The sequence below is a fragment of the Hypomesus transpacificus genome, chromosome 23, assembly GCF_021917145.1.
Source record: "Hypomesus transpacificus isolate Combined female chromosome 23, fHypTra1, whole genome shotgun sequence".
Classification (NCBI taxonomy): domain Eukaryota; kingdom Metazoa; phylum Chordata; class Actinopteri; order Osmeriformes; family Osmeridae; genus Hypomesus; species Hypomesus transpacificus.
In genome coordinates this window covers 13920792-13989217 of record NC_061082.1, presented here as the reverse complement: position 1 = coordinate 13989217, position 68426 = coordinate 13920792, and the positions used below count along the sequence as shown (strand labels likewise).

General features: G+C 41.9%; 2 protein-coding genes across 5 annotated transcripts in view; both read right to left on the bottom strand.

Annotated features, from left to right (window-relative positions):
- Positions 1-9917: 9917 nt before the first annotated feature.
- LOC124485070 (sterol 26-hydroxylase, mitochondrial-like) lies at positions 9918-39039 on the bottom strand. 4 transcript variants are annotated; one of them, XM_047046375.1, is made up of 10 exons: positions 36731-37408; positions 36264-36580; positions 33595-36031; positions 30564-30763; positions 30117-30314; positions 28088-28251; positions 27823-27989; positions 27561-27642; positions 27063-27263; positions 9918-11116 (listed from the first exon to the last, which is right to left on the bottom strand). In XM_047046375.1, the coding sequence occupies exons 3-10, from the start codon at positions 33747-33749 to the stop codon at positions 10997-10999; spliced, it is 1287 nt and encodes a 428-aa protein (XP_046902331.1). In that variant the 5' UTR covers positions 33750-36031; positions 36264-36580; positions 36731-37408; the 3' UTR covers positions 9918-10996. The 4 variants fall into 4 exon arrangements, with proteins under 4 accessions (XP_046902331.1, XP_046902330.1, XP_046902332.1 ...); XM_047046374.1 differs by lacking the exons at positions 36264-36580; positions 36731-37408 and adding an exon at positions 39006-39039 and having other exon boundaries at positions 33595-33776; XM_047046376.1 differs by lacking the exons at positions 36264-36580; positions 36731-37408 and adding an exon at positions 39006-39039 and having other exon boundaries at positions 30210-30314; positions 33595-33776.
- Positions 39040-68357: 29318 nt separating this feature from the next.
- The window catches only part of LOC124485074 (G2/M phase-specific E3 ubiquitin-protein ligase-like), a 5626-nt gene continuing 5557 nt past the window's right edge, over positions 68358-68426 (bottom strand). Inside the window, exon 6 of the mRNA XM_047046381.1 lies at positions 68358-68426. This exon is cut by the window's right edge and continues 1045 nt beyond it. The gene's annotated coding sequence lies outside the window, so the exon portion shown is untranslated.

Genomic DNA, 68426 nt, shown 5'->3' with positions numbered 1-68426 from the left:
TTGAGGCCACTTTCCTCAGATCGGAAAAACATCTTGCCAAAGAGCCCAAATGGAAAGCTGCCTATGCTGCCTAGGTCCATGACATGGTCACTAGAGGGGCTGCAATCAAGCTCTCCAAAGGTATGATTACCAACTGGAACGGCCCGATATGGTACGTTAGTTACCTCATCGCTCCAAATCCACACTCAGTCACAACGCCAGTGAGGCTTGTCTGGAACAGCAGCCAGAAATTCAGAGGTGTGAGCCTGAATGACATGCTGATGAAGGGTCCAGACGTCCTCAACCCGATCCGTGCAGTTCTCCTGAAGTTCCGAGGTGGGGTGTACGCTGCTTTGGGTGACATAAAAAAGATGTACAACTCTGTATGGCTTGAGGACCGTGAAGTGCACCTCCACAGATTCCTGTGGCGAGACTCTGAGGATGAGGAACTGGGAGAATATGCTATCACCAGGGTGAACATTGGAGACAAGCCAGCAGGATGCATCGCACAGCTTGCAATGCGAGAGACCTCCAACCTCCCTCAGTTCATGCACCTTGAGGAGGAGCGCCGGGCACTCGAGCAGGACAGCTATGTCGATGATGTCCTGACATCGCAAAATGACCTTGGCCGCCTGAGAACCATCACTGCAAATGTGGAGAACATCCTGAAGGCTGGAGGATTTCAGCTCAAGCCATGGGTATTCTCTGGGCAAAGTGGGAGGCAGGAGCCTCATGACGAGACAGATGACAGAGCAAGAGCCAAAGAGGGAACCTTGGTCCTCCCAAATCAAATGGGTGATGACGACAATAAGGCACTTGGCCTTGGCTACATTGTTGAGGAAGACAGGCTTCATGTCATGACTTCCATAAATTTCTCAAGGAGAAAGCAAAAGATGCGGCTTGGTCAGAACCTCCTGCAAGAACAGGTTAGGCCTCAGACCCCAGATCCCCTGACAAGAAGGGAGTTGCTCAGTCAGGTGGCTGGATTGTATGATCCAAGCGGCCTGGTGACGCCTGAAAAGCAGAAAGGGGCCATCCTGGTGCGCCGAGCATTCCAAGAAGCCAAAAGCAAAAGTTGCCCAGCTAAAGAGACATGGGACACAGCGCTCTCAGAGGGGCTCAGGAAAGATGCAATCCAGCTTTTTGAACAATATGTCCAGCTCTGCAAAGTCAAATTCACCAGGGCTGTAACTCCTTCATGCCATGCCGGTGAGCCGTGGGCAATTACATTCTCAGATGGGATGCCTAGGGAGCAGTGATGTACCTGAGGTGGAGCTCTGACCAAAATCCCATCATCAAGCTGGTGGAGTCCAAAGCCAAACTGACCCCTTTGGATCAGAAGGGAGATGCTGTGAAATCAGAGGTATGTGGAGCAGTGTTTGCTTCCCGCCTGAAGAGGTACTTGAGAGGCACAGCCGAATCAAGATTGGAAAGTGGTTCCATTTTGTCGACAGCCAGACAGTCCTTGGTGCAATCCAAAGAGAACTATGGCTATCAAACTTTTTTTGCAAATCGGATAGGAGAAATCCAAAGCAACTCAAGAGTCCAAGACTGGTGGTGGATCCCTGGTCCGCAAAACATTGTAGACCTAATCACGAGAGGAGGCGGGCCCAAACATCTTGACGAAGACTCAGAATGGCAGAATGGTCCAAACTTCCTGAGCTTTCCTGTAAGTAAGTGGCCGAAGAGGACCATGTCGAAGCAGAACAAGAGACCACCCGCAGGGTCAGCTATCTAGAGCCTTGTGGACATCAAACGGTTCAGCTGTCTAACCAGACTTGTTAGGACCATTGCTTGGATCTGGAGGGCAGCCAAAAGGTTCCTTGGACCAAAACGGACCCTGAACAGATCAAAGTGGGAGGCGGTCCCTTTAACCGGAGTCATCTCTGTCCGGGAAAGGAAAGATGTGCTGCGGGACCTTTTCCTTGCTGCACAAGAGGGCGCCAATTTCCCAAGCACTACGACAGACAGGCTTGTGGTCTACAACGAACAGGACTCTGGGCTTGTTGTCTGTGGTGGAAGAGTGCAGGGTTTCAAAGGAGACAGTGCCGCCATTCCCCTCTTGCCTTGCGACTCATGGGTGTGTACGTTGCTAGCTCGAGAGTCTCATAGTGAGGGTCATGACGGAGTGGCTGGAATCCTGCTCAAGATGAGAAGAAAGTCCTGGGTTGTAAGAGGAAGGAGGATAGCCCAAAAGGTCGTTAACAGCTGTCTAGTCTGCAGGAAGGCAAAAGCAAGGAAGTGCCAACAAGTGATGGGTGACTTGCCGCCTGAGAGGACTGAACCTGCAGCACCTTTTGAATATACCTCGGTGGACCTTTTTGGACCCTACCAGGTGAAGGATGATGTAAGGAAAAGAGTGACCCTGGAGGTCTGGGGTGTGGTCTTCTGCTGCATGGCCAGCAGAGCCATCCACACCGAACTGGCAAGCTCTGTGTCCACTGAAGCGTTCCTGATGGTCTACCAAAGGTTCACAGCAATCCGGGGGCATCCAAGAAAGATCTGGTCAGACCTGGGTACCAACTTCATAGGTGCAGAGCCAGTCCTGGAAGAACTGTACAGGTTCTTGGACAGCCAGAACAAGTCTGCCTTGGAGGAGACTGCTGCGAGGAATGGAACTGTGTGGGCGTGGAAGATCCATCCTGCTGATTCCCCACACAGGAATGGTGCTGCAGAAGCTGCTGTGCGCACCGTGAAGAAGGCGCTCCAGAGTCTTGGGAAGGAGGCTGCATTGAGTTACAGTGAGTCTCACACGGCTCTGTACTTGGCAGCCAACCTTGCAAATGAGCGGCCAATTGATGCCAGGATTCAGAGCCGGGAAGACTGTATTCAGTATGTAACACCAAATTCCCTCTTGCTTGGACAAGCTTCTCAAAGTGGAGACGTCAAGACCTTTGACTTTACCAGCTACCCCTACAACAGACGCAGGGCGATGCAATCGGAAGTGACCAAGTTCTGGAAGAGCTGGAGTCAACTGACAGGTCCCAATCTTTTTGTGAGAAGCAAGTGGCACACCACAGAGAGGAATGTCGCTGTTGGGGACATTGTCTGGCTGTGTGACCAAAACGCAATGAGGGGACAGTTCAAACTTGGCAGAGTCATCAGTGCCAATCCAGACAGCATGAGTTTGACTTGGAAGTGGCGACCTTCCCATTATGTCTACAGGAAAGATTGAGTGGGAGGTGTCGAGTCAAACTGGGGTTTTAAATTTCACTTGTGGGATTTTAAGAGGAAAATATATACACGGGGAAAAAAAAACTGGGAAAAAAGGGTGGTGACGCTTTCACTTTAAATCGGGAGCAGCAGATTAACCAGCTGAAGTCAATCAAGGTCAAATCAGCGCGACGCAGAGGATATTAGGTGCCTAATTAAGCTCCAAGCAGGTACGAGAGAGTAATTGAAACGGCAGCAAACGCTGGAAAGAACTCGCTCGTGTTGCTGTTTGTGGAGTGTTGTGCGAGATCTGAGTCTACAAAGTTTGGAGAGGCAGCCGGTAGGAGAATGAACTTTAAATCTTACTTCCTTCGAAGTCTGCTGCTGCTCCTGCATCGTTGGTTTGTGTTTTTAGTCATTGAAATCAGTATTTTGCGCATGGTGGTGTTTGTACTGTTGTTGTGTGCATTTTGCTGAACACTTGTGTGTTCTATGTTTGTCTTTGAAGGTTTTTTACCTATCTGCTAATGGCCAATGGCTAAATGACAAATGGAAATAAAAAGAAAAAAGGAAAAGTGGAAACATAGCTACTGCCTAGGACTCAGTCATTCAGCAACTCAAGTGAAATCCAGTTACCCACACCTCCATGTAGACAGCTCAGTCCCTTTTTCAAGTTGGGGAATAGCACAACCAACCAAAAACTCAGACAACTTGACAGAAATTTGAGGACGCCATTTTGGAAGACAGAAGTAGCTGTGTCTATTAATAAATAAGTCTATGGTAACAAGTCCTCTCAGAGTGATTCGTTAATTTTCTCGTGGCCGCGCATCGGGACTGTTGCATAGGCTCGTCCAAGTAAACAGAAATGATTCGTTCATTTCCCGACTCGGTCTTTCGACGAGTCTTTGGATCCTTTTTTCACGTGACCCGCATTGTATTTTTTAGTAGAGGAAAGTTTCCTCATTCCCTTTCACGTGGCCACTGTAAGACGTGAATGATATTCGCTCAAGTCATCATACTGACTGGTTTTGTTATTTTCACTTTACATTTACACTTAGTTTACATTTACATTTATTTATTTAGCAGACGCTTTTATCCAAAGCGACTTCCAAGAGAGCTTTACAAAGTGCATAGGTCACTGATAATAACAAGATAGCCCCAAAGCATTTTAGGTAGCCAAAAACAGAAATACACATTGTGAACAACCAAAAATAAGTGCTAAAGGGAAGAAACCATAAGAGCATGTAGTTAAGCAAATTACAATTGCACAACATGAATCTCTAAGTGCAAGTGTACCTGTAGGAAAGCAATAAAAATAGGATTAAATGCAATACAACAGTACAAATCAGCAGTTGTACTCCCGGAACAAGTACGCCTTGAGCCTTCTCTTGAAGGTTGAGAGACAGTCTGTGTCTCTGATGGAGGTTAGGAGTTGATTCCACCACTGGGGAGCCAGGCAGGAGAAGAGCTTGTGTTGGGACCGGGCGGTCTTGAGCAGTGGGACCACCAGGCGGTTGTCTGAAGAAGACCGTAGGTGGCGGGTGGGGGTGTAAGGCTGCAGGAGAGACTTGATGTAGTCGGGTGCAGTCCCGTTCACTGCTCGGAAGGTCAGTACCAGTCAGTTTAGTGCAGTATAATTGTTTGCTGTAATAATTAAATGCTAGTGTGATAATAAATGAAAATGTAAAACCATACAAACTGTCATGTTGTACTGTTTTTAATAGAGGAGGTTTTTCTTAAAAAAATATATGATCTGCCACACAAATATATGATCTGCCACACAAATGTGCAATTCAAGTAAAATGATCTTATATTATATGGAAAATTCTGTGTAAGAAACACTTGATTTAAGTCTGTGAACTTTGAGTGACATTGTCCATAGGAGGGGGCCATGCAGCAAGTTCACAGTTCACACCAATTGAAAGAGGTCAGGTTACACATGTAGGGCCTACTGCACTTAATGTTGGTGCCAAATAAGTGTGGCAATTTAAAACCTCTAATGAGGCTCTTGTCAAAATTATGACAAATTCATTTATTATCACACTAGCATTTAATTAGTGAGTAGGTCACCACGCGGATGGCATGCCCATCGGAACACTCGTACTCGAGTATTTTGTTTTTAACTAAAGTGTTGTCTCATGTGAGGCAGTTGTTTTTGTTTGTAATAAATAATCAAGTGTGATGATGAAGTACGGTATGGTTATTTTGTACCATTTCTTAATTGAATTTACAGAACAATTACTATACCGTGATATATACTGTAACCGTGATATAAAATTACTCATACCGTAATAGGAGATTTTGGCCATATCGCCCACCCCTACTAGCCAGCTATCCAGCCATGTCATTGTCCCCAAATCAAGATTTTATGAACTAAATAATCGACATGTCATGTTGGCCGTAGCCTGTATGAAGTAGATTGACAAGACCAGCGAAGTGGATAGCGAATGGGATGTAAGATGAGCGGTTACGTGACACTGACACAGTAAATTCATAAAAATAACATTTTCCAAATAGGTTAAATGACATATTGAAGTCACTCATTGTTGTAATTACATGTTAGCTTGTTATAGTCTTAAACAATTGTAAACGGAGGCTTTGACTGTGTCCCTATTATGGTTACTTATTTCAGACACTTTGTACAAGGTCATACTATGTAGCCAGCGCAATAATTTACAACGGTGAACAGACAGTTTTGCTGGAACTTATAATGTAGGTTATCACCTGATAATGAACACCCCTGCAGCCAATCAGAATCGAGGTATTTGGCCATTCAATACAGGGCCATTTTGACTTGTCAACCCATAAATGATCTGGTATGGTGTAAGGGTCTGGAAGCGTATTGCCATCAGCTAGTACCAATTTTCGCATGTACTCGAACTTGTAATCAAACCTAGAACTGGGCTCGGATTATATGGTTTGAAATTGTTTGGAATAGAAGCTAAAATAGCTAGCTTCGCAAAACTTGAACCACACCAGCTTAAGTTTGTTCATTTTTTACATTTATTACATTTTATCAGTAGGATAATCAACCCATTCATAAGCAATGTCTGTTTTTAAGCACAGGCATTCTTATTTCATTAGAAAAGGTGTAACCTAGGCTGTTAGAGCAAACTGAATAACAAAAACATAATGTCCGGACCCTTTTCTTTTTCTCCAAATCCGGCCCTTAGGAATTGGGGAAAAAGTGATTGAAGAGGCGTGTTTTATTTCCCAGCATGCCTTTCAGCAGGACAAAAGGTGTGTGCGTGCGCGCAAACCAGTGGTACACCTCATACATTCCGAACCAGTCGCAAATGTGCAAGCTCTAGGAAAACCAAGGCATGGCTGACAAATCATGAGTATTTAGAAATCCAGAATATTTTGTTTTTTTGTTGAGTGACTTCTTCAACACTTAACATTTTGTAATATGAAGAAAAGATGAAGTGGGTTTTTTTTCTCCATTTGATTTGAAGATTGCTGACATGTGGACCATTTTACCAGCTTGTGTGTGTTATGGTTTGGCCAAAATTAAGAAAATAGTCATAAACCAATTTGTTGTTTAAATGTAAAAGAAGCTTTAAGTTTGGCTTGGATGAAAAAAACAAGACAACTGGAAGTGAAATATCAATTTATACGTTTCAACTGTACCCTTTTGATGAGCTCCAATACAAGCAAATTTCCTTTCTCCAAAGATGAGCAACTAATGTGTTTTCTGACACAAAATGTATGACAATTGTCCAGAGTGAATCGGGCTAATGCATCTTTGCTGCCATGCAACGTAATAATACAATTTCAAAAAATTTAAACAGTTTGTAGTGATGAGCTAGAGACAATGAGATCATGAGGTCTCACCAACCCCTATTGTTTTTGTCATGTCAAGTAGGTGGTGGGCCGAGTCCACGTATCTGCTTCAGTTTTTTTAAACGACCCCTTTGATGGAGGAGCTGGATTTTTGATATTATCAAGGTGGTTATTTTCTTTAAAAAAAAATGTTTGTTGGCACATCCAATTTTTGCACATTTTTCCTGTCGCTTAGTTCAAAGTTAGCAACTTTATCAGGCAATCGTCTCAACTACCTAACTCTCTGACCAACCAAAAGTTGTGTATCATCTTGTTAGCGAATCAAATGGTTCGTAACAGGATGATAGTAAAAACAACCTAGGTGACCGTGCGTCAAGTAGCTAGCCTAGTAAGCCTAGAAGTCTCAGCACCACAATGGTAGCTCAGTGAGCTTTAATTAAATACTTGCTTTCCGTGTCACTGTCTATCTTTAATTTACCTTATTTTCTTAATTTTTTTTATCAGTGTCGGAGATTACAACCGTTGAGCACTCACTGACCTGGAGATTTAGCTGGCTGTGCTCAGGATAGCCAAAAAACTAAAAGAAATATGAGAAAATGATTGAGACATTTTTATAATGAATACCATAATATGTAGCATGTTGAATGTGTTTATGTAGTCTTGGCTCTTCCTCTTGTGTTTACTGACTTAAAATTGACACTGGCTGACCCTGAATGGGGTAGCCCTTGCAAGTGATCCCCAAAAACCCTGTAAAAAGTAATACACAACATCCGAGTTGGACTGTTTTTAAACATCTGATGCTATGATGTGTTCCAGGTAGAGGGTGTAAGCCGTCTTGTGTCTACCTCTTGTTGAGTGTACTGTAGACTGAGCTGGCTGGTGAAGGGATCCTGAGCTGACTTGAGATGGCAGACTGAGCTGACTGGAGATGGGACCCTAAGCTGACTGGAGATGGTAAACTGAGCTGTCTGAAGATTATGTCAACATAATCAAACGAGTGATAGGTCTCGGTCTGCTCTAAAAGTTATTTCCCAACCTTTAAGTTAAAGGCTTTAACCTTCGTCAATGTCTTTCTTGCTCTGTCCTTAAACATCTAAAGATTGTTTTTTTAATCTCTTCACTCTATAGCCTTTATTGTACAAAAACATGGGAGCAGACACTGACGACTAGGGGGGCATGGTATTCTTCATCAGATTACAGGTCTTCTTTTTCCTGCCCATCCTCTGCCCTGCCCGTCCTGTCTGTGCTTTTAATAAGCATGCAATGTCTGTCAACACATTTTCAAATGAAATGTGGTGCACTTGAGATTGTAACAGCAAAATTGACTTTGCAGTAGGTTATTTGTATACACTGACCCCACTGTACATCTTGCCATACAAAATACAGAAAACCTTCTCCAGAGCTGCATTTTCACTCTTACGTGCTTTAGCTATATTTGTTGAGTAGGTGAAGTTACTAGGGCTGTCCCCGACTAAGATTTTCTTTGGTCGACCAAAACATCTGCAAATCGACTAATCGAACTTTGAAACGCAAAAAACAAAAAAACGTACAAACATTTTCCCGAAATGACTCAATGGCTGCTGGACATTGCAGATTCAGCCGCTAATAGCCTACTAATAATAAGACCTGTGTAACCAGTCCTGTTGTAACCGAATGCCGATGGTATTTAGTATCTCTTACAATGTACTACAAATTAAAAATATTGTTTGTTTAACATGCAAATCATCAGAACGCGCTTATCACTGCGCGCTTATCTCCGGCCAAGATTTTGTCTTGGCCGGAGAAGATAATTTCATTTGATTTGAATGTGATTCTTATAATAGGCATATTCCTTTTTCAAGGAGTGAAGTAGGGCTAGACCAACTTACGTTTTTCAGGTGGTAGGCCACATCATTTTCGACGTCGAACTATGAAAAATGAACCGTTGTTGGCAGAGTTTGCATTCAACGTTTTTCGAGCCACCCGGTACTTTGTAAATGTACTTTAATGAAATGCCGCCATACCACAGATGTCTTTACCATTTTGACTAATAACACCGACAAAGTAGGCTATGGCAAAGTTTGTAGTTCTGCAAGCGATTGTGCTTGTGCCGTGTGCAAAATTCCAAATCAAAACAAAGCGCAAATTAACGAAAGGGAAAACAGTAACACCTTTTCTTTTAAATTATATATTTTTAGAGTTGGTTTATTTGTCTTAAATAATATAATCTACAATTTCTGTTGACCATTTCGTTAATTCAGCAATGATGACACCAGCGGGAATCAGATCTCTCACTGTCATATGGCAGCTCGACTAAAACAATCTTAGTCGACCAAGAGCATATCGACCAGAAAATCGTCTAGTAGACCAAGTGGGGACAGCCCTAGAATTTACTGTAACACCCCTGTGAAATTCAGCATTACCTAGCACAGTGGTTCCCAACCCTGGTCCTCAGAGCACCCCTGTCCCGCATGTTTTATGCTGTGGACACGCTAAACGATTTTAAAAAATCGTATACGATTTTAAAACTGTGAGAGACCACAAACATGAGGACAAAAACTACTAGATTTAGCTGTTTTGCTCCTACAGTGTGTGTAGGAGCACACTCTTAACACACTCTTAACACACCTCACACCAAGGGAACATCTGATAAAATAATCTGCGGAAACCATTAAGATAATCGGGACATTACCTAGGATTGTCGGAAGGGCCAAAATCAATGAATGAAATTATCCTGTGGTGTGTACCCAGCATTAGATGTTTCCCTGTTCCAACACACCTGATTCAAATGAATGGTCATAAGCAGGCTTCTGCCTAGCTAGATAACGGCCCATTCATTTAAATGAGGTGTGTTGGAGCAGGGAAACATCTAAAATAGAGGTCTTCAACCCCGGTCCTCTGGGACCCCCCTGTCCTGCACGTTTTAGATGTTTCCCTGCTCCAACACACCTGATTCAAATGAATGGGTCGTTATCTAGTTAGGCAGAAGCCTGTTAATGACCATTCATTTGAATCAGGTGTGTTGGAGCAGGGAAACATCTAAAACATGCAGGACAGGCGTGCCCTGAGGACCAGGGTTGGGAACCACTGACCTAGCATATGGTTCTGAGGTGCTGAATTTAAGTTGAATCTTTCCACTGCTTTTTCTGCAAGAATGCTTTCCTTGCTGTCAAAATTATGCAAATGCAATGGACTCTGAACAAACTGGACCAACTAGCTTCAGTAAATGGGTAGATTAAATCTTTTGGTTTGCTACCTGCATGCATACAGCATGATTGCAACTACTTGTGGCCTTGAATACACTGCTAGCAATACAATTAATTGTGCACATGCATGTGTTATGCTAATGAGTTTCATTTTCCAATTGTGCAGAGATGTCAATATGTATTGAAAAGTGTTACTGATGTGGTATACCTACTCTTGACCAATTACAATTACGTATGTCATTGATTCATGTCATTATTATATGTTTAGGGAACACACACAAAACAATACTGTACATTTATTTGAACAAGGTTCTATACATTTCATTATCACTTAACTGTTAACTTGTTCTGGTGACTAATAGCAGCGCAATAATATAACAAATATGCTTGTTTAAGTGGAATGTTGCAATGTTTCTTTAGAGAATACCTGAATTAGCCATTTGTTTGACTTTTTTCCATACATTTGAAGCCCAGTCGACCCCTGACAATATACCGGCTCACCAAAATGCACATGTAAATGTTTACTTCCTACTTTACTCGCCTTGACTATCGGGGTATACGATTGGTGGATTTTATGAAGGTGTCTTGTATATGAGCTCTTATTGGATGCGGACCATAGTTGTCCGGAAAACATGCCTGTGTCGATAAAGAAACTAAATGTTTGTTCCTTGAAAACTTTGCAAGAACTGGACATGCCAACAAATTTATAGGTTGTAGAAAAGTTTTTAAGCGATACAGAAAAATCCTCCATCGCCAAGGATCGTTCAAATGCACGATTTTGAGCTTTGGCCCACTACCTCAAGTTGAAGATACTTTTCAATAGGTTGCAGTTTTGGACTGGAATTTTGCCCTGGTGCAGTTCAGAACATGTCATGTGTTAACAATCAAAGACTGGTTTAGATTCTTCTTTCCAAGAAGTGGAGATTGACTTGTCTGTCTGCTACTAAGACAGTGCGATTAAGAGCCTTCACCTCTCCAATTCTGGGGTCTGGTCTAATTTCAAACAGGTTGATGATCTGGAAAGAAAAAAGAGAAAATGTTTCCTTCACAAATCAAGTTTAGTTAAGGGACTCTTATTAATTCAAAATGTCTTGCAATAGACACCACTCCGCCAAAGCCAAATCTATCTAAAGGAAAAAACGTCATGTCGTAGAGCAGGGGTACAGCACATACAATGCAAGGCATGGAACATAGGATATAAATCCCCCGATGGACAGGAAATCAAACTTAGAGTGTAGGATATTTAACACTAGAAGCGCCAAGCCGGTTTTACCTACTAGAAGAGCGGTTAGGGAGTCTTCAGACATGGACCTTGTTATGGTCACTAGATTCTAGCTTCTTGTACAGAGCAAAGCCACGGTCAGAAAATGAACGTGCCTTTGGCAGTCTGTCATTTGCAATGTATTAGCTAAAGGATGTCAAATATGTTGCGAGTTACACTGCAGTTGGTCTATAGTAGCCTGACATTATCAACATTTTATAGTCAGCTGACAATGATCATGTCGTTGTCCCCTGTCAAAAGTATGAACGCACAGGGACATCATAAACATTCAATGGTCTTATTGATCCGGTTATCCTGACCAAACATGTATTGTTCTACATTTATTGTTCAAGTATTGCAAAAATGAGAGGCAAGTGTAACTTGTTTGGAAATTATTCTGCAGAAATTGTTTATTTTATTATTACTGTAACATTGGGTCCCAGTGTGGATCTCGGGTTACGCATGAACTGAAGCACATTATGTGTGCAAATTAAATGGGCATCTCTCTAATAATGCCAGGAATCTCTGTTGGTCTGTTTGTCTGTAATAATGCCAGGAATCTCTGTCTGTGTGTGTGTGTATTTTTTTTAATGGGATTTTTAGGCTAGCGAGTTTCCCACGATTATCTTGAGAACCGGGGACTTTGCAAAGCATATATTTTGCAAGTGTCCATTTTATAATCCAATGGAGTGCAGTGTCACGTTTGACATTGTTTGAATAAGCATTTTGACATTTCCAAAAGATCATTTGCCGCCAGTTTCGCAATTCATCATTTTCAGATACTATATAATGTTGAGCTCGTACTATACGCTTCACTAAGCATTTGGACTAATGTGCACTTGAGGTAGGAGGTTTTACGATAACTTCAGTGAATTTGGTTTCGTTAATGAACTAATGCAATTAACCTATCCTTAACCCTGCCGTCCTCCAGAACTACAGACCGGTATCACTGTTACCCTTCTTCTCTAAAACAATTGAACGTTCTGTATCTAACCAACTGTCTAACTTTCTTTCTCAGAACAACCTGGTTGACCCCAACCAATCGGGCTTCAAGACCGGCCACTCCACAGAGACTGCCCTCCTTTCAGTCACCACTGCCCTCCAGTCTGCCAGAGCGGCTTCGAGGTCATCCGTCATCATTCTGCTGGACCTTTCTGCGGCGTTTGATACGGTTAACCACCAGATCCTGCTCTCCAGACTTTCTGAGATGGGGATCACTGGCACTGCACTCCAGTGGATCTCATCCTACCTGTCGGGAAGATCATACCAGGTCTACTGGGGAGGCAAAGTGTCAGACCCTCGCCAGCTTTCCACTGGTGTCCCACAGGGCTCCGTCCTTGGACCCCTCCTCTTCTCTCTGTACACCACCTCACTTGGACCAATCATCACCTCTCATGGCTTCTCCTACCACTGCTACGCTGACGACACGCAGCTGTACCTATCGTTCCCCCCGACCGATCCGGGGATCTCAGCCAGGATTGAGGCCTGCCTCACAGACATCTCCGCCTGGATGACCGAGCACCACCTCCAGCTGAACCTTGCCAAAACGGAACTTCTCATCATCCCGGCCAAACCCTCCATCTCCCACGACCTCTCAATCACCCTGGGATCTGCGACGGTGACCCCCTCATCCTCTGCCAGGAACCTTGGGGTTACCATGGATGACGAGCTCTCCCTCACGGCCCACATTGCTGCGGTCTCCCGGTCGTGTAGATTCACCCTCTACAACATCCGGAAGATCAGGAGATACCTGTCTGAGCACTCCACCCAGCTGCTTGTCCAAGCAATGGTCCTCTCCAAGTTAGACTACTGCAACTCGCTGCTCGCCGGTCTCCCAACCCGTCCTCTTCAGAGGATCCAGAACGCAGCGGCCCGCCTGGTCTACAATCTACCCAGACGCTCCCACGTTACCCCGCTCCTCATCTCCCTCCACTGGCTACCCATAACGGCCCGCATCAGATTCAAGACCCTGGTACTGACCTTCCGAGCAGTGAACGGGACTGTACCCGACTACATCAAGTCTCTCCTGCAGCCTTACACCCCCTCCCGCCACCTACGGTCTTCTTCAGACAACCGCCTGGTGGTCCCACCGCTCAACACCGCCCGGTCCCAACACAAGCTCTTCTCCTGCCTGGCCCCCCAGTGGTGGAATCACCTCCCCACCTCCATCAGAGACACGGACTGTCTCTCCACCTTCAAGAGAAGGCTCAAGACGCACTTGTTCCGGGAGTACAACGGTACTTAGGAATGGTTTGTTGAACCCAACGCTAGTTTCCTCAAGAATCACAATGACTCTTGCTTAGACTGTTGCTCTTGTTGGTTAGTGGTGGCTGATTTAAACTGTTGTATTATATTTAATCCTATTTTTATTGCTTTCCTACAGGTACACTTGCACTTAGAGATTCATGTTGTGCAATTGTAATTTGCTTAACTACATGCTCTTATGGTTTCTTCCCTTTAGCACTTATTTTTGGTTGTTCACAATGTGTACTTCTGTTTTTGGCTGCCTGCAATGCTTTGGGGCTATCTTGTTGTTATTATCAGTGACCTATGCACTTTGTAAAGCTCTCTCTTGGAAGTCGCTTTGGATAAAAGCGTCTGCTAAATGAATAAATGTAAATGTAAATTAACAAAGGCATTTGCAATTAAATAAAACTAAGTGCTTAATGCACCGGAGTTACTACAGTAAGGAAAATTTTGTACAAAGCTAGCTGTCACAAGTCAAAACTATATGAATATACCAAGCCAAAAACAGGCATAAGACTGAACATTGGGCCTCATTCACAGATATCTTCCTAAGTTATTTCTTACGTTTGTTCTTAAGAAAGTTCCTAAGAAAAGTCCACGTGTGATACATGACGTGTTCCTAAACAGCAGAATTTTTCGCAGGTGTGGTTTTAGAATGATGAATCCCAATATGTCGTAAATTGAAAGCTTGCTCCTATTTAGCCTAGGTAAACGCCCCGTTAATTCCCATAAAAGGGCATGAGATGGCAGGGCCGTGTTCACGCTCAGAGAAATATCGAAAAGACGTGGTAAAGACGGTGGAAGCCTTGACTCCAAAAGACAGAAAAACTTTAGTAATTCTGAAGTGGATGTACAGCTGCAAGAAGTTAACGACAAACGACACATCATATTTAGTAGCGTCAGCGGTGGATACAAAGCAGTAAATAAAACCGATGCATGGAATGCAATTAGTCATGCAGTGAACGCTGTATCTGGAGAAGGGCGCAGAACTGATTGAAGAGAAAGAAATGGTTTAACTTTAATCTGACTTCTGAAGCAAAAAAACATATTTCAAAACATGGCCTAGAAGACAGTTGCGAAAGCTCCTTATAAGGGCACGCAACAGCAGTGACGTGTGCAGTCAGATTCGACACAATTAGGAAAGCAACAGGGAACGCAAGTTATGTCCAAGCGAAAAACAACCGGTGCACAGGTACATCGGTGCAACATCGCACCAGTGAGATGAGCAGTGGAATTGTTCTCCACTTGATCTAACAGTGTGCACACTAAGCAAGGTTAATTATTATAATTATTTAAATCCGAGGATGTCTGTTATGGCAAGCCGTTTTATCATTTAACCAATGAATTCTTGATATCCAAAATTCGAATTCTTGATATCCAAAATTCGAATTCTTGATGTGAAAAATACAATTCTAAGCTTTTTAACTAAGTATGACAAGCCATTTTATCATTTAACCAATGAATTGTTGATATCCAAAATGCAATTCTGGATATCGAGAATTCATTGGTTAAATGATAAAACGGCTTGCCATAGTCTGTAGACTTAACGTGAACGCAATCACCAACGATTTCTCATAACTTCATTAACACTTCAAACACGGAGAGTTTTCTTAAATGCCATTCCTTTGATCCTTGTGGTTATTTAAGGAATCGCATTTGAGACAACTCTGGCCGATTTACGACTGCTATTTCGAGTTCGGAAAGTCTTCTGAATTTCAGAACAAATCCCAGATGAGAGAACTTTCATGAATGCCAAATGTTTTCCTAAATCCAATTCAGAAGAAATTCCTTCTTAAATTCTTCTTAACTGCGTTCAAGAATGAGGCCCAATGTTCGTAAGAATTTAGTATAGTAAAGGGCTTTATATGCTACTCCGACTCAGTTTACGGATGGTGGGCGGACTGATACGATACTCTTTTCCGTTTTTGGTTCTCGATGGGCTGTGGGTGCTGAAAACAATTCACCGCCAGAAGAGTAGGTGGCGCAACGGTAATGATGTCGTTAGCGGACCAATTACAGCCAAGGAGGTATCCGTAACTATCCGAAATTAGGACGGATAGTTAGGAAATTCAGGAGGTGCACGTCAAGCTCGGAGAGGGCGTTCCACCTAGACGAAGGCATTCCCATGTGTCAGTTTTTTGGAAAATGGAGTACCCTAAATCGACCTTAAGGCTGGGAGTTGCTGGACAAATTCTCTACTTGATGGGTCTCACACCTCATTGTGTAACTTACTGTCGCATTGCTAGTCATATGTTGATAGGTAAGGGTCAAGATGTGGTCTGATCGGTACAAAGTGAATTGTGAAGCATTGTTCTTTGGATTCTTCATCTCCTGAGGGCTTCTCCTCAGTTCAGCTCTCCTACTCCTTCTCTTTCCTCACCTCTTACTCTTTCTCTCTCTGATTTACAATGATCAAGGTTAGTCATTTTGTAACATGTTTGCCTTGTAATTGATTTAATTAAAGGGGTCATTGACTGGGCTTTTGGGGGTATTTCACACTGTTCCTTAAGGTCTCCGAGTAGGGTATGTAACATTGGTTGGGCTGAACTTTTTCATTGAACTTACTTTGACCAGACTGGCTCTGATTTAACCCAAAGACTCAAATAACTGTAATTCCAGCATATTTGGTTAATGTTAATACACTGTTTACCCCTCTTCCTTAAATCATAGCAGAATAGTTTTGGTTGTTTGGCCAAATATATTAAAAGCCTTAACAGTATCCTTGATCAATTGTCGTGTCTTGTATATGCAAATGCTAGCAGTCTAGCTAACACTGACTCCACGGGCATGGCAGATGTTTGTCTATACCGTAGCGTAGAAGATCCCTGAGCAGTTCGACCCTCAATTACACATTTGCGTGAACCATTTCACCAAGGACGGGTTTGAAAACCTGGGACAATGTAAAGCAGGATTTGCTATGAAGCTGTTGCTGAAAAGAGGGGCATTCCGATCTTATGTTCATCACAACTGCAAGCTGTAGTATGATTTTGTCGGTAACAGTTATTAGCAATGCTAACGTATCCTGTATCTAGCACCTGCCTTTCACCAGTTCTTTCAAATAGAAAATCTAGACAGGCGTTAGCAATAGGCTAGACTGCTATTCGTTTTCTGGCCATTTTTTCCTGAAGCTTCCCTTCTAATGCCGACTACAGCTAGTCTAGCTAGAGTCATTTGCTAAGTAAGGTATGTTGATTTGTTTAGAAACTTATTTAGCATTCTACCTATGCTAGATACAGGAGACGTTAGCATTGCTAATAGGCTAACTACTAACGAAAAAAATCATACTTACAGCTTAGGTTTGTGATACGGTTGGAACAGCACCTCTTTTCAGCAACAGCGGCTTATCAAATCCTTCTTTAAATTGTCCAAGGTTTTCATTAGGATTCCTCCATCAGGAGGAACCTTATTGTAATTGTTGGTATTATTAGGGTTCCTCCGGTAGGAGGGAACCTATTGTTTTTGTTAGTATTCTTCTTATTATTATTATTAGGGTTCCTCCGGTAGGAGGAAACCTATTGTTTTTGTTAGTATTCTTATTATTATTATATTTCTCAGCTAAATGGCCCAATAGCTCAAAAAGTCTTGGCCCGATTTTTTCCAATTTGGCCCAATGATACAACAGGTCACTCATTATTACCAGTCGGCTAGTGGCCCAAGTACGCCCATAGGTGGCGCTATAAAACATGCCCAAAGTCTTCGTGATTTCCCCAGCGGCACATAGGTCCAAAATGCCTGTAAATTGGTAGACATGCCTTATTTCTCATGGGGAACAAAAAAGCCTCAAGAACCCATATTGTCATACTCATGGAATTTCTTGTACTGTCCAAATTTAGTACAAACTTCAAAACCCTTCTCCTCATGAACCACAGATCCAATCGACTTGAAATTTGTTACAGATGTGTGGAATACATGTTTTTATAAAGGGTCCAATTGAATAAGAAATGCAATACAAAATGGCTGAAAGGGGTGTATTTATGTAAATGTGCATATTGCCTCACTATCTTCGTGTCAATAAATCAAATATAATTTTGACTGATGGTTTTCCAAACCTCATTGGCTTCGAGATAACATTATTCTGAAATAGTACCATGTGCAATTTAATGCAATTTGACATTGAAATGTCAACCGTTTCTTAACCTTTGTCCCAAAGCTGACCAAAGCTAATACTCTGCCCTTTCTAATCATACATTCTCAACAGTTGGTGTGTAGTAGAGAGGATAGAGAGACTGACTTGTAACCTTATGCTCATGAGTTCAAATCCCCATTCGGCCTATTGTTGTTGGCCAAACATTAAGTCGTTTTGCTTTCTTTTTGTCCAACTCTTGACCTTCTACATTGTACATTTTTCTAATATTATGCCCTTTTTGCAGAGGAACCCGCATCGCTGCTTGCAGCTATATTTTATTGTACATTTTATTTAATTCAAATTCCACTTAGTACTGCTAGTTTGTGCACCCTTAGTATAGATAGTACACATATTTAAATTTTTGGTTCCTATATGTTTATTGTATGCACCTTCCTGCCAAAGTAAATTCCTTGTCTGTGCAAACCTTGTCTGGGACAATGGGATGACTGGGTTGCTGCTGTAAAGAATAGCTTACTCGTAGTAAAAAATAAAGTTTGTTTGAGGTGCCATAACTTGTCATGGAAGGGAATTTTAAATCATGCCTAGCATCAGTGGCGATGTGTCCTGGCTTGGGTTACTGAAATGAATTTGCACAACAGGTCCACCTAAACAATCAATTTACTTCATTAAAGATAACTCTGACACTACCATGTCTAGACTACAAGTAGTGGTGAACCTGTCTTGTTTTGCAGTGGTTTACACAGTCTCGCTAAACAGATGATCAGAATGTTGTTATGGGCTCAAATAAACATGCATTGCTATGTATAAACCATTTTGTCAGAATAAAAAAAAAAAAACTATGCCTCTGACCATGGACGGATTAAGAAACCATGGGCCCTTGGGCCTGGATGTGTTTGTAGCCCACACAAACCTCTCTCTTTCTTGAAAAATTACCATCATAGGCTTAATAATATATCTTCAATAAATAGTGTGTTGGGGGTGCTTAAACACAGCTCTAATGCTATTGTTTTGCACTTGCTTTTTGGATTTCTCCCTACAAAGTTGAAGGGCCCATATTGCATGGAGTACTCAGCCCCTCTAAAGTCCTATAGATAAACTGAGGGGACAAACACTCACTTGAAAGGTATCATGAAGGTTTCTTTCTTGTGACATCTTCAAAGTAAATGTTTAGGCTATTTAAAATTTTAATCAGTAGGACTTTTGGGGCCCTGTTAAAGACATTAATGACTTAAGCCTAGCATATACCGGCTACGGCGCATATCATCATATCAATACCCTAGTACATCAAGTTAATAACAGCAACGATACGCCCAGGCTCTGGGTTATGGGCCCCCTGAGCTCATGGGCCCCTGGGCCTGGTAGGCCCGTTGGTTAATCCATCCCTGCCTCTGACTGGTTTTGAACCTACAACCCTTTGCTTACCAGCACAACATCTCAGCTAATTGAGCAATTCCCAGGCATGGAATACACAAAGTTCAATAACTGGATAATAAAAAAGCTGTTTTTCCAATGGCGAGCATCGTCAGATCTGGTCCAAGTTCAAACAGCTATAATTCAGTCATATTTTGACATATCAAGGTAGAACTTAGCATGGTACTTCAAAGGCATGTCACCTTAAAGCCTATTAGGTTTGAACCACCCTTCAAAAATACATTTGATTTAGTGACACAAACATATTGAGGCAATGTGTACATTTACATAAATACACCCCTTTCAGCCATTTTGTACTTGATTCAATTGCCTTAAGTAACTTTTCTAAATACGTCAATGATACATATCTGTACAAAATTTCAAGTCAATTAGACCTTTGGTTCAAGAGAAGAGGAATTTTGAATGTTTTCCAAAATTATCACTGTACAGGAAAATCCATAATGGCGGACCTTATGGGTCCTCAGGCTTTTTTGTTCCTCGTGAAAACTGAGGCATGCACACTAAGTTTCAGAAGAATTGGAGCAATGGGGTGGAAATGCCATCACTTTGAAAATGTGACTTTTGGGCATGGCCTGTGGCGCCCCCTTTGGTCCGATGTGGCCCATATTTGGTGTGGGGGTACCCACTTGGATGTAATATCAATATGCCAAATTAGAAAATGTATGACAAGGGACTTTTTGAGATATTGGGGCGCAAGGAGAAGAAAAATTATAATAAATATAGCTGCAAGCAGCGATGCGGGTTCCTCCGCAAAATATTATAAACATGTACACTGTAGAAGATCGAGAGTTGGACAACAAAAAAGCATAACTACTTCATGTTTGGCCAACAACAATAGGCTGAATGGGGATTTGAACTCAACACTCATAAGGTTACAAGTTAGTCTCTATCCTCTCTGTTACACACCAACTGTTGAGACTGTATGAATAGAAAGGGCAGAGTATTAGCCTTGGTCAGCTTTGGGACAAAGGTTAGGAATTTCAAGGTGAAATTGCATGAATTTGTGCAGGGTATTTCAGAATGATGTCATCCTGTTTAACTAAACAGATAATCAAAATTATGACAGGCCAAAATATAATGGCTGGATTCCAACCTAATACTTTATACTTTACAGGTCACCATCCCAGCCCATTGAACTATTATCAGTGTTGAGTATTGTCATGTTCAGTTACTGTATTAAAAAGTAAGCTGTTTCTCCTGTGGTGAGCGTTGTTAGATTCAGCCAACGTTGAAACTGCTCTAATTCAATCATATTATGACATACCAAGGTGAAATTGTTTGTGGTACTTCAGAATGATGTCATCCCATTGAACTAAACAGATAATCAAAATTATGAAAGGCCAAAAGATAATGGCAGGATTCCAACCTACGACCTTATACTTTACAGGTCACTATCCAAGCCCATTGAGCTATTCTCAGTGTTCAATATTGTCATGTTCAGTTACTGTATTAAAAAGTAAGCTGTTTTTCCTGTGGTAAGCGTTGTTAGATTCAGCCAAAGTTGAAACTGCTTATACATTTCCTATAACAATGGGACAACAGGATGACTGGGTTGCTGCTGTAAAGAATAACTTACTTATAGTTTTTATAAAAGGTTGTTTGGAGTGCCATAACTTGTCATTGAAGGGAATTTCAAATCATGCCTAGCATCACTGGGGATGTGTCCTGGCTTAGGTTACTGAAATTAATTTGTGTAACAGACAAGGAATCCACCTGAACAATCACTTTACTTCATTAGAGATAACCATTAGCGTTATCTCTACCATGCGTAGACTACAAGTAGCTAGCTACTGTGGTGAACCTGACTTGTTTTGAAGTGGTTTACACAGTCTCGCTAAACAGATGATTGGAGTGTTGTGATGGGCTCAAATAAACACGCATTGCTATGTTTTACAACCGGAGGATTTATCTGAAGACTAGAAACCGTTTTGTCAAAATAAAAAATGAAAAACCATGGAATACACAAAGTTCAATAAAGATAATCAAAAAAGCTGTTTCTCCAATGGCGAGCAGATTTGGCCCAATTTCAAACAGCTGTAATTCAGTCATATTTTGACATATCAAGGTGAAACTTTGCATGGTACTTCAAAGGCATGTCACCTTAAAGCCTATTAGGTTTGAACCATCCTTCAAAAATACATTTGATTTAGTGACACAAACATATTGAGGCAATGTGGACATATACATAAATACACCCATTTCAGCCATTTTGTACTTGATTCAATTACCTTAAGTAACATTTTTAAACACGTCAATGATATACATATGTACCAAATATCAAGTCAATTAGACCTTTGGTTCAAGAGAAGAGGAATTTGGAATGTTTTCCCAAATTATCACTGTACAGGAAAATCCATCATGGCAGACCTTATGGGTCCTTGAGGCTTTTTTGTTCCTCATGAAAAATGAGGCATGCACACCAAGTTTCAGAAAAATTGGAGCAATGGGGTGGAAATGCAATCACTCTAAAAAGTAGACATTAGGGCGTGGCCTGTGGCGCCCCCTATTGTCTGATGTGGGCCAGTCTGTGTTTGGGCCGTAGTTGTGGCATGTTGTATCAATATGCCAAATTTCAAAACTTTTTACCAATGTGTTCATGAGATAAATTACTACAATAACTAGAGAGCATACAATTTCTGGGGAAATTGTGAGGGTGTGCTTGCGGCTGCCCCAGCTGCCCATAGTCTCCTGGTGTTTAAATATTTAAAAAAGCATTTAAATGTATGACTGCAGTTCTGACCATTGTGTTCCCTTGATGTTAATTTTGTAAAAATTACATGTATTGCTCAGATGCAGGAGAGGTGATACTGGTAATGAGGAGGCCAAATGTAGCTCATGAAGATGCAGCGCTAGGTAACTTATTAAATTGTAATCAGATATAAACAACTTGTTGGTTGCCACAAGAGGAAGACACAGCATTTGCTTCTTTAACATCTTAATCCTCTCGAGGCAACTGTTGCACCTGGTTATGAGGTTGTAGGCTATGGGACATCTAATATTGCATTTGTCTAATTATGTGTAGGACCGTATTTCTCAAGTGGTAGGACGTTTTGATTCATAAGAGCATCTAAATGTAGCCTATCAACGTCAATATATTAATGTTTTCTGTTATTTTAAAGCAAGCTCAGAGACATATGAATGTAGAGTTGGTCGCTATATGGAGTAGCCTACCGTATAGCCTACACCGTGAGCTGAGCTCGCAATGCCTAGCCTACGTGACGCCGCTTTTTATGACACACTTCAAAGATGTGGTACCATTTAACCCTGTAAGACCCCATGGTTGTAAAATTACAACGGCACTTTGAACGGTCTTATTGCTCTTTTTTTTACATTATGGGTGGCTCTTAAAAGAGCCGTTGTTGTGTGTGCTGTGGCTAGCACAGGATTCGTCGGAGACCGTCTTGGATGTTTCCCAAGAACACATTGTTTCCAACGTGATCAAGGTGGACACCGTCGGGTCGGTACATCCCCACGAAACCGTGTCGTATTTGGGGGTGTTGAATGCTCCCCATCCCACGGTCGGCCAGGAAGCTAGACACCGCTGCGTTGACGTCTTGCCCTGTCGATACCAGAAGCGCTGGTGCTCCTCTGATACCTCCAGACGCAGCGTTCCAGGATATCCGAAAACACCAGCAGAGTGTTTGAGAACATCTCCATGATGGCCCCCAGGTCTCGCTTCATCCGCCTCGTCAGGTCCAGCCCGGTCACTTGGCTGAGGTCGTTTCCCCCGACGTGGAGCACCATTATGTTCGGGCTGGGAAGCATGCAACGCTTCTCACGGAGCTTAGGCACAAGGTCTGCCCACCTCATGCCCCTCACCCCTACCTATTCAATATGGCACTCCAGTGCAAGGTCGGGGTACAGTCCGACCTCCTCCGCGTGCCGCGCAAGCCAGTAGATCAACGAGCTGCCAACGATCCAGACGTGGGGACGACTTTGGTTTTCCATGGTGTGATATGATCCAACATCCAACATCTGCCTATTATATACTAGCTGGCTTCCTGCTTCTTCTTTTTCAAACAATGCAAGGCTAACATCTGCCTGTTTATTTGCTCCCTATGTCTGTGTTGTTTTTATTCACAATATTCCCATTGGTTGGCCTAGAAGACAAATAGCTCTCTATTATTTCTGAGACACTTGCGTACTATTTTGTAATTTTACCGCCCTGAATGGCATCATTTGAGTAATGATGGCAAGCGCAGGCTTATTGATTAGACTACTTAAAAAACGTTATGTTTCATTATGCAAGATAGAGGAGTCTAGTTAGAAAAGGATTTAGGAGTTGTATTATTACATTACCCTATTGTATTGATAATTTTTTAGTAAACTCAAACCTTTCTTTTGTTTCTTTGACCTTACATTTTCTTTGAGGGCTTATGGTCTCGGTTTAACATCATTATTTATAGCGACATCATTATTTATAGCGAAGAAGCCTACCGGACACTGTTAGCTCGCAACGTAGACAAAGAATGCTCCTGCAACAAAGTTGTTACTTAACTTAATTGCCACAGCCTCAACTTTGTCAATGTCAAAGTCTGTTCATGAAAATACTTAATTTCAGCCTAAACCGCTAGCTAGGATATACATTTCACTGGGTCTTGCAGCACTGCTTGATTGAATTAGCCGGTCTGTAGAGATCTTGGGACGAAGCCAGTTTTTTGGTGTTTTACTGATGCAGAATTCGGTCAAATAAAATCGATAGACGTAGCCTAATAAGTGGCACATAACGTGAAGTAGGCCTAACATTGCATTTCATTTTATTTAAGTTTTAATAACTTGTCCAGTGCAGTGGGGCAAGTAGCACTAGCCTAAAATTCTCTTCCAGACTTCGAAAATCCACTCTTCCCGGAGAAGGCTAGCTACATGGCTAGACTGTTGCTACAGATCAGAATCCTTCATATCTTGGACACCCAAAATCAGCGAATCTTGCAGCCAAATCAAGTAGCCTATATATATAGATAGGCCTTATATGGCTACAAACTTCTGCTGGGCGTCTAGTATATGGTCTAGCTGGCTATTTGTTATTAAGACAACTCTTTAATGTGACACATTAGGCTATTACATGCAGGTTTTAAATTGGCTAAATATACCGGTGTAATAAATAACCTATCTCTATGATTTAAACATCATTGTAAGTTTTTCCCTTCTCGTGATATTTTCAGGCATTAGTAGCCTACTCATTGCATTGATTCATAAGCTTCTTTTAAAAAACGTTACTGTACTGTACCAGCAGTAGCTATCTCAGATGGAATCGCGATTCAAATAGTACCATCTGCTAACTGAAAATATGCCCCCCAAAACGTAAATAAGCTTGACATTTATTTAGGGGGAAATCCTGCATTCATAAAAATGTCAGCGGTAGCGATCATTGACAGTAACAAGGCAGAATGCGATAAGCCCTGTGTGGAGAAGCTGCCCCGGTAGATTGTAATACTAGACTGTTCGTCTTGGTACTGTAGCGATTGCGTTGGTTGAATTCGATTTAACGTTACATCCGTTGTACGGTCTAGGCTGAAATGAATTATTTTCATGAACCGATTGACAAAGTTTAGGTTGTGGCAATGGATGTCCCGCTGTTTGAATTCCTACTGTAAACAGCTGTGGAGATGTTTTTGTTAGCTAGCGTTAGTAGACTAGGCTACAGCGTTGCAGTGTCGTGAGCTATACTGGTTTGAAACCACTGGTAATGATAATTTCACCCACAAATCGTTTACTTGTAATCTATTGTCATAATATATCCGTGTGAGGAATGTTTATTTTAACGATTGAAAACAGATGCATCATAGACAGCTGTAGTATGTGTTTCCCGGGCAACAGAGGCTAATGTCATGATGCTAATGCTTCAGTGAAATAGTAGACTGTTTCCGAAAGTAGATGTACTTCCTTAATAATATTAGCTTATATTGTACATTACACATTACAACTGTGTGTCATATCACAAAGTAAAATGAGCAAATAGTTATCACCCAGGCCTCTTTGCTTGTGGCGTTTCTGCAGCTGCCTTGCAGTAAAGCAGTTTGCTTAGCCTCCTCCCATAAGTTAACAAGCTGCTAAACTAATGTTCTGCTAGAGACAGTCACGCGAGCTTTTGTGACGTTAGTGACGTTAGTGGCGTCAGTGACTGTGGCTAGCAAGTTAGCCACCATTAGCTTCACCTTTCGCCACAAATTCTTAATGTCTACTTAAACCGTGCAACGGAACGTAAATCCCAATACAAGCAACTCAATCGCTACCAAGACGAAACTTTTGACACCTAGGTTGTCTATGTAGTCCAAATATTGACTGAGTTTTAGGGGTGTGAAGAGAAACAATAATAATAATATATATGTGAGATTACAATGGTTTGTGCTCGCCAAAGGCAAGCACACCCCAATAATAATAATACCAACAAACACAATATGGTCCTCCTGACGGAGGAACCCTAATAAGAATACCAACAATAACAATAGGTTCCCTCCTACCGGAGGAACCTAATAATAATAATAAGAATACCAACAATAACAATAGGTTCCCTCCTACCGGAGGAACCTGATAATAATAAGAAGAATACCAATAATAACAATAGGTTCCCTCCTACCGGTGGAACCTTAATAATAAGAATACCAACAATAACAATAGGTTCCCCTCCTACCGGAGGAACCCTAATAAATATAGCTGCAAGCAGCGATGCGGGTTCCTCCGCAAAATATTATAAACATGTACACTGTAGAAGATCGAGAGTTGGACAAAAAAAGAGCAAAACTACTTCATGTTTGGCCAACAACAGGATGCTCATGAGTTCAAATCCCCGTTCAGTGGAGGAACCCACATCGCTGCTTGCATCTATATTTACAAATTGCTTCTATGAGGTGCAAAAGTGACTGGAATAGATGATGTGGAGGTTGAACAAGTTTCAGAGATGACAGGGAATTTCAATTGTGATCTTAGAAATATAGGTACCAGCTGCACAGGACTATATAATTCCATAGATCTGTGTGTGTGTCACCAATTTTATCCCGGGCACTGTGCACTATCTATAGTTCACGTAATCTATATTTTTGTATTTCACTGCCATCTTAATCACTGACTGTATCACGAGCACTGTGGACTAGTTAAAAAAATTGACAGACACACAGAGAGAGATTCCTGGAATTATTAGATAGATCCCTGGGGAGAGGGAGACACGGTCTGGTATCAAGTCTTTGAAGCTTCTCCAGAAAGATAAGGCATTGTATGAGGCGGCATGTAATGCAAAGTTGGAGGTTCTTGTGGTGATGTGTTCAGCAGCATACCATGGTTTACAGAGATGATCAGATTGGCATCTTGTTGATGGTCTCTGTTACAGGGACAATACCGTGACCATTGGTGAGCAATACAACATCGGTATTGCACCTCCAGTGCGTCAGGTCACAACACGTTCTAGGCTTGAAGGGTATTACACTTACACTCCAATAGTTCAGATAGGTCAACAAAGATAAGGAATCATTTTGGGCACGTTCATTCATTCCAATTGTTAATCTGCTTCTCTCTGAGGTTAAGAGAAGATTTTCAAAATAAAATGTTGTCAGAATGGAAGGGATACACGGAGGTGTTGCACAAGATGTTTAAACTTTGCAAAATTACACTTGCATTACCTGGGAGTTCTGCAGCTTGTGCGGTACCAAATTAATTAACTGAATTAATGTTGCTGACAAGGAGGCCAACGAGGATGATGCTGATGCAGAAACATGTGACAGTTGTGTACTTTGTACCGTACCAGTTTGTATAAGGTTAAATGTAAAATAAAATTACAAATAAAAAACGGTTGCCTTGTTTATCTTACTTCATCAGATTTTAATGCACCGTTTAATCAAAGGTGGGGTTTATTCAAGGTTGGAGTTTAATCAAAGAAATACCATATTTTTTTGTGCACTTCTCGGCCAGCATAAGCTAATCTACATAGCAGATAATTTCTTACCCTTGACAGAGCAAGGTGCATCTCAAGCTCTGCAATCCGCCGGCCAACACATCCCCGCACTCCAAAACCGAATGGAATTGAGCCAAAAGGGTTTGGCCGATTTCGGCCATCCCTTAGCCATCGTTCTGGCTTAAACTTGTTTGGCTCCGGGAACGTTTTCTCATCATAGCTGATGGCATAGTGGCAGAGTGTAAAGGTAGTCTGAAAAGAATGAGGATCAAGGATATCTTTCAAATATGTTTTATTTTACAAAGGCTACTCAATGAGAGGAATGCAATGTTTTGGGTAAAAAAGTGACCTACAATGAAATGGGAGCAGGGATTCATGAACAAGAAACTTCTAACATATGTAAAATGCTGGCACTACCAAAATATCTCTGATCTAGGCTCTGATCTAAACTTTGAAAAGCCTTTTTATTATGAACCCTGTCCCTATATTGTATTGTGACATTGTGCAACAGTTTATAACTCTGGTTTGGTTTCATATAAACAAACTCACCTTTTTGGGGAAATAATATCCACCAATAATTACATCATTTTCTGTCAAGAGACGTGCGTTCATGGGGACCACAGGATACATTCTGGTAAAAAGGATTTGCATAATGTAATGCATCATAGGAGTGTTACACATTTAATGCACAAGTTTCATTTCACATAATCCAGTGAGTTGGTTAATCCCAGGACATTAAATCATATTCAATTATGGAGCAATTTCTACACAAACATAGATTATATTTGATTCTATAATCATTGGTCCTCACCTCAGTGCTTCCTTGATGACAGCCTTGAGATATGGCATACGTGCCACGTCATAAGCTGAGGGGATATCTTCTCCTGGCACACATTTGGACACCTCCTGATGAAGGGTGTCCTGAACTTCAGGGTATTTGGACAGCAAGTACATAGCCCACATCATGGTATTGGATGTCTTGAAAGACAACAAAAATGTTTTATGAATCAACTTCCCCCTCAATCCACTGTTACTGAGTTACACGGACGGCTGGTGCATTTTCAGAGCTTACTAACCGTGTCCACTCCTGCCAGTATTAACTCGGCAATGCTGCCATACACCTCCTTATTGGTCATTTTGGTGTTGGAGAGAAGGTATGTTAAGTATTCTCCTTCCACCTCCTGGTTTTTGTCCACACGCCTCTGAATGACATCCATCTTCATGTCAATTAACCTTCCAGCTGTAAGACAGCAAACATTTTAAAGGTCACATGACATGAAAACTTCACTTAGGACGTTATTTAACATTAATATGAGTTCCCCTAGCCTGCCTTTGGTCCCCCAGTGGCTAGAATTTTTGATAGGTGTAAACCAAGCCCTGGGTATTTTTTTTCTCCGCCTTTGAGAAAATGAAGGCTCAAACGCTTGGTTTGAAAATCTCCTTTGTGATGTCACAACGAGCCAGGCTACCGCCCTTCTCTCTGCTTTGCCCGCCCAGATAATCTGGCCCACCCATGAAAAACTGAGCTACGATCGTGCAAAGGCAAGTGCAATATCAGTTTTTCCTGGAGAGACATCATGGCTAGCAAACGAACGAAGCATAACAGTTGCTCAGTGTTTGGATGTACAAATCAAAACAAAAGTATTTTTTTAGTTCCTTCATCCAAGCCTCTGCACAACCAGTATCTTAATTTTATTTTCGCTGGAAATGCGCCGACACAACTTCCCAAAGATTTGTATGTCTGCGCAAAACATTTCAGCCAATAAGCGGAGCTAGTTCAGGCATGGAACTCGGTCAGCGCGCGCCATATCACCCATCGCCGTGTTCTCAGCCCATAGGCTTAGCTTGATAGGCGGCGCTATAAAGTCGCACACATGCACGCACACGCGTCCTCGATTACCCTTGTGTTCTGCGCTGCTGCCACCCACCTCCATCCCCTTCGCCCCCATGTGGTCTGTCTGTTCTCCCTGTGGGTGATTTAACTTGTTGCTCCCTGCCTCATGTCATGCATGCTGCAGTGAAGGCAGGGAGCGCTTCCCCATGTACATCCATTCCGCCAATGTTAAACCATTTGTCATGTGTATGAATGAATGGTGAAATCAATCACGTGAGTGTCTTGACTGAACTACTGTTTCCTTAACTTGAGACAAAACAAAGTTGGCCTTGCTGAAATTACATTCTGGATCATTCCAAACTCTCCTTGGTCAAGCTACAAACCTTGGACAAGTAAGTTAACTAACGCTATATAATTTTGCTGTTTTATTGTATATGGTTACTAAGCTTGCTACCCTTAGAATGTGGCTGTAACATTAGCTCTGCAGCTAACAGCTGAGTTACTGTTGCTAATGTAAAGATATAATGTAATAGATGGCATCAAGTGTGTGTGTGAATTGAAATGTTCATGAGTGTGCACCTCTGCAAACCAGGGTGATCAGATGAGAATGGGCAAATTCGAGGCATTTTACAGTAGCGGGGCTACGAGCCAGCTGAGTTACTGTCACTAATGTAAAGGTAGATGGTATCAAGTGTGTGTGTGAATACAAACGCTGTAACGCCAGTGTTGTACACTTCTTTGTTATTTGGATAACCGTTCTGCGGTTGGTGTTATGGCGCGCACAATATCCGCCTTTACCCAATTGAAATGACTATGAGTGTGCACCTCTGCAAACCAGGGTGATCAGATGAGAATGGCTAAATTCAAGGCATCTTACAGCAACGGGGGCTACGAGCCATTGTGATACATCATAAACATTAGCGCATGTTGCCGGCCCTCTCCTCCTCATTAGCATTTAAAGCTACAAACACAGAAACAGCGCGTTTTGAGGAAAGCTCATTGTGGGACTGCTCGTAGTGGCTGTAATTATGCACCAAGGCTGAATTTCGGGAAAGATACTTCAGATACAGTAATAGGGAACCACTAAGGCCTATATAAAAGCATCCAAAAACAGCATATCATGTGACCTTTAAGCTTTTATATACTTAACATATGAATTCACGTTTAAACTAGTGATTACTGGTAGTATTATGCTGCTGTTTGTGTTGAGTTCGAGTTGGCTTGATTGTGTTCGACAACCTCAAATATGTCCTTCCACTACCATTACTGACAGAATTTGAAGATGCCTTCCCAGCCAGCGATGTAGCGCCCCCAATAGGGCAGAAGGTTGCGACTCCATTTAGGAAGAAGTAAAGCCACCATACTGTAAGAGAACATCTGAGCTATGGAGTCAATGAAGTTCTGCGTCTCCTCTGGGATCTTGTCCTCCAAACAGCCAACCCGTGTCTCAAAAAGAATAGAGGAGATTCCTTAAAGAAATCAAAATAATCCACCTGTTACAATAAATACACACTTTACAACAAACCCCGTAAAAAATGTATTCCATTAAACTGTTAACTTAAATTGAGCTAAGGTTGAAGTTATTTGGAGCTTGATTTAATAAGTTCTAAGCACTCTCTTAAAATAATAATGTCATGGGACTAATTTGCAGATGGTCAGAAGTCTATCTGATGACATACACATTAGTTAATATTCCTTCTCACAGTTTGTCTACACACCCTCCAAAGAAAATCGGTACAACTCATTAGACAGATTTGGCACCAGGTCTCCTGTGGGGCTGGTCTGACGCAAATGATAGATTCTCTTGATCAGGTCGGTGACCACCTCGTTGACCACATCTCCATACTGCACCGATTCTTTAGGATGTAGCATGCGCTTGTTCAATACTGCCCGCAGTTTGTACCACCTCTCCCCTTCCCTTAGAGGAAACACAATATCAGTAAATGCTGAAGGTATCATAATATTGTACATTCAAATATATCAGTTATATTTTCAAAGGCAACATCCTTTGGCAAAGCAAATCCAAACAGATCATTGCACAATGTAATACTATTTTTGTTCCTGGGTAGTAAGTGTTATTTCCTAATTGCTTATGACTCATAATATATAAAATGGTTATTATTCCCCACAAATTTAGCTTTTGAGACCAGGATATTGATATTTAGAATGTAACGTATTTTACGGATAAGAGGGCGCATTTTCTATGAGCCGCATCCCACCTAAATAGGAACCATGTATTCGTAAATTCGAGTCTAAGGCTCTCTGGAATATAGACCGACTGTTTATTTACCAAGGGACACTAGTGGACAGCTTGCAAAGCAATCTAACTAGACAACATCTACAATCAGGGTGAACACTCAAATTATCTAATCTACAGACCATAGCATTATACATATCAAAACAGACAACAATAGAACTTTGAAAAATGCTTATCTAACTAAGCTAATGCCCTTAACTTTGTAGCTTTTCAGCTTGCCGCGGGGCATTCTGGGTCCAAGGGCATTAGCTGTGTTTGACTTCATGCAGCGCCGGCGTTGCCTGCAGACCGGCTGAAGCAGCCAATGGCAATCTCAGCTTCAAGGCAGCCTGCTGCAGCCGGCTGTGTCTAAAGGCCGAAATATGCTTCTGCGTCTCCGTTTCCGGATGGGCGGGCGCACGGATACGGACGGATAGACTGCGTTTATGGTTCTCCGTAGGCTGTGGGTGCTGAAAACAATTCACCGCCAGAAGAGTAGGTGGCGCAACGGTTTTTTGTTTAGACGTCGTTGAGTGTTTATTTACCTAGGTTACCGAAAAGTCGGAGCAAATTTACAAATTAGCCGTTCCATCAATAAAATACGCACATTTTCAGCAACTACACTGCCCATTTCTCGTCACATTTTAATTCAGATTCTGATTTACACGTACCGTTTAGCTGAAATATGAATTTTAAAAACGTTACAAGCATTGGCGGTCAAAGGATTCTGTTCGTCCTGCTATCACGGCAACCCCGCCCCTACCCCTGACGCAAGCGGTACTTAATACTGACCAATCACAGCCAAGGGGGTCTCCGTAGCTCTCCGTAGCTACGACGGAGAGTTACAAAATTAAGGAGGTGCACGTCAAGCTCTCCGAGGCTCTACGAGGGCTGACGGAGAGCTTGTAGAGGGCATTCCACAGAGACGAGGGCGTTCCCATGTGTCAGTTTTTCGAAAAACGCAGAAGCATATATCGGCCTTTATTGTCCACACAACCATATGAAATTATATCTAAAACGAAACTACAAAGAACTCGGTTACACTACCGAAGTTGAATTAGCCAATGTCGTTAGCGATGCTAGCTAACGTTAGTTTGCTAGCTGTATAGCATTTCACTGGGTCTTGTTTGATTTACTGAAATTATTATGAAATGTTATGTTTTACTAGCCATTTGCCTATTTGAGCAAGTCACTGTATTTCCAAGCCCTGATAGTGTAACTGAGACTACACAGTAAAGAATTCCTCTTTCAAGTAATAAGCCCCCGTTCAAGTGTTGAGCATTAAATTAGCTGCAGCTGCATGGTCTGTAGAGATCTTGGGACAAACCCACTTTTTTTGTTCTAAAGCCGGGCTACAGGCCGATTCAAATTATAAGCCGTACAACCACAAGAAAACTGTCAAATCAGGGTACAGGCCGTGGCTTTATTTCCGTAAAATACGGTAGGCCTACCTATTTCCCCAAAAAAACTGGCAAATGTCTTTTCATGTACATTAATAAAAAAAACGACATATGAATCCAATTTAACATGTAGCCTATTCATACTAAAGTAACACAAACATTACTACAAAAGACTTAGAAGCGAGTAGATTTTCGAGATTTACGATTATACTGTAAATCATAACCCTGGAAGATGCTGTGGATGAAAAAAAAAAATTAATACCATTTGTTGGATTAATGTTAAAAAACTATGTATTGGGTTTTTGTTCCATTGAGTTACTATTTAATGTCACACTGAAGGGGTTGTGTTCAATAGTCTGTGGAGATGCAGAGTGATGGTGCCACAGGATTTCAGGATGTGATTGGAATGTTATAGTGGGGGATACACAGAACTGAGTGTTGGCAAGGAGAATGTTTAGAACAGATGTGACCTTTGACTTGACAGCTGTCTGTGACAAAGGTGTCTTTGTTGGACAACAAATAAAGAACATCCTGGATTGCAATTCATTCTCCAAAAAGTTCACTAAGATGGAGAAAGCAACTTGGAACAGCTTTGCCCCAGTGTTTCGGGGATTCCTGAGCAATCACAAAGTCTAAAAATATGTGGAGTTGGTTGAGACTGGTTAAGAATTATGACACAATTGGCTGTACAATGTCGCTCAAAGTACACATCCTTGATTCTCATTTGCTCACATTGCTCACTTCTAAATCTTTTGTAGTCATTTTTTTATTACATTGGTATGACTTTGATTAATTTGAATTCATGTGTTGTTTTTGTCTGACTGCGAACGAAGACACAAATTGGCAGGAAAAATCAAGGGATGATTTTCATAGAATATATTGCTTCCTTCTAAGTGTGACAGCTCACCTGTCCATGTATGGACAACATTTCCAAATATGACTCCGAACATCAAATTTACATACTTACTTTCCCCTAAAAATGTCTTCGAACAGTGTCATCACATCAAGTTCTCTAATACACACTGAAAACAGTGAGTGATTACAGACTATCTCCTGGGATTCAAAATGGTAGACAGGAACATTCCCTTGCTCTGTCTTACTCTATGATCTTACTCTGTGAATGGGCCATAACCAAGCTCCCTCATGTCACGATACTCTGTCCATAAAGTCATGTCCCCTCGACAGGGAAACTTCTCGTCCTTCCTCAGGACTTCTTCTAACAATTCCACACTGCTCAGGGAGATGGACTTAAACCCCCCTTTGTACATAGAGCCGTACAGCCGCTTCTCATACAGCTTGAGGAGTAGGGCAGGCAGGAAATGCAGGGGAAAGAAAAGAAAGGAAGAGAAAGACAGTGAGTATCATAAATGAAAAAGGATGAGGCTTTACTTTCATCATAAAATAAAAGTTCCATCCTGCCTACATGACAGGTTAACAAATCAGACATTATAATATGAAACAAGCTGGTAAAAAGGTCTGCATATTGGCAATCTTCCGTTTAATACTAGAAGCGCTGAGAGCGGTCATTTGGGCCCAGTGAAGAGAAAACAATTCCAGGACCCCACTTTCTTGATTTTTCCTAGGGGTGTTTTATCACCCAGTAGTTTTACATTCTCAAAATCACACTGGAAAAAGCTAATTTAAGGCTATTTTGCTTGTGTTTTGGTTTAATTGCGCATTCTGCCATTTTCCCCTGCCTTTCAAGGTTGCGATTTGCCTTTCTATCAGCAGATGCTACAAGGGTTCCCTTGCATAAATCTGTCATTCAGACAAATGTTAGGCCTATATAGCCTAAATAAGATATGTCTAGCAAAATATGTATAGTTTATAAGTCTATATAGTCTATGTGCAAAATGATGACAAAAATGTAAGTGAATTCTATGAAGTGCATTAGATTAGAGGGCGGCGTTTATTCGAGGACGGCGTGCTTGATTAGGAAGAAAGATTTAGTAAATTGTAGCTGCAGTGTGGCCGTCGACAAACAATGAATAGACAAGGAGGTCAAACACAAAGCCTAGTGTAAAATTTAAGCCGCACGTTTAGTCGGGAGTACAAGTGCAGCATGAGTGCGGTTACTCCCTTTCTCATTGGCTATCAATTAGGTGTGCGTGGGTAGTACCGCACTTTAACTGTCTCAAATACAAAGTGTTCTACGTCAGTGTTTTTCAAAGTCTGGGACGCGACCCACGGGGGATGAAAATTGGGTCGGCAAATATGTTTTCATGATTATTTTGTCATAAGCAGTGCTCGAAGTGGGCCGGTACCCACCGATGCGCGGCACTTCTATTTTTTAGTCTTAAGCGTACCGGCACTTTTGCTTGCGTACCGCTACTCCTCGCATGTAGCCAGCCCGGTACTCTACCACTGACAGAGAAAGCGTCAGTGTCAGAGAGATTAGCAGTGGTGTCAAAAGTAAACACATTCGTTACTCAAGTACTCAAGTATTGATACTTGAGTTTAAAAGTACTCTGGTAAAAGTAAAAGTGTCAAATTAACCTCTTTAATCAAGTAAAAGTAAAAAAGTACAGGCTCTAGAATCTACTTAAAGTATAAAAGTTAAAAGTAACCTTAATAAAATATAAATAAATAAACCATCTAAAGCTAAACTAGTTGGACCTCATAGTTGACACGACTGTAAGAAATAGAAGCTTAATTGAAAGCCGATAAGTGCTACATGGAGCCCAAGACATGGTAAAAATATTAAAGTAATAAAAAAATATATTAATGGTGTCGAAGACCACAAAGTTTTTCTCAAACTTTATTGGAATTTAAATAGAACTCCAAACTGGAGTTCAAGACACACTCTGGCCTGCAAAACTACCAGGACATAATTTCAGCAGCAACAGAATGTTAAGAATTTGAGTGTCTGTGGAAGGAGTGTGCTTGTCAGTGTGTGTGGAGGAGATAAATAGACTGCGAAGTGCATTTCAGTCTGTGTGTGAGTAAAACAGAGAGACTGTGTGTGTGAGTAAAACAGAGAGAGAGAGTGTAAGAGAGAGAGAGAATAAGAGAGAGAGTAAGAGAGAGATATGCTTGTCCATAATTCCCTTCAAAAACTGGGCAGTAAAACTGGACATAAACTACTACACTACCAACACCACTGGTGTCACAGGAGCATTTCGGTCCTTGTGTGAAAAAGTGTGCACGTCCGTATTTCTTGTGTTTGTAGGACAGAAAGAGTACATTGGAATTACCAGAACCCTCTGTTTAGCCTCAAAAGAAGCTGATTTTCAAAGTCCTTAGAACCAATGCGTGCCCGTGCCCTTTTTGGTCTAAAGATCAGTCCCGTTGCACTAAACAGTCTCTCGCAGGCTGCTGAGGCTGGGAGTGCGGTGTTAAGCCTCAATGACAGGTTGCATACTGCCGGGAAAGACTTAAGAATCTCTACTGCATCATCTCGGCATCCAAGGTAGCTCAAGCTGTTTTGCATTATCTTGAGAACTAGCCTGCTTGATTGCAGCAAAGAAGTCCTCCTCCTCTGAAGAATGGGAGATCTCTCCTTAATTCTCCACAGCTTGGTCCTTCAAGTGACTTTTGATATAGTCAAGGCCTATGGAATAGAAAAACAAAAATAGGACCAAATTGGACCATGGACTTGGATTAAAACATTGAAATTACAACAATGAAAGATGATTTTTATCAACTTTATATGGCTTACAAATAAAGATTGCTATTTGGTTTGCTTTTGATTTCTTCAGTAATTGCTTAGTATGTTAGAGATACTTCAAATGCAGGAATTTCCTCTATTAGATACTAGCATAAAGCAAACAGTGCAAACTTACCAAGTTTTAGGATGCATTCATCACTTGTCCAGCACATCTTGAATTTGGGGACTAGGATTGCTGCGGCGATTAGCTCTGGATCTGTAAGGATCTGTCCGAATCTTTTTTCAAGACCTGCTAGAAGTGCATCAATTAAAGGCCCACAGAACTTGGCGGAAATGGGGAAGTGCTGGAGCTTAGCCTTGAGTAATGTAATTGTTGGGACCAACCACCCCATTTGCACATTTGTCTCCCCCTGAAGAACATCAAGGGCCTTTGCAACTGGTCTCATCGTTTTTGCATATTCTGACAGAAATGCAAGCTCGACAGGCGTGAACCTGTTAAAACAAATAAAAAACGATTCTAAAATGCTAATCATCTGTGCAGAGGGTTAATAAATATACTGTATATAGTGTTTTATATCTTTTCAATTCAAAGTGAAAAAATATATAACTCAGCTTAAAAAATTTAAAGGGGCAGGTACATACATGGGTATCTTTAGTGCACTGCAAACAGCTGTAATGGCCCCTTCTCCTTGTTCCCTTGCAATTCTCACAATCCTTTCCCCTGCTAAGAAGAGTGAGTTCCACCTGGTTGCATTTGGCCTCAAGAGCTGGAGTTTGCAATTCTCTTCAATTATCTCAGCTGCTGTGGTGAATCTTGCCCTTTTGTTCCAAAGACTCCAGCACTTTGAAAACGTTGAGCCTGAGACCCGCTTGTAGACTGTGCTGATATTTGCCTCCTCAACATCAACTGTTGACACCAAGTTGAGAAGGTGGCAGGTGCAACGATAGTGTTTTGGAAGCTGATATTCCAGGCAGTCGTCTTCATCCAATATGGCTCCAGCTTCAACAAACTTCACGCTCTCAGTGTGTGTCAAGTTTTGGAGTTTGTAAGTCGTTATGTTAGGCTGGCTTCAGAAAGGTACTAAAAGAACGTGTGTGCCAAAGCCAGACACGTCAACAGAGTCCAACCAGAAACATCGGGTATGAATCATGAGCTTCAAACTTAATAAATAAGTACATACATACATGGCCGTAAGAACTAGGGGGGCTGAGGGTGCTGCAGCTACCCCTGACAGCACAAGAATTTACAATTATATTACTTGGAAAATCCACCCGCAGTAGCGGACTGGCCATCGGGAGCACCGGGAGAGGAATAACGATGGAAAACCAGGCTAAGAAACGTAAGGGTGGGGCTGAAAAATTAAGAGACAAGGTTTTACCAATTAAAAAACGGCTATGTTTATTTTACATAAAGCTCAAATAACTATTTTATGCTCAAATAAACGCCCAAAAAGTTGGCTCGCGCGCTAAGCGGGCATTAAGTACCGAACTCCCAATCTAGCGTCATATCAAACACAGACTGTGCATGCATTAGCAGGGCAGCTGTGGTGGCATATAATATTACTGATGACAATTACAACAAATTATTCTGTTAAACTTTAAAATAAATAATAACAAAAGGGAAATTGTATATTTGCAAACACCCTTTTTCATAACATTTGGGTCGCGATGGTTTGTCATTTTGAAAATGTTGGTCGCCGAAAAAAACGTTGAAAACCACTGTTCTACATTGTCTGTACAGATCTGTAGCATGCGAACTTGGGGTTGATGATGTGAATTACATTTTATATTGTACACTTGTGATTTACTTTAGTAATAAATAGGCTACTGTGTTAAAATGTAACCAATTAAATAAGCGTTTTCTGATTTTGTGGGGGGGGCAGCGTTTAATCGAGGGTGGAGTTTATTTGAGGGCAGGGTTTATCGAAGAAATACAGTATGTGAAACCAAATTGTCAAAAGTTATTTTTTAAGACTTAAAATTGACGCAATTGTCAAGGAATCATACCAAAATCTTAGAGCACCACATTTACTACTTTTACCTGTCATTTATGGGGTTATCGTGAACTTGGATTTTCCCATTTCAAACAATAGAAATCACTAGTTCTGTAGCGTTTTATCTGTTCCAAAACCAAAAGGGGAAGGGAAAACAGAAAATCGAGGCATATAAATTCACTTCAAGTTTGGCTTTTCCTATGAACGCAATGCGGAAGTGGAAATGTTTCCACCAAAAAGTAAAAAAAAAATGAAAATATTGGCATGTTTGGGGCCACCCACGTGGTTGCTGTAGATGGCTTCAGCAGCAGCATTGTGGCAAATGTAACCATGCCCATAAAAAATAATTTGATTATTTATGATGAGGTGTCGCACTGTCGCCTTTAACTCTGAGGACCCTAATCAGAACAGAAAGGCCAGATACTTCTGAAGGCCATCAAAGCAGCGAAAAGGGCTTACAGGACTAAGGTGGAGTCCAGCTACCATGGCTCTGACCCCAGGCACATGTGGAGTGGACTTAAAGCCATTACAGACTACAAAGGGAGAGGCTACAGTGAGACCCAGTCCCTCTGTCCTACTGCCAGACGAACTGAATTCCTTCTACGCTCGCTTTGAGAGGGACAGTGACCCCCCTGCAGTGGAGCTACCTGGAAGCCTAGCCAGTGGTGTGCCTTCACTAACCGCAGCCGAGGTGAGGCAGGGCTTCAAAAAGATCAACCCTCGCAAGGCACCTGGCCAGACGGCATATCAGGTAGGGTCCTTAGAGGCTGTGCTGACCAGCTGGCAAGGGTCTTCAGTGACATCTTCAACCTTTCCCTCAGCCTGTCTGTACTCCCCACCTGCTTCAAGAGGACCACCATTATCCCTGTGCCCAAGAACACCAAGGTCACATGTTTGAATGACTATCGCCCGATAGCACTGACCTCTGTCATCATGAAGTGCTTCGAGCGGCTAGTCAAATCATTCATCTGCTCCTCGCTGCCCCCCACCTTAGACCCTATGCAGTTTGCATACCGGTCCAACAGGTCTACAGACATAAAATAATGGAGAACAAATATATAAGCAAATGTCCAGAGAAAAATTTCAGTCAGACTCTGGGGTCTACTCATGTTTGTTGGAATCAATCCTTTGTGTTAGATTCGAATAAACACTTTGCATCATACTCTGCTGCCGTTTTCCGTGCTGTTTTAAACTTTGATATTGGTTAAGAACTTAGACATTTATTTCGACTACAATTTGACAAGCCGAGCCAGGAGGGCCAGTAGCCAGACCCCTGTGCTGACAAGCACATCGGACGCCTTGGCCAACAAAATTCAAAAGGTAAGCAGATTTTTTCTTTTTATATCTGCTTAAATTACGTGCGTATCCAAGGTGTGAATCCGCCCAGGCCAAACTGGTTCCTTTGCCCAAAATAACCTATTTCTTCAGATTAAATTGATAAATTCGTAGAGCACGGAAAACCGGAGTGTGATGCAAAATATAGTATATTATATGTACTCTGTGTGTCCTGCCTGTTAATAACCATGGTGCAGAAAGGCGGAATGATTAATGTGTCACATACAGCTATAATTTGCTGGTTGCTTAACTTTCGCTAAATTTCTATGTGGAGCGCATTAGCAGCAAAATGCCAAAATTAGGTTTAGGTAAATAAACTTAGCTGTGCGCTTAATCTGGAGTGTCTGACCTTACAACGGCTAAAGCGCACTATTGTTGGACACGGGGTTCAGACTGGGCACGTATAATCGTCCGTGTGTAGAAAGAGTAGATTAGATTTGTATATAGTAGTTTAGTTTCCGGAGACGGGAGAAATTCGTATACAGTGGCAGTATACGAGGTAATAGCCAGCATATTCTCTTGGTAAAAAGGGAATATATTCTCTTGGTAAAAAGAGGATGGTAGTTTATTCTCTTGGTAATAAGGGAAAGGTAGTTAGACTAGATAGAATAGAACCGCGCGAAGAACATCAGTGGCCAGAATTCTTGCATGTAAATACGCTCACATAACCGAATAAGTAGATATTAGATACAAATGATATGTATTACTCTATATCTTGGTAAATAAAGAGGAGCGAACAACCGGACCGGCCGCGTCAGCTGTGAGTTCAGGCGAGACAGCTCAGCGCGTCCCGTTTAGGGCTCTCACTAGAGGTTGCTGGACATGCTGGACATATATGTCCGTTTCTCTCAATGTTTAAAAATTGACAGGAATAGACTCATCTAATTGGGTTAAAGAAAGAATTAGCTAACATTCCCCATTGTCCTTTAAGTATTAGTGTGGCATTATTCAAACGGCTGAATAACTGCACACAAAACAACTTGTGCCAGTTTATGTGTCATATCTTATTTTTCGGACTTAGGTTAAGCAAAAATCTTCAGGTTGTTTAACAAAGAATGTTTAAACTATACAACGGAGAAAGAGGCTGACATATTTCTCCAACCTAACGTTTAAATAACATCCCTAACCCGCAACATATTATTTTTAATCACAAGCCACCCCGCAGATGGAAATTGTTTATCCCTTAACCAGAGAAATCGTTTTTTAGAGCAAAATGCCTGTAAATCTCTGGAGTCAAGTCCGTTCGGCTTGAAAAAGAGCAGACCGTTAACCATCGGAGCACTCACGAGACAGAGTCGGGCTGTCGGGGAGAGAAGTCTGAAAGATCTGTAAAAAGCCCCTCTTTCTCTGCCCCAGACAGAAAATCACAAAGCTATAGATAAAGACAGGGAATAGTTTGTGTGAGCTTACGGAAAGCTCAATTCCAATGTTTCTTGGGTCTTAAGTTGTGAGGCATAGGCTTTTTTTTTTTTTTCACCTTTATTTAGCCAGGTAGGCTAGTTGAGAAGGCTATACAAGTCTAAAGCCTTTGGGTGGGTGATTGAACAAAACTCGGACTGGGAGCAGAGACAGCTTGTGTGGGGAGGTCGTATGAGCGTTTTCTCTTTGCCAACTTTTCTCTCTCAGCTCTGGGACCCCTCACTCTCTCCCACTCACTCAGCGCAAAGCTACGCCCAGCTGCTGACACAAAACTGGAGTTGCTACACTCCCATTTTGCCCCCACCCACCCTCTCTGTCACTCTCTCTCTCTCTCTCTGAACTCTCAAACTCTATCTAGACTCTAGACACACACTCGGTCACCCTACACAACTCATGTGAGCTACGTTTTAATTTTCTGAGCTACAACATATAAGAGGCCTGTGTAACACTAACAGCAATCTGAAGTCAGAGGAACGTGATTTGTGCAAAGTATTGTTTATGGAATGAAGCAAAAATATTATTTTAAACAAATCAAAGACCTGAGAGATCCAGTTTAAAGACAGTGTGACATTACAATAAATGTAAATACTAAATAGTAGTGATACAATTTGACCTCTCCCTCCCTCGCACACACACCTCCCTCACGCCACGTCCTCCACACACACTCACTACACACAAACACACACATTCCCACTCTGTGGGTCTCTACCTCTCGTTTTCTCGTTTTTACTAAAGTTGTAGCCGATTTACGTATTGGGCTGCAATAGATAAGAGAACAATGACCTTTGACAACAAGCTGAGAGGAGAGATGCTAGAAACTGTGCTTGCATTTGCAAGCTAAATTATCATTGAACACATCAAATACCCGAGATCCAGTGGAAGTCGGTGTGTCTCTCTAACGAATTGACATACTCGATTATAGTGACAAAATTCTACTTCTTACCTATTCTACCTTGATTGATACAAACGGACACACATAATTATACAATTCAGAATTAACAAAACGCTCAGCTGAAAAACTCAAAGCTTGGCAGATCACCAACTCATTGAGACAGCCCCAAAATAAGTTTTTTCCTTGGCGTGTCTTGGCAACAAACATTATATCATTGGTTTGACTCTACAGTCTAGTCCAGAGATTGTAACAGTCTGCAGTAGCCTCTATTCTGGTGACTTCCGTTTAAAAGTGACTAAATGACTAAATGTAAAAGTGCCCGTAAGGCAGACCGTAGCAGTACGGGAAGGGCCAGCCACACATCCATCCCTCAGTATTACCGTTGTTCCCAGTAAGTTAAGCAATATATCAGATAAGCTGGTGTAGAACCTCAACCAAGCTTCAGAAGACTAATTAGGACGACTAATAAGCTATTTGGTAGAAATTAAGAAAATCAGGGAAAACCAACCAGAGTTTCCCAGGTCCTTGGTCAGCAGAACACAACACATTTATACGGGGATCATTCACGGGAAAAACAGTGGGAAGGCTTTGGATAGCCAGGTGACGGCTCCAGTGGAGGTAATACAAATAACAAATAAAAAAACGCCACCCAGATAAATACTAGCTTTCATACCCTTAGTATAGTTTAGACCTCATATTTAAATTTTTAAGATTCCTATATGTTTAATGTATGCACTTTCCTACCAAAGCAAATTCCTTGTCTAAAAAAAAAAAAAAAACTAGGGCCGTGAAAAATAACGCGTTAACGCGTTATGATTAAATTACAGGATTAAGTCGTTATTTTTGTTTAACGCATTTAACGTAATATACCTACAATTCCACCCAATCTGCAATTTCTGGATGAGAAGTTCGTGTTCCAAAAAAACTAAGATGTAACATCCAATAAAACCAAAGTGATATGCACACTCTGCGGGAAGACGTTATCGCTCTGGATAAGAGTGTCTGCTAAATGACTGAATGCTAAATGACTGAATGTTATCGTTTCACCGAAGCAATAACAGCCTAAAGTAACCTATACCACCTCAACGCGAAGCATGCGTTGGTCAGCGAGGGGAGTTCAAGTAGAATGTGCCAAAGGACCCTCACTGAACAGCGTAGGGCCCTCACTAAGTCTGCCTGTGACAAGGTGACTGGCACAGTTGCCAAATGTATTGCAAAAAGCTGTAGACCGATTGATATTGTTGAGGACGAGGGGTTCACCAAAGTTTTGCGAGTGGCAACGGGTGATTCGAGCATCAAGGTACCGTAAAATCAAAGACGCACACTAATGACAAAAATTCGGAAAATCGGTAATATAATATTAATCATGATTAATCCACAGAAACCTGTGATTCATTTGATTAGAATTTTTTATAATTTCACAGCCCTAACAAATACCTTTCATGGGATTAAAAACCTATTCTGATTCTCAGGGACGTGCACAGGAATTTTGAAGGGCAGTTGCTCTGGCCTGAAAAAAGCCCCCCCCCCCCAAATAGCCTGCCTACTAATGATAATAATTCATGTCATGCATTACTTCCATCATTTATTCTTCTTGTTGAAAACAAAATGTTATGAACTAACCATCAGCAGACATGTAGCTTAGTTTTCCTACCTAAAAATCAGCATGTGATAAAGGGCTGGTTGTCTGGGAGGCAAGCTAGCAGTCTGATTATTTAGGCTAAACGTGGCTAACTGAGCCTGGATTTATGAAGATTTTAATTGATTTCATAAAACTTGATGATGATTGTTCGTTTGTTATACATTTTTACAACTTAAAACTCACCTTTTCTGACAACGTCAAAGCAGTTTTTTATCGACACAGAATAAAACAACCGTGACCGTCTCTTAAGTGTAAGACAATGCATACCGCATAGTAAACAGAGTAGGGGGCATACCCCCTCCCCCTTGTGACTTCCACTCTCGTTGCTCATACGCTTATTGATTGGAAGTGAATAAGGCTACTTTATGAAATGTTTCGGCTGGCGATTTTTAAAATCTAGGTCTACATGAAATTCTGCAGCTGTTTAAATTCACTATTATTTATTTATTTTCCTCGGAGGGGCACTTTGACTCGAGGAGGGCAAACGGGCAGTGGCCCGGGCAACTTTAGCCATAGCGTGTGCACGTCCCTGCTGATTCTGATTCTAAAGAAACTAACGTAGCACCCCCAATGCAACAATCAACAGATCGCTCGTTAGGGGAACGCCCCCCCCCCCCCCCCAAAAAAAAATAATAACAAAAGAAGAGAGGTATCGCTGGAAGAGTGGGACAACATAAATCAAAAATGCCAAGACTGGGAGGAGTCATTGCAAAGGATTCAGTATGAAATAAACAAACTAACGACAAAATTACGAAACCGCTGTGACGAAATGTCCCCACCCAGGCCAACATCTGAAGTCAGACCAAACGAGGACCCCCACAGCGCATGGCAACAGCTCAGAGGCAGAGGGGCCGTACACTTAAGTCATACAACGGCAGCACTGGGTGAGAGATGGAGGAAGACTGGGGAGCAACACAGGTGGAGAAATGAGACTGGGAGTGCCAGGAACACAAACAACACCACACATACCCCCTTTCCACCAAAGTGAACCGGGAGCTAGTTCGGAGCTGGTGCTAGAGCCAGTTCGGAGCTGGTTCAAGAACGGAGCTTACTAAGAACCGGTTTGCTTTTCCACGGGCGAGAGCCACCACAGAGCCACGTCATTACGTCACTGTATACGTCTCATATTTCCCAGCAACGCTAGCGCGGTAGCGCCAAACACAATATCAACAATGGCGGACGTTTCGTTGCTGTTGTTGCTCATGGTTTTGCGAACCTAGATCGGCATCCAAACACGGCGCATCCGATGTGTTTGTTCAACTCGCCATTTGTATAGACCAATTATCACCCTATGTCACACAACTGTCAAGCAGTCTCAACTGCGCATGTCGGTTGTAAAAGACGAACTTCTCCCCGGTCTATTACACTTGGAGTGTCGATCAGGTCATCATATATCTCTGGCCACTGGATTGCAGGGCTTGATATAAACTTTTTAAAGCTCTTGGCCTTTGGACAAATACATTTACATTTCACTTGTCTATGCATAAAATTCACTTGACCCCGATACCCTTAAATAGCCTGACCAAGTAATTGGCCAAAACTAGCCTGTCTAACGGAGGTCGCTTTCTCAGGCAAATGACGAATTAAACAGGCTTGGTTAAAGAAATCCGAGATGCTGGCTATCTTCATCAGGCTCGTATCTACATTAGGCAGTCCTCCCTGATGTTTCTGGTGTAAAATTGAGTGAATCACAACATTGTGCACACTGCCAGTGAGCGAGTCTGACTGAGGCTAACGTCAAAACAGTGTAACGGGGACGCAGTCTCACTCATGGCCAGTTTGAAAAAATCAGAAAAACAATCGGACCAGCTGGCTAAAAGCAGAATTCTGATATCTCTTGAAAGCTGTCCTTCTCGACTTTTAAAATGTAAAATTTACTGTAAAACTGTAAAATTATGAACTTTGTGACATGACGAAGACATGGTTGCCACTCGACTATGCGGCCTGTACCGGGCAACATTCTCACTCAAATTTCAAGACTTTCGTGACCCAAATCAAAATTCTGATGCGACAGATAAATGGGTAATCGCTTTCTCTTTTAAAGGCTGTCCTCCTCGACCTTTTTGGTATTTTTAAATTTAACTATTTGTATTATCCGTGTGGTCCTTTTGTCATAAAAAATTCTATCCTTTCCCGGTTTCTGCAGCCACATTGCGCGCGCATCCCGAATGTTTACATTACAATCGAGAACTAGAGGGGGTACAATTTCTGGGGAAATTGTAGGGTGTGCTTGCTTACTTGCAGGGGTCCGTATTTAAATTACATTTTACAACTGATATTTCTGTATATTTTATATTAAAATGCATAGCCTTCTTATTATTTATTAAGATTACATAGATTTAAAAGCATTTTTTTTTCTGCTCATTTACAACTCAAAATACTAAGAGTACTAATCTCTATGATTTAAACGTCTTTGTAAGTTTTTCCCTTCTCGTGATATTTTCAGGCATTTAGCCTACTCATATTGCATTCATTCATTAATAAAGAACCCCCTTTGAAATTTATTTTAACAACGACAATACCAGCAGTAGCTATCTCAGATGGAATCGCAATTCAAATAGTATCATCTGCTAACTGAAAATATGCCCCCAAAAACGTAAATAAGCTTGACATTTACTTAGGGGAAAATCACTAATTCATAAAAATGTCAGTGGTAGCGATCATTGTCAGTAACACGGCAAAATGCGATATAGCCCTGCTGTGTGGAGAAGCTGCCCCGGTAAATTGTAGGCTACAACAACTACTAGACTGTCTTGGTAGCGATTGAGTTGGTTGAATTCGATTTAACGTTACTTCCGTTGTACGGTTTAGGCTGAAATGAATTATTTTCATGAACAGATTGAAGTTTAGGCTGTGGCAATGGAGTTCAGGTTAGTAATTACTAGTCAGATAGTTTCACCTATTGAAAGACTTTTGATTTAAGTAAGGGTAGTGCCAAACATCATTGACTTCCTACGTAGGCTACTGTAAACAGCTGTGGAGATGGTTTTTTTTAGCTACTAACAGTACAGCGTTGCAGTGAGCTACACTGGTTTGAAACCACAGGTAATGATAATTTCACCAACAAATCGTTTACTTGTAATCTTATGTCATAATAAATCCTACAACGAAAATGTAATTGTGAGGAATGTTTATTTTAACGATTGAAAACAGATGCATCATAGACCGCTGTAGTATGTGTTGCTTGGACAACAGAGGCTAATGTCATGATGCTAACGTTACAGTAAAATAGTAGACTAATGTTTTCGAAAGTAGATGTAACTACTTCCTTATATCAGCTTATATAGTTTTTCATATCACAAAGTAAAATGAGTAAATAGTTATCACCATGGCCTATTTGCTTGTGGCGTTTCTGCAGCTCCCTTGCAGTAAAGCAGTTAGCCTAGCTATCTCCCAGAAGTTAACGAGCTGCTAAACTAATGTCCTGCTAGAGGTAGTCACGCGATATTTCGTGACAATAGTGACGTCAGTGACTGTGGCTAGCAAGTTAGCCACCGTTAGCTTCACTTTTGCCACAAAAACTTAATTAAAACCTAAACCGTGCAACGGAACATAAATCCCAATAGAACCAACGCAATCGCGACCAAAACAAACCTTTTGACATCAACGTTGTCTATGTAGTCCAAATATTGACTGAGCCTTAGTGGCGCGAAAATAAACAATAATAATAAATAATAAATATATATGTGAGATAACAATGGTTTGTGCTCGCCGAAAGGCAAGCACACCCAATAATAAAAGTCGGAGCAAATTTACAAATTAGCAGTTTCATCAATAAAATAAGCACATTTTCAGCAACTACACTGCCCACTTCTCGATACATTTTCATTCAGATTCTGATTTACAAGTACCGTTTAGCTGAAATATGAATTGTAAAAACTTTGCAATGGCGGCCAAAGCGTTTTGTTGGTCACGGTAACCCCGCCCCAAGCGGTTCTTTGTTGGTTCGTAAACTAGACCAGCTCCGAAGTGGTGCTCGTTGCGAACCACGTACGAACCACTTTTCCGGTTCCCAGTCTGTCGAAAGAGGAAGAACTGGTTCGCAATTAGGCACCGGCTCCGAACCGGCACCCAAAATGCGTTGGTGGAAAAGGGGTAACAGAGACTGTTTATGCTGATGGTGATGAAGACAATGTTTTAAAATGTACAAAAGCGTCTAGACGGTGTGGTAGGCCTGATGAGAATGGACTGGCCATTGCTCTCAGGACACATAGTCCATCACGTCAATAACTGTAGAGAAGAAAAACAGGAAGAGGAGGTCCAGGTTCCCGACACCCCAGGCCCCAGTGATGTTCCGGCCACCACCCCAACCTCCGGCTACACCAGGACCAATGCAGGCAACACCAGTCAAACCCCCTATTATCACCCAGCCGTCCATCGATTCTGGAAAGAAAGAGGTGGACCTATGCAACGAGGAGGGAGACCACGTGGGGGAGAGGGAGAAGGCCCACCCCCACAGCAGGACCGACGAGCACAGCCCAACCCCAATCCAACTGACAATCAGCATGCATGGGCGTGCTGGAGATGCAGACAACAAGGACATCTTAAAGCAGACTGTCCATCAAATTCGTATTTGGCGCTAGCTGCAGGCTGGCAGTAGAGGTTTCCAGAGGAGCCTGAGGGGGAAAAGATGTCACCAAAAATCTCACTACAAAAAAAGAAAACAGGTAGAGATGGCTGCAGTCTCCCCCTCTCAAGTTCATCCATCCGAACTGTAGGCTTTTCTGGGAAAAGTGATAACCCTTAGGGAGCCTCTCACAAAGCAAATTGAAGGAAAAACCATTGTAAAGCCTCTACTCAGCACACACTACCATCAATCTATAGACACATTCTCTGCATATTAAAAGCCAATATTGTGTGTACCCAAAGCGGCCTGTGAGTGGAGTTCCATGAAAATCCCTCAGCAAACCAGATAATGCCAGTGACAGGTTGAAAAAGAACTACAACATGTCGTAAGTCCACTAATAATTGTAACAGACCCCCACAGCCAGGTATAACCACCAGCATACTGGTTACAATTGGCACCACAAGAATCTTCACTGACCAAATCATGGGAAGAGTGGGAGCCGTGGGTCCAAGCATTGGTAGGGAAACCAAGAACACTATTCCAGATACTGCTCCACTGCACTCTTCTATATGACGTCACACAGACTATTTTATTTATATTTCTTCATTTATTTTGCAAGGACAATCAATCAACAGTAAAACTGAAAGTTAGCCAGAGTTAATCTGCGAGGCTAAGTTTCATTTGCTGTCCCCTGCCAGACGGTTGAATGCAGCCTAAAATGATGCCGACTGTTGGCTGCCACAGCTATAACACTCCCACCAGAATTACAAGAATGGTACCAAGTACAAGACTCTGCCCCCATGTTACATTAAAATGGCAACTGAATGACATAGATCTCGTGAATTAGGACCATAAATAAGAGTAGCTTTACAGGTATTAGAATAGAGGCCCACAAATAAATACACATATCCAATGACACACGTTATCATAGAATTTTAGGAAAGTTACGACGTAGGGACAGCTGAGACATGTAATGTCAACCTTTTGTTGTCAATATTTGTTAGGACAGGTATTCCCAACATTATGGTACCTTACCAGAAACCGTATCCACACCGACACCACGCTATAGACGGGATTAGACCCACTTAGGGTCTAGTGACTGCAGAAGCACCAATAGAAACAGAAAGCTCCTGTAATACACCCATCTTTCCAATAAAGAAGCCACACTCTAATGATTATCAATTGGTACATGATCTGTGGGCTATTAACTCCATTGGAGACTTTCCAGAGGCAATTGTTTTTGATCCACACATATTACTTTGCAACATTGTGCCTGGCACAAAATTATAAACAGTTGTTGACCTGTGCACTGCATTCTCAGGCCCCGTTTACTCGGAAGAAAAACGCATATATTTTCATGCGGTTTGGCCTTTCATTTACACAAAAACTGAGGTTTTATCACGGAAAACGATCATTTCTAAAAACTCCGGCCAAAGTGGAGATTTCTGAAAACTCAGTTTTTGTGTTTGCGTGTGCACTAGCTTAAACTGAGTTATAGGTTCTCAAACCTCACAGTATGGGACTAAAAAAGCATCACGTCATGTGAGCGTCCTGTTTATAGTAATAGGTGCGTTCGAATTCATGCAGCGCCGGCATCGCCTGCAGCCCGGCTGACTTGAAGCAGCCAGTGGCTTTCTCAGCTTCAACGCAGTCGGCTGTCGGCACCGCCGGTGGTGCATTAAGTCGAACACAACTAGCATAATTGTAATAGCACAATAGCATAAAAAACATTTATTTGTGAATTGCGTTACATTTCTGAATCACGAAATACATTTGTGCATCGCATTTGTGAATCATTCAAACAAATGAACCTCGTGCCTGAAAGGTAAAAGAAGTCGGTTGTGTTATTCGTAGTTGTTGATTTTGAAAATTCTGATTGGTTTGCATGGCTTTATCCTTCACATTACACTGCCGCCTACAGGTTTGGCACAGTTATGATGGCGCTCGGGGGTGTATATGCGGGTTCATGTGAACAGAATTTTTTTTGAAAACGTACTTGTGTGTACAACGTTATTTTTGAAAACGGAGGGGCAGAAATATTTGTTTCTGTAAATACCCTGCCATGTGTAAACGTGGCCTTATGTTTCAGTACATCCAGTCTCACGATGCCTGTTTGCTTTCACATTTGAAGGAAAACACAGTACTTAAACCCTATTACCCCAGGGATTCCTGGAGAGCCCAGCTGAGTTTGATCAATGTTGGCCCAGGACCTGCAGAATCTGCAGGTTACCAGTACCGTTATCCAGTAGACCACACAAAGTAAGTAGAGCCAAGTTACAGTTTTGTCAGACGACAGTAGATTATCTGGGGAGGCTGCTCAGTGGGGATAGGAGACAGATAGCCTTGTTACAGATAAAGGCCATAGCCAAGGCTCCGAAACCTCAGACGATAGGGTAAAACCTTGTTGGGAATGGCGGGATACAGCAGACCATGGATTTGTGATTATACCCTCAAAACAGCACCTTTGCGAGCCCTTACTAGGGCTGCAGGGCAGACAAGTAATGCTGCTATATTGCAGTGGACCATGGAGGCGGAAGGAGCTTTTTAGCTCTCAAAAGTGACATGCAATCCGCCTCCGCCCTTGGCAATCCCGATTACTCAAAACCTTTACATCTATATGTCATCATCATCTAACGATCTGGATATGCTACTGCTGTATTGTTACAGGACACGCCCATGGGGGAACAACCTTAGCCTATTACAGTACATAACTAGATAAAGGCAGGACTGCCACCCTGCTATCAGGGACTGGCAGCCGCTGCTTTTGTTTTCAAACAAGCATCATCACTGACTGGGACACCCAGTAACTTTCTACACATCCCATCAACGATACACCTTACTCACAAACCCACATTTTGTCTTAACACAGGCCGGAAGACCTGATTACGAGGTCATACTGTCAGCCCCAGGACTCACCATACAAAGGTGCGACACAGTCAACCCAGCAACTAAAATGGTGTTACCAGTAGATGGGACACCACACGACTGTATTCATGAAACCGACATCTTTATGCGTGCACGACAAGACCTGTTCAATGAACCCTTCACAGCAGACCTCACTCTGTTCGTGGATGGATCTTGCTATAGAGATGCTGTGGGTAACCAAGTTGGCCACAGTGTTGTACAGCTCAAAGATGATACCACATTTGAGATCATCCAATCTGTAAAGGTTGTTCTGCCCAATTGGCTTAAATAAAGGCACTTACAGCAGCATGTCAGTTGGCAAAGGGCAAGCCCTTACGGATGGAAAATATATTGCAGTATATTGGCAAACCAAAAATGAAGCTGTGTCCTTGGGCAAGACAATTCACCCTACTTGCCTCGGGGTATGTCCCTGTACTTACTGTAACTTACTGTAAGTCACTCTGGATAAGTTCGTCTGCTAAATTACTAAATGTAAATATCACCATGTATGTCTGTACATTGTATGGGCATGTTCTCATATACGTACACATGCATTGTACAATATATATTTCCATATAATTGTACATATATTTAAAATATATTCTACTATATAGGAAGCAGACATGTGACACTATATCTTTACATATATTGCCAATAAATGTTCCCATATAAAGCGGCATACATTATGGTGGTTATTTATAAATACATAATTTGATATGTTTTGGGATACATAACCACATATATTATATATTCATGTCCACGAACATACGGACGATCCAGCCCCACCATCTTAACTTCCCTTGTGCTTACGCAAGACCGAGTTAGTCCACAAGAAAAAGATATGTGGTTGAAACGTGGGGCAATGCAATACACCCAGGATGGACCCTACAAAGGTCTATGGAGGAGTAGTCCTGGCCATTTTGTTTTACCAAGTACGTTGCTGCGCTTTGCTATTCGGAAAGCGCATGGTACTGACCATTGCCCCAGGGGGATAATTATGTCTGTCTGACCCTGTGTTGTTTTGTGCATCTGACAATAAAAGACTTTCACTGTGTGCACATCCAGGCAAAAATACACTGCATAGATAAATAATACTAAACTTCAGGGCATAAACTATTGCTATTTGACACCAATGAAATAGTTTGTTTGTCATTACAAGGAAATGTTTTCATCTGCTTGAAGAAGACTTTGCTGATCAAAACATTTCTTTATTAAGAAAATAAACTATTTAATTGGTAACCAGTGTGCAAACCTCCTTTCTGCCCTCCTAATAGATCATCTCATCACTGCAAGGCCACTGTGATTAAACCAATGGAATGTATCTGTTCCAGCCTTTACCTAAGTATATGTGACAAACTGAGTCATCGCTAGTCGTCATACTGCACCTTCCTGCTCATTCACCATCCACACCAAGTAGCTCTGCACTGAGGTCCTATTACTCATATCAAATTGTCTGTTTCAGTTGCATAAGTTTGTTATGTTTCATTATGACAGATAATATCTCTCACACAAGGCCTGTTGGTCCTATGATGGGCTTGTGAGCAACAGGGTCTTGTATCGTTACTGTACCCTGCAGAAGTAAGTTGCAGTTAACTATAACACCTCTACCCATCCCACACAACCTTGCATCCTTGTGCTGAGGGCCTAAACTTTAAGGGCATCTCTGAACAGTATACATGACAAACAAAACAAACAATGACATTAATAAAAAAAATGTTGCAATGACAACAAAACAATACAATAGGGTGACACAAACAATATGGTGACAACAAAACAAAACAGAGGAACAAGAACATGTAAATGGCATGTATTTGATTTTTGAATGACTTGAGAAAGTGGGGTAGCGCTCCATACATTACATAATGACGGTGCGTGAGTGTGAAACATTGTGACTAATACCAACACAGGGTCAGACAGCCACGATCTTGTTGCTTCATTGTTACTTCGTAAAAAAAAAAAAAAAAAAAATTCTGTCTCTCAACGCACTTTAGCTCATAGCATGAGATCTGGGTCAAGTAGAAACACGGGGATAGTCTTAAAATGGCCGCTACACTCTGACCTTTTGATAGACACCTTGGTTTAGCCAATAGGAGCTTCCATGCCCCCGTGACAGTCCTCTAAAGCCAACCAGGTCTGTGCGTCCAGCCCGCCCCCCGCCCACTCCCCCCCCCCCCGCCCCCTCTACACGATTTTTTCTAACTGGCTTGGACTGATTCTGAAAAGAGCTAGTTATCCTTGTAGCTTAGCGCTAGCTGTAAATGGCGATACCCCATATGCCAGGTTTTGTGGAGCCTTCAAAATAAAAGTCGATTGCGCAATATGTCAGTGTTCTTTGTGTGCCAATCCTGGAAATCAGATAAATCACTCCAATGTGTTCATGCTTCAGTTTTCGTGTTTCAGTAATACTAATGAGGGATTTAGCTGTTATATATGATAGTTCTAAGGACCACCTTTCATTAGAGATAACAATTATACCTTTTTATCCTAAGAATTTGACCTTGGTTAAAAGGGTCATTCTGGTCTCCAAAAGGCCCTTTTAGAAAACGCCTGGATGTACTCTTATAAAAACATGTGTCAAATATGAATATATTGTGGTATTATGTTTGACTTTTGATCTGAATTGGGTAAGGCTTCAACCTGTGGTCCAATTCTGTCTTCCAGCTAATACCTACCACCTCTAGGCCTCTTCAGGCCTCTGTTTTCAAAACAAAATCCAGGCGGAAATAGAAACTTTCACTTTCCTTGTGTTCAAGCTTCTATTACTCAACACCAGTAGGACTGACAGGGGTCCTGACAACAAGGAACATAACTTCAGAGTGTCAGCTTTCAAAAGAGTCCATTTACATGCATGTACTCCAAATGGTTCAAGAACAGCTTTCAATTTACTTTGGGCATGCTGTTTAGGTGTTTTTAGGCACATTTAACAGTCTCCAGAACAGGTTAATAAGATCAAATATAAACCTCCTAATATACAATATTCGATACACTATACTAAACATCTTAATACACATAATAACCTAAACTAACAGTATATCCGATCGAATGCTTCGGTATCGCCTGCCATAAGGCAACGGGGTAAAAAGACTGAAGGATGGGTGGTAAAAGTATCTTAGAGTCCTGCCAGCTATCTTGAGGCATCGTGTGTGGTAGGTGTCCTGTAGGGCTGGGAGCTTCCTGCCGATGATGAACTCAGCAGACCGGACAGCCCTATGATCTATTACGTTAACCATATGAAAATTATTTAAACTTACCAGAATGGCTTTGTCAGCCATCAACAAACCACCTGTGTGAAGTCGACGTGGAGACATTATTCTACATAATTATTCAATTATTCAGTATTTTTTGCAACAAATGATTTTCCCACCAAATGATACACAATTTTTGTTTTAAGTCAAGTGATGTAGTAAAAACAGGAGGGGGGCTTTTATGTGTGGAGTTTTGGATACATGACGCTTTGTAATGATGACATATATTAAACACTATTTTTGCAAAAAACAAAAAAAACTAAATTATGAATATGCTTAGTTTTGAAAGTAAGTGCTGTATTACAACCAGCAGAAGAGTAGTTATGTGTGAGGAAAGTTTAAAGACACAACTGTATTTATATGGGAAACTATTAAATATTAAACATTTATGGCAAAACATATTCCCCAAAAATAGGATTATGCCTACTTTTGAAAAGTAAGTGCTGTAGTACAACCAACATAAGACTATTGATGTGTGAGGAAAGTTTAAAGACACAACTGTATTTAATTATTAAACTAATAAACGTTTTTGGCAAAAAACTGTATTTAATGATTTAACTATTAAACGTTTTGGGCAAAAAATATTCCCCCAAATTATAATAAGGCTTATTTTTTTTAAGTAAGTGCTGTAGTACAACCAACAGAAGACTACTTATGTGTGATGCGAGTTTAAAAACACAACTCTACAACTATATTTAATGATTAAACTATTAAACGTTTTTTGCAAAATCTATTACCCAAAATTAGGATTATGCTTCTAATTGAAAAGTAAGTGCTGTAGTACAACCATCAGAAGACTATTTAAGTGTGAGGAAAGTTTTAAGTGTGTGGAGTCAGATGGCTGAGTGGTGAGGGAGTCGGGCTAGTAATAAGAAGGTTGCCGGGCCGATTCCCTGCCAAATGACGTTGTGTCCTTGGGAAAGGCACTTCACCCTACTTGTCTCAGGGGGAATGTACTTACTGTAAGTCGCTCTGGATAAGAGCGTCTGCTAAATGACTAAATGTACATTTAGTCATTCATCGTGACTCATCGTATGTGTGTCTTAATACCCAGTATTGTATGATACATCTATGTTCGATTACAGAGACGTAAACTGAAAAAATGATGCCAATCACTGTTAGTCAATTAAACACACAACTGTGTTTAATTTTAAAACTATTCCTCCAAAATATGATTATGCCTATTTCTTTCAAGAAAGTGCAAGTGCTGTAGTACAACCAACCAACATAAGACTATTGATGTGTGAGGAAAGTTTAAAGACACAACTGTATTCAATGATTTAACTATTTAACATTTTTAGCAAAAAAACATTCCCATAAATGAGGATTATGCTTATTTTTTGAAAAGTAATTGCTTTAGTACAACCAGCAGGAGACAAGTTATAATTGAGGTAAGTTTGGAAAAACTACCTTATTTAAACATAAAATTAATAAATATTTTTGTCGTATCTATTTTCGCTGTTGTAGTTTGTAGACGGTCCCTAACGGTGCGTTCACACTGCAGCGGGGCGGGCAGAGCGTGCCGTCGGCTTCCAATTCATTTTCAATGAAACCAGGCGTTGACGCCCGCGTAGGACATTGTGGGAAGGCGAGTGGGGCGGCGAAGGTTGGATTTTCTCAACTTTATGTAAATGAGGAGCGTAAAAAAGCTAGCGTTGGCCAATCGGGTTCGTTTCTTGTAACGTAGCAACTGTTGGTCATGGTAAACACTTCTACATACTTAAAGCGCGTATATCATGTACTATTTATGTGTATATGCACAGAAACCTATAGGTCTAAATCAATCTTTGATTTCATTGACTGGGACATGGCCAGGGAATATGATGAATTGATTAATCAGCTGGGGGGTATTCCATGAACGTCGCTAACGGTCACGCTAACACGAATAAGTCACTTGGGTAAACGTCAACTTACGGTGCGTGCCACTACAGCGGTGCGGCGCGGAGTGGCGGCTTCCAAAACATTTTCAATGAAACCGGGTGTTGACGCTGGTGTACGCTCCCAAAATGCCCTACAGTGCCCTGCGTCAATGCTCGGTTTCATTGAAAATGGATTGGAAGCCGACGCTCCTCGCCGCTCTGCTGTAGTGGACACGCACCGTTAGACTTATGTAACCTAGGATTGTCGGAAGTCGCTAAAAGGTTCTACAAAGGTTAGCATTGATAGAGAGGAAAGGTCCTATAATAGTTCCCTAAACGTTCCCAGAACGTCCTGAAAGGCCCCAAAATAACGTCCTCCTACCCTTTAACAGCTCCACATTGAGACCAATATGGGACGTTCTAGGAACGTTAAAAGGCGACGTCCTTTACACCAACGGGAACGTTCTGGTAATGTTCTTGGAACGTACAATTTCTAGCTGGGCATATTAATCAATGTTTATTTGGAATCAATGTTTATTTGGAATGCCTCCAAATTAAGACATTTTAACTCAAAAACATAAGGCTACATTATTATGGCACATTATTAAAGCCTTAAATCAAAGCTATTGAGGAAACACTGAACACAATTTTCAAAAGTGTTTTCATTGATTTATTGGCTAATCCATAATAAACTGTATCATCAAACCTAAGTTTGGACAACTTGGCCGGCTAGTAGTAGAAGAATGTGCCACAAGTTTGAAGTTTGTATGGTCAATTTTGACAAAGATTTTGAAGAAACACTGAAAATGGTGTGTATTCAAATGGCTGCTAGATTTTTTCGGCATTCAGGCTGTCTACTCTTTTACTACTCTGATACAGTAACGTTTACGTTAGACTATAGCCAATATTAAAACGTTAGTAAAAAATGCTCAGATTCAGCCCTGAAGAATTGACACGGAAACACTTATCAACCAAAATTACAGGAATGGACAATAGAGTTAATATAACTAGAGACAGCTACTTCTGTCTTCCAAGATGGCGTCCCCATTCATTTCTGTGAAAAGTGCTCAGTAACGAAGTGAGGCAAGTGAGAGCTTGATGGACCGCGCCATCTTTCCAGACCGACTCGTCCGGTCTTGTGCAGAAGCTTGTTCCTAGCTCCGAAACTCGTGCATGCTTGCAACTAGCTGTATACGTCATACTTTGCGACAACCAGTCGCGAGCTTGTGAGCTGGAGCTAAGGCACTGCAGAAAACTGTCAGAACGTGGTACAAGTCCGATCAAGAAGCAGATACATGTGAAGGTTACGAAGATCAATACTATTAGTACTGTAGTATTATACGTGCAGGGCCTTTACTTTGTTCTTTCTGCTTTGTGTTTATAGTTTGACTGCTGTATTGTGTCGGATAAATAAACTGTGAACTTGAATATCTGGCTCCGTCGTTGTTCTAGCTTTGCAAAGCAAGCTAAATTAAGCCTATAGCCTACCTATGCTACTATTATAATGATGATGAGTGTTGTTTACTATTACTAGCTTATTGTTAATGCCATCGTTGTAGTGTTAACATAAAGTCATAACAATATAACGACCACATTGTGGCTATCAGACATGATTTATTTATATTCGTCTTTGCTCCAGAATAACATTTACATTTATTCATTTAGCAGACGCTTTTATCCAAAGCGACTTCCAAGAGAGAGCTTTACAAAGTGCATAGGTCACTGATAATAACAACAAGATAGCCCCACAGCATTGCGGGTAGTCAAAAACAAGAAGTACATATTGTGAACAACCAAAAATAGTGCTAAAGGGAAGAAACCATAAGAGCATGTAGTTAAACAAGTTAAAATTACACAACATTAATCTCTAAGTGCAGGTGTACCTGAAGAAAGCAGTAAAATATAGGATTAACTAAAGTAAAATACAACAGTTTAAATCAGCTACCACTAACCAACAAGAGCAACAGTCTAAGCAAGAGTCATTGTGATCCTTGAGGATACTAGCGTTGGGTTCAGCAAACCAAGTACCATTGTACTCCCGGAACAAGTGCGTCTTGAGCCTTCTCTTGAAGGTGGAGAGACAGTCCGTGTCTCTGATGGAGGTGGGGAGTTGATTCCACCACTGGGGGGCCAGGCAGGAGAAGAGCTTGTGCTGGGACCGGGCGGTCTTGAGAGGTGGGACCACCAGGCGATTGTCTGAAGAAGACCGTAGGTGGCGGGTGGGGGTGTAAGGCTGCAGGAGAGACTTGATGTAGTCGGGCGCAGTCCCGTTCACTGCTCGGAAGGTCAGTACCAGGGTCTTGAATGTGATGCGGGCCATTATGGGTAGCCAGTAGAGGGAGATGAGGAGCGGGGTAACGTGGGAGCGTCTGGGTAGATTGTAGACGAGGCGGGCCGCTGCGTTCTGAATCCTCTGAAGAGGGCGGGTTGCGCATGATGGGAGACCGGCGAGCAGCGAGTTGCAGTAGTCCAACTTGGAGAGGACAAGTGCTTAGACAAGCAGCTGGGTGGAGTGCTCAGACAGGTATCTCCTGATCTTCCGGATGTTGTAGAGGGTGAATCTACACGACCGGGAGACCGCAGCAATGTGGGCCGTGAGGGAGAGCTCGTCATCCATGGTAACCCCAAGGTTCCTGGCAGAGGATGAGGGGGTCACCGTCGCAGATCCCAGGGTGACTGAGAGGTCATGGGAGATGGAGGGTTTGGCCGGGATGATGAGAAGTTCCGTTTTGGCAAGGTTCAGCTGGAGGTGGTGCTCAGTCATCCAGGCGGAGATGTCTGCGAGGCAGGCCTCAATCCTAGCTGAGATCCCCGGATCGGTCGGAGGGAACGACAGGTACAGCTGCGTGTCGTCAGCGTAGCAGTGGTAGGAGAAGCCATGGGAGGTGATGATTGGTCCAAGTGAGGTGGTGTACAGAGAGAAGAGGAGGGGTCCAAGGACGGAGCCCTGTGGGACACCAGTGGAGAGCTGGCGAGGGCCTGACAGTTTGCCTCCCCAGGAGACCTGGTAGGATCTTCCCGACAGGTAGGATGAGATCCACTGGAGTGCAGTGCCAGTGATGCCCATCTCAGAAAGTCTGGAGAACAGGATCTGGTGGTTAACCGTATCAAACGCCGCAGAAAGGTCCAGCAGAATGATGACGGATGACCTGAAAGCCGCTCTGGCAGACTGGAGGGCAGTGGTGACTGAAAGGAGGGCAGTCTCTGTGGAGTGGCCGGTCTTGAAGCCCGATTGGTTGGGGTTGAGCAGGTTGTTCTGAGAAAGGAAGTTAGACAGTTGGTTAGATACAGCACGTTCAATTGTTTTAGAGAAGAAGGGTAACAATGACACCGGTCTGTAGTTCTGGAGGACGGCAGGGTTAAGGGAGGGTTTTTTGAGTAAAGGGGTAACTCTGGCCTGTTTGAAGGCAGAGGGGAAGGTGCCAGAGGTAAGAGAGGAGTTTAGAACATGGAGCAGAAAAGTTATGATAGAGGGGGAGATAGTTTGAAAGAGAGGGGAGGGGACAGGATCAAGGGGACAGGAGGTGGGGCGATGAGAGAGAATGAGGTCAGAGAGCTCTGCCTCGGACAGGGGAGAGAAGGAGTTTAGACATTTAGTTGGGTCAGTAATGGAGGGTGAGGGGGTAGGAAAGGTGGGTTTAGGGAACCGACTGCTAATGTCGGCGACTTTTTTCTCAAAGAAGGAGGAGAAGTCGTCTGCTGTCAGGGTGGAGGGAGGGGGTGGGGGAGGTGGGTTAAGAAGGGTGGAGAAGGTAGAGAAAAGTTTGTGGGGGTTTGAAGCGGAGTTAATTTTGTTAAGAAAGTAGAGGGTTTTGGCACCAGTTATGTGAGAAGAGAAGGATTTAAGGAGGGAGTGATACTTATCAAGGCCGTCTTTGGACTTGCGCCATCTCCTCTCAGCTGCTCGAAGGGTGGACCGTTCTTCACGAATAACATCCGTAAGCCACGGGCAGGGCTTTAAAGTGAGTGACAGAGAGTTAAAGTGGTTAGCAAGGTGTCGGTGGCAGTGTTAGTGGGGTGGGACGAGAACTCGTCAATGGGAGGGAGGGAGGATGTTACAATAGAGGAGAAGTGGGAGGGGGATAGGGAGCGGAGGTTGCGCCGGAAAGTTACGAGGGGAGGGGAGGTAGGAGGGGTTGGAGGGAGAGAGACAGAGAATTGGATAAAGTAGTGATCAGAGATGTGCAGTGGGGTTACAGAGGTTAAGTCAGTGATACAGTTACGTGTCAGGACGAGGTCTAGCTGTTTGCCTGCCTTGTGGGTCGCCGGTGTGCTCAGCAGCGTCAGGTCAAAGGAGGTCAGGAGAGACAAGAAGTCGACAGCCTGCATTCCTTGGAGGTGGATGTTGAAGTCCCCAAGGACTATCAGGGGGGTTCCATCATCCGGGAGGACGCTGTAGAGCATGTCCAGCTCCTCCACAAAGTTGGCTAGCGGTCCTGGTGGGCGATAAAGAACAATTAAGCATGCTTTGATAGGATTAGTTAGCATCACATAATGGTGTTCAAATGATTTGGCAGAAACAGAGAGTGGTGTGGATGTGTATTTAATATGTGGGGAAAGAAGCAAACCTGTCCCACCACCCCGCCCGGTTGAGCGGGGTGAGTGAGTGAAGGAGTGGTTGACGGAGAGAGCAGCTGGAGTTGCAGTGTTCTCTAGGCGGATCCATGTCTCAGTCAGCGCAAGAGCATGAAGAGAAGCATGGGATGCAAACGCCGGGATCAAGTCTGCCTTGTTCACAGCAGACTGGCAGTTCCAAAGCCCTAAGGAAAGAGAGAGGGCAGGTGGAGAAGAACTGGATAGGTAGTGAAGGTTAGAAGTTGACCGAATATACTTTGTGACATATCTACGTCTACGGGTAGTTTAGTGAACAGGAATGCTAAGGAAACACATGCTAGCTATGAATAAATTCTAGGTAGAATATAATCTAAATATGAATAGGTTGATACTTATCAGAAGAGGTGATCCGCCTCGTCGGCCTTCCTCGGTGGACTCCGCAGGTAGACTCCGTTGTCTTTGATCGACTGAGTCTTCGTGCGACGAGGCTGGCAGACGAGGCTGCCTCTCTAATGCTAACCGCCTTAAATATGCTAATGCGCAGATACAACGCCCCCAATTACTGCCAAACAAAAGAATACCCTGAGTAACCTGAAACCGAAAATGACTCACTAGCTAGCTACTCCTTGACCAGTTTCAACTGGTTATCTAACTGCTGACCCTTCGGCTCTGCCCAAGAGACTAACTTTTAGCTAAACTCAATAATATACTAGTCTTGATCACTCGCAGTCAATGCAGCGCTCTCGAAGTTCTCTTCAGTATGACGCTATACGCTCTCAGCTGATTCCAGGCGGCTTTGGCTTTTAAACCAAATTCTACAACGCCCCCAATTACTGCCAAACAAAAGAATACCCTGAGTACCCTGAAACCGAAAATGACTCACTGGCTAGCTACTCCTTGACCAGTTTCAACTGGTTATCTAACTGCTGACCCTTCGGCTCTGCCCAAGAGACATACCATGTCAACAAGAGAATAACATGTCAACAATCAATAATGACGCCGTAACATGCCACGATATTACAACTAATTATATAATGCTATAATTAGGCTACGTTTGTCATGCCTTGAGCATAATAGCGTTCATTACGAAATGGTTAAATCTGCTTTAAAATAACGGACATAAACATTCAAACAACCGTCATGTATGTGTGCTACCATTTGTAAAACGTGCTACAATAAAGGCAGGCAACTGTATATTATCAAGCCATTTCTCCTTGTTCTCATTAAGCTCAGGTAAATTAGCGATTTGCTGATGTTCCCTTTGGTGCTCGTCCCCTGTTCGTATCCGCAAACACTTTTCCAGGCAACTTTTCTTGACGCAAGTAAATAAATGGGGTGCTAGTTTACCCATTTCGGTGTTGACCCATTTTTTTGAGTGTTCAGGCGATCTTTATGAGGATGGATCAATACTTTTCTGCGAAGTCTGTCAACATTCAATCGACCCTAGCCTATTCCGCGTCAAACTGTTGTGGAACATCTTCGGTCGCTCCGACAAAAGAACAGGAAGGCTATCGTAATTCCGCAGTTTTTTAGTCTGAATAAAAATGTAAAAAATCTGCGAATTTTTTGGGGCTTGTATAGAAATTCACTCTCGCAAATGTACGAGTGGGTAGGGGGGTTTGAGTCGTGTAGTGCTGCATTCACTTGCAGTGGGATATTAGAAATTCGCTGTGGCAAATGTCCAACTTGGCGGAGTGGGGAGGGGGGGTGGAGTCGTCTAATGCTGCATTCGCTTGCAGTCTGATATTAGAAATTCGCTCTCGCAATGTCAGATGAGCCACAACTTGTCTTTGTTTTTCAAAGCTGCCAACTGGGATGGCAAGGCTATTTTTAGTGTGACAGTTGCCACCCCATGCCACCTCGATAGATCCGCCCCTGCAGTGTGTGTATGTAACGTTAGCGTATTTAACTGGTTTATAAATATAATCCACTTCTGTAAAGTGATCCTTGCCAACTCTGAATCCGGGGGCAACTGGCAGGCTTTGGCGCTGTATAGCTACAAGCCATTTTCGTAAAACCGGTTACCGCTTGGGTAGGACATGATAGTGAATGACTTCTGTCTTGTAAAATATGTTTGTACAACCAGTCAATAAGATCCTACTTTGCACCTTGTCCTAGCTGGTTCGTTTAAAGCCATTTCTACCTCTGTTCTCCCTGACATTCTATCAATGTTAATCTTGATGACAGCTAGCAGCCGGCAGTCACAGTACCTAACCATTCTCGTGACGTCACAGACATGACGATTCAAAGATGGCCACGCCCAGTAGTTAAGTAATAAAGTTTAAAACGTTTTTATTAACAAATGGAACATTTTTCTCTTTTAGTTGTCAGATAACGTTTTGTGATCTTATTTTAATAATTATATGAGCCGTACTTCACAAATTAGTTCAGTTCCACTTTAAAGGACGTTTAAGTCATAGACTCATTCTGGACTTGCTGTCATAGCAACAAGTCCTTTAACTTAAACCTGCTCGGGAGCAGGCTTATTTTATGTTAACAAGATTTGATTGCGACTTAATAAGCAGAGGTGATACAGGAAGTCTGTCACAGCCATGTCTTGTCCGTTTTAACGACAACAACCCGTGGCGGAAGGTGCAAGAATAATTAGCAGAATTTAACATGAAACCGAATTAATTGCTCATTGCTTGATAGATCGATCCTAAAGCACAGCGCAAAATGCTACTAGCATATACTTTTTGAGAGATAACCTATCGTTTTTTCGTGAGGGTGTCATTTACATCAAATTTGTTGAAACCACATTATATGACATTAAAGATGATAAACAAAGTATGAACATACAAAAACATAGTCCTAGCCTACTGTAAGCGTTACAACATCTTTTGGCTGGTCACTATTACACATTTAATTTGGTCTGCTACTTTTTGCCAGCCCTCTTTTTTGGATTTTGCAGATGTTCTGCAAATTATTTTGAGGTGTTCCCTGGCGTTTTGATTAAATCTTCAAATTCGGAGTAACCTTCGAGCAAGCTGTTGCTCTGTTGAATCTGCTGTGGAAAAAACGGGCTGCTCTTTTTGGCAACGGTGAGCAGCCATAGATTTATGTGAGCAGCCAATAGCAGCGTTGCTGATCAAGGTTTCTACCAGAGCCATAGGAAAAAAAAATTGCGACACGCTTTGATCTCGCCGACACGTGACCACGTAGTTCATGAAGCTCGCTGCAGTTACAAAAAAACACACTGTTGTCAACCGGTTTGAATGGTTTTTAATGAAGCTGGCCAACGGAAGTTGCTTTCTCAGGCAAATGACAAATGAAACAGGCATGGTTAAAGAAATCCGATATTCTGGCTATCTTCAGCAGACTCGTATCTACAAAATGCAGTCCTCCCTGACGTTTTTGGTGTAGAATGGAGTGAAAAACAACATTGTGAACACTCACTGCCAGTGAAACACAGGAAAAAAGTTTGAGCTTTTTTGTCACGTGGTTCGGTAGCTCGCTGTAGTTAAAAAAAAAAACCCCCACTGCTGTCAACCTGTTTGAGCGGTTTTCAGCGGGACAGAGAGCAGCACCATCTCAATTCACAACGTTGGCCGCGTTTCCCAGATCTCTTATAACGCTCCTAAGAAGCTCTTTGCGCTTAAGAGCTTCTTAACAAATCTGGGAAACGCGACCATTTTCGGTATATTAACACATAAGGGCCGAGTTTCCCAGATCTCTTATAACGCTCCTAAGAAGCTCTTTGCGCTTAAGAGCTTCTTAACAAATCTGGGAAACGCGACCATTTTCGGTATATTAACACATAAGGGCCGAGTTTCCCAGATTCGTTAAGAAGCTCTTAACGCTAAGATCTTCTTAAGAACGTTCTATGAGCGTTCTAGAGCACCCTTAGAACGTTCTAAAGACGCTCTCAGCGTTAAGAGCTTCTTAACGAATCTGGGAAACCCGGCCAATGTCAATTGGTTACTGTTGTGTTATATCATGTATGTCTGATACTCTATTAACATGTATGTATTACATTAACTTATAATACATAACGCAATATTGTGAATCAGAGCTAGAAATGGCTATGCTAGCTACCATACTGTACCATACTGTACATACCAAACAGCAGCCTAATGAGGACTATATTGTTCCACTGAACGTTTAACCTTCGACAGTTGAAGTAAATGGGACTTGTTAAACTTTTTTTTTATTCATCAGCCCACTTACAATTTACCACATTAACAACACTTATATTTGTAGTACTTGATGCAAGTTGAATCTAACCATTATCACCAGCAACTGCTCAATTTAAGACAAGAAAGGAGTTTGGTAAATAGAACAGAATAAACAAGGCAACCAACTGCATTCAATTATACATTTTATTGCACAATATGTCCAGTGTTCTTCCACTCCTTTTGTTTGTAGTGATCCGGTGATTTTCTGGCTATGAGTACTCTCTAGCTAGCTACAGTAAAAGTGTTGCCTACTTTACATACTAGACATACAGTCTAGCTATTAACTGCATTTACAATCTAACAAGCTATAATCTTACTAGCCCGATTCCCTAACCTCTCAGCCACCTGACTCCCTGCTACAGTAAGTGTTGCTTACGTTAGTAGACCGTCTAGTTCTAACTGCATTTAGAATCTAACAAGCTACACTATTACTATACATTTGATCTAAAGCTGGCTATATGAAATACTACTAATAACAATTGATATGTGGTGGTAGAAATATTAAAAAATGCAGGATTTTCATCAATTTACCAGCTAACTTGCTTCGGAGACACTGAAAATAAATGGGGTTCTTTGTCAGCTGACGTCACAGTTGCGAAAACCGAAGGACATTATGGGAGTAGCTACCATTTTCTATGAGGGGCCGTGTAGGCCATAATTCAAACTCACCTCTCATACACACCATTGAAGAGCTTTTGCCTTTCACAAACACTACTGAAATACACTCACATTTACTACTGAACACCTCTCACGTATATTAGTGAAAATGTAACCTCACACAATGACAAGTGAGAACCTCTCATACTCATAAGTGAGAACCTCTCTTATACAACAGTGAACACCTCTCACTTGCACAACTGAAAATGTAACCTCTCCTCTTACATGCTTGAAAATGTAACCTCTCACACAAATACTTGAAAATGTAACCTCTAACATTCATTACTGAAAATGTAACCTCTCACACGCACAACTGAAAATGTAACCTCTCACACGCACAACTGAAAATGTAACCTCTCACACGCACAACTGAAAATGTAACCTCACACACGCACAACTGAAAATGTAACCTCTCACACGCACAACTGAAAATGTAACCTCTCACACGCACAAATGAAAAAGTAACTTCTCACAATCATTACTGAAAATGTAACCTCTCACACACACAACTGAAAATGTAACCTCTCACAAGCACAACTGAAAATGTAACCTCTCACAAGCACAACTGAAAATGTAACCTCTCACAAGCACAACTGAAAATGTAATCTCTCACAAGTACAACTGAAAATGTAACCTCTTACATACCCCACTGAGAGTGAAACCTCTCACATATAGATGTCAAAACGAGACCTCTCACATGTACACCCTTTCATGGAGCATAAATACTATTACTTTTTAAACAGGAAGAACATCTGCCCCCTAGTGCATTCAGGAAGTAATCCAAAAAAAGTGCTAAAACTATCTGGTAGTTCATGACTTCAAAAAACATGCTTTTTCCAAAAATACTGATCCTTTTTCAAGTGCATCTTTTTCTATTTACTATAAACGGTAACAATGAAGACATTGAGAACCTTTTGAGAAGTACTTTAAACTGCATTAATTGCATTCGAAGAGGAAGACTGGGAGATGATTTTTAACAGGAGAGACTTTACCACTTGAGCTTGATCACTACACAAGGACATTATCAGAACTTCTAACAGAATCCCGAGCTGGTAATGACCAAATCCATGGGCAAAATGTAGTTATGTTGGAGACTTTATGTGGATGTTTGTACTCCATTGTAACGGGATATGAGCCAACACAGAGGAGACATAGTATTATTGCCAACAATGGAATGTTGCCACCAACTATTTTGAATACTTTGCCTGGTCGTCCACGTTACAATATTACAAATGAGCAAATTTCACACTGCTTATCAATGGGAATGAATTGGAGGGAAATTGCAAATTGCTTTGGGATCAGCCGCCGCACCCTGCACAGGCAATACCTTGGAGTCCAGGGTTTACAGTACACCATCATGACCAATCAAGAATTGAACCAAATTGTGACTGATGTACTGCAGAGCACACCAAATGCTGGAGAGGCCTATGTAACTGGTAGTCTCAGATCACGGGGATTAAGGATCCAGAGGAGGCGTATTAGGCAGAGGCTACATGAGGTTGGCCCTATTGGGAGGTCTGTTCGCAGGAGGCATGCTATCCGCAGAAGAATTTACAGTGTTTAGACATCTAATGAGTTATGGTAAGTTTATTAAAATGTTATTTGGTTACTTGTAGATAGCTTTTTAGCATGATGTATATACAATGCATTTCTACTTACATAACTTTCTATTTTATGAGTATTGTTAACATTAGTCTTTAATCACACATGCACATAATTACACACATGCAAGTCAGTCATTGTGTCTCTCTTCGACCCTCCAGAAGTTCTAAAGCGTACATTGGTGTTACAACCCTATTATGTCCGACAATAATAATGTATTTCTGTTTTCATCTATTTTAAAGGCACTTTGACAGCAACCACAAGCTCGTAAGATGGAGAATGGTTTTCCATGGTTGTGTAGATGGATATAGTCGATCTATAATTTATCTGGCCTGTCTTGATAATAACAGAGTATCAAGTGTATTGTCGTTGTTCATGAGAGGGGCACATGATTTTGGATTACCATCCAGAGTAAGGTGTGATCATGGTATGGAGAATATAATGGTTGCTCGTTTCATGCTTGAAGTAAAGGGGCTTGATAGACGAAGTGTCATTGCAGGAGTATCTGTTCACAATCAACGCATTGAAAGGCTATGGGCAGAGTTGTAAGTAGACATTTCATTAGTCTTTTCAATTATAGTCTGGAGTCTGTCGGTATACTGGATTCACTAGACGAGCATCATTTGTTTTGTCTGCATTATATCTTCATGCCTAGAATTAGAACAGCAACCACAGAGTTTATTAATCAGTTGAACCACCATGGACTCTCCACACAACGGGGTCAAACTCCACTACAGCTCTGGCACACAGGCATAATTAACAATATAGGACAGGGAAACACAGCCGTGGATCCAGTTTTCGACGACACTTTCTATAGGACAGATGAAGGTCCTTTACCTGAAGTCCGAACAAATAACAATGTTATTGTCCCAGATATTGTCACTGTAAATGAGGCAATGGCTCAAGCAATACAGTTAAATTTTGATCCACTACAAAATGATGGAAACTTAGGAATACATTTATTTTGTTCTCTTTTGTATTTTTTCCACCAACACCATACATAATCTGCTGTGTTGTGGGTGTTGGTGTTTTCATTAGATATACTCAGATTATTTACAGTGTATACTCATACTGAGTATGAGAAACATAGAATTTTGTAGTTCGTGTGTGATGCTTTATATATAAAAGGTGACTTACAACTGTGCTTATTAGTTTGTGTTATGCTGCTGTTTCTTTTTTTCAACCAATCATAAACAATTTCAATTGTAATGACCTGCAAGCAACACAATGTTTTCTTTTTTTGGTTCTAACATGGACATGGTGATGGATATCACAACTGGAATAAACATTTTCCAATATTTCAACTGTCGATGATGGCAGAACCTTACATTTCACAGATCTAAAGGCTCTCTTCAAATATCCAAAAATAAAAACAACTATAGGACAACCAGGCTGCAAACTTCAAAATTGTATGTGAAGGAACTGTATGGGTGAATGGATGATGTGGTTCGGGGGGAGTGAGTGTAGGTGAGCAGACAGAGCCTTGGTCAGAA

What these genes read in the sequence shown, in the direction of transcription:
- LOC124485070 (XM_047046374.1), bottom strand. An exon ending in GATATTATTTCCCCAAAAAG is followed by an intron (nt 27,264 to 27,560) that starts GTGAGTTTGTTT and finishes CATTCTTTTCAG; the next exon opens with ACTACCTTTACACTCTGCCA. An exon ending in TGCACCTTGCTCTGTCAAGG is followed by an intron (nt 11,117 to 27,062) that starts GTAAGAAATTAT and finishes TTTTCTTTCCAG; the next exon opens with ATCATCAACCTGTTTGAAAT.